Genomic DNA, 72,089 nt, shown 5'->3' with positions numbered 1-72,089 from the left:
CTCGAGTGTGACGCTCCGTTGCCTTATGCTGGTGTGCATTCAGTTGTAAGCAATTCAGCACAATTTCATTACGGTGTGAAGTGGTACTGCTTCCCATACTTTCGGTGCCATGCAACCTTCAGTTATTAAGAAAACGCTAAAGTTACACGATTTTTTTAAGATGAGGACTGATGTTGACTTCACATTAATTACATGTTTATAGACACTTCCTGTAGAACAAGACATGTCGTTTGGAACAGAAGACGGAAGGCATACGTATTATATAAGTAATGTGGTCATTGAGTCTGTTGCCCATTGTTTCCAAGTTTTATGGCCCAAGAGTGAATCATGATGGAAAGGGGGGGGGGGGATTCGATGAGGATTTGGGCAGCAATATCATGTATCATGGTGTTCCATGGGCCCTATGGCTACCCTACTCTGCAAGTGGAATTACTGCCAAGGATTATGCTAGGCTTTTTGGCTGATCAGGTCTGTACCACGGTACAGTCTTTGTTCCTCAATGGTTATCTTAAGTTCCAAGATGACACTGTCGTGTTCACACAGCTCGCATCGTCCAGGACGGATTTCGTGAGCAACTGTGGTCTACTTCGGACAGAAGAGTGATCATCATTGGTACTTGATCTGGCCAATATTTTGCAGGAAGTATGGTATAAGACTCCCCTGAAAAACATACAGGATCAGTATTTAATCATTCCAAGATGACTGGAACGACAACTGATTTCCGATACCAAATTAGGCATGGTAATGTGTTGTTTTTGGTGTATCCATATTTGTGTGCATGACCTGTGTGTAACTTATAGGTTAATATAGCTTCTCACTGAACCATGTTGCTTATGGGATACTATTTATAACACAAAAGAGATGTGAAGGTTGTTTCAGTAATTCTCATAATATGATCCTCTGAACTTGCTAAATCTAAACTGTGGTTTCACCATGAGAGAGGCTGTTGAGATATCTGCTAGAAGTTATGGAGTCAACTGTGAGTGTATACTATTTTATTTCAGTGAGTAACGCAATCTATTAACACATGTTCAATGGAGAATGAGGTATCGCACCATGAAGAGTCATTTAGCTTCCTATACTCAGTGATGGGATGAAAATGGGTGCAACAGTAAATTTCAAGATGATTTTTCCTTATCTCAAATAAAGCTAGAGCATAATTAGTCAGTTAGAAGTATTTATAATGTTTGGTAGTTGACAGCTACTCATTCGGAAGTAGAATCACGAAAGGTTTGAAAAACTATCTAAATCATGGGCTTTCATCCACCAAGTATCGAGCAAGAGCACACCATGGGCAGATGGAGATTCCAGTATCAGACATTGTAATGTAAGTCGAACCCAGTAGCAGATATAAACTCAAATCAGTGTTTAGTAAGGAGAAAGATCAGATTAAAGTTTAAGAGAAATATCGGTGAAAGTCAACAGGGAATTAAATGTTACATTGAAGTACTGAGGAACAATGAGACGCATTTCAAGTTCTCGGTAGGGAGTTCAGGTGAAGAGGAACGGACAATTCTGAAAAGAGCAATAACAGAAGTATCACAAACATAAAATAACTGCAGATTGGTAGCCTCCGACTCGCAGCATATGGTGGCTTCCGGAGTATGTATCTAGATTCAGATGAAACTTTGGGTAGCAGGAGAAATACTACGATCGATCGGTGAAAGAAAGGCGTACAAATTTTTTATCATAGCTATACATATCGAAATGTAGGTCATTTAAGAATTCAATAATCAGCAAGTGCTGCAACACCAAACCAAAATGAATGCTGGAAAAATGTAAGGAAATCGACAAAAGGTCAGTATAATGTCTTTTCCACCATACAAATTACTGAAAACCACCTGCAATGAAATTAAAAGCAAAGGAATTAGCAATAAATACAAAGTGGGAAAGCCATGGGTAAACACAGAGGATGGGGCAGATAGGTGGAATAATTACGTTGAAGGCATGTACTTGGGCGAGTAAATGTCTGTTGACGTGAAACAAAAAGAAATGGGAGTTCATGAGGATGACACAGTCAGCGTTTGACAGAGATTTGTAAGATTGGCAGTCAAATAAGATAGAAATACCTTCTCAATTTCTAAAATCATTGGCAAGGTGGCAAAATATTTACTAATAGAGCTGATGTCTAAAATCTTTAATGTCTGTAGAAATAACATAAGACTTTCGGAAAAAATTATAATCCTCAAAACCCCGAAGATACAGTCGTCAGATGAACTTCAGTACTATCATACGTCATAATGACAGCTTATGCATCTAAATATTAACGATTGGGAAAGAAAATTGTGGATCTGTTAGATGACAATCAGTTAGGCATTTGAAAGGGAAACAGCACTGAAGAGGTACCTCTGACGTCGCCTTACATAATGAAAGCTGTACGTCAGAAGAAAAGAGGACAAGTTATAGGCTTTTAAGATACTCTCATCAGTGTAAAACAGTGCAAAATGTGCAAAATTCTGGAAAAAATGGGGAAGATGGCTAATTGATACGTGACTTTTCAACAAAAATGTCATGTTTCATTATCTAACACCATGAAATTGATAAACTCATCTAATCTAAATCAATTTATATCGAGAATTAAAAGTACGACTACAGATAAATTTCAGTGATTGACTTATCCATTTACTAAACTCCATGTTGAGATCTTCTGGAAATGATTAGCTGGAAGCCTTATCGAATGCATACTGAGCGAATCTTGTCAAATAAAAAAAAGGCTATTAGTCAGGGTAACAGTTCAGAGATGAGATCCACACGGGGAATAATGAAAGACCATCCTGCAAAAGTATGCTTGGAATTGTGATACCAACAGCCGCGAGACTAACGTGAAGCTAGCTGAAGTTGTTGACTTTCATTAACAAACAGTAAGAGCAGCTACCATTGGCTAGTATAAGTAAATTCTGGAGTGAGGGGCTAGAGCTCCCCAGTGTATGTGGAGGAGACCTGATTGGCTGGAAATCGAAGTGGAGCAGATAGATGGTGTCAGATTGTGACCCTTTCAGAGCTCCATCACTGAATATCCTCAATATCGGTTAACAATATTGAAATTGAGAATGGAGCGGAAATTATTTAATACCTTATTATAACATATCCCATGGGATGGCCCTTGGAAGATTCAGGCAGAGTCCATAGCACAAAGAATGAGTAAAAATTCAGTTCTTTCTGTGAGTGCTCAGCAGAGAACATCTTGATCCCCAGATGTCAGAGATGGACTTCGATTCCAGGCTCTGATGCAGAGCAGCCATCAATGAAAGACCAATATCTTCGAGTTTTGGAGCCATCACACAAGACAGTAGGAGTAACTGGTAAGTCTAATTATGGTGAACAACAGCAGCTTCGGTTCCCTGCGTTCTCAATTACTAATCGGCAAACATGGTGCAGTTTCAGTGAATGTATTTGCTTTCCCAAATGTGGAGCTGATTCTAACTTTTCATTCCAGGTCCACTGACTAACGCTCAGCAGCGTGTTGATTCTTTGATTCAGTTGTAACCTGTATTGATATTTCATGAATATGATACATATATCACCTTCGTGAGTTACAGCATCCGTGTTTCGTGTGTGGTGGGGTGACCCTTGCTTAATTCATCAATTCACTAAGACATACATTGTGTGATGCCTGTAAGTAAATAATTAAATTCATGTGATCACACGGGGAGTGATCTGATTATTTTTAACGTCTCCCAGTACAGGTAATTATGACTTCCATTGGGATATGTAGATGGCGCAGCTATACTTCACACGGAGAATTTGCGATGCCTGCCAGGATTATGTTAACCTGTGGTCTTCTGATTTAGCACCCTGTTCTTCGTGAGTTTTAGGTTAAAATATTTATAATCACCATTGCCACCTTAAGAGTCATTGAATTAATGACCGTAAAATAAGTTACTGGTGCATAACTAAACGCTGGTTTATCATTCAGCAAGAAGAGTTAGCTTGAGTTAGACAGTAATTGTCCAGTATACAAAACCTTCATTACACATAAAAATGGATTTTTGTGTGCGTGTGTTTTGCACATTTTAGGATTTTATTGTGTCTTTCATGTAAGTGGAGGCAGAGAATTTCACATCATTGTGATTTTGTGGCTTAACGTGCAAGTGTAAGGGATACACAACAATTGATTTTATCAGTTTCCGCCGAAGTCAAAACGTGCATGAGCGATAATTCTGGTTGGTTCAAATGGCTCTGAGCACTATGGGACTCAACTGCTGTGGTCATCAGTCCCCTAGAACTTAGAACTACTTAAACCTAACTAACCTAAGGACATCACACACAGCCATGCCCGAGGCAGGATTCGAACCTGCGACCGTAGCAGTCGCACGGTTCCGGACTGCGCGCCTAGAGATAATTCTGGTAAAAATGAGCGAGAGCAAGAGAGGGTTTTCCAGTAATTTGGAAACAGTAAACAGTTTGTTGAACATGGAGATCTGAAGGGAAAGGACTCACCAGGTTGATTTGCGCAAAAGTTGGAGTGAAACGTCTCAGGGTGGAGTGAACATAGAAGATCATGTTAACATACTAAATAGGGTGGATACTTTAGAAACACATTCCATGGACGAGGATAATGTGATAATTTGAAAGGTGACAAAAGCATTTGAAGCTGCCAGCCATGAAGCAGCAGCAGAGGGTTGCAAATCTTGAGCTGACTCATAAGGCTCCAGCAGGTTTTTTTTATTATAGCAGTTCCAGAATAGTGAAGAGCATTTGAAGAACAACGTTCAAAAATTCTAGAAACAGCGCAAACAGAAGATAAAGCAATTTCAACAAAGAGGCAGGAATATCAAAGGAAAATCAAAGAACCACGATGAACAATTTGTAAAATTAGATAAGATCAAAAATAAGTTAAATATTGCTGGTACAGTTAACACTGAAAGTAGATAACCAAGAGCATGGTTTTAACTATAATTAGAGATGCTCAAACGGAGCAGTAAGGGATACCAATACATTAAGGAATGGTGTTGATGATAACATGAAGCATACTGCATATGAGAAGGAGAAAACACAGTGGAAGTGAAGGTTGTTAAAGAAGTGCCATGTTACAAGAATATATGAGCGAAGTAAAGGAGTGAATCGGAGTTGGGACAATAGCCATAGAACAGTAGTCTATGTGTGGTGACTACTTCGAATAAAAGCATTCTGACCAGACTGAGCGATGATGACACAATCAAACAAGTATTGCAGTTTAAACAAACAGAGGCCTACAACAGTCGGTAGAACAGGGAAGTGTTGGTTCCATTACAGACGGAAATGGAATGAAGCAAGATTTCAGGCAATAATGAAAAACGACTGATGAGGATATGAGCAAAGAAGAGGAGAGGCGAGAAGACAGAGACTGACGATACATAACAGAGAGGCTTTTGTCAATTCAGAACAAAGTCTGGGCAATCATCTTCAACTATAAGTTCGGTTGGAAGAGTAGGAATAGTATATCCATATGTTGATGAAGATGAAATCCAAAGACACTTCTTTTAAGTACAGAAGTACTCGTTATTCCAGGATTCTTCGTACAGATTACATCCAAGATTTTAGAGAGAGCAGTTTCAGGGAGCACTTCTTATGTACTAGTCACACACACTAAAGATAAATTTCTTTGTTCGCATTTTCGTGAAGAAGCCGCTGCATGAATGATATCGTAGGAGAATTTAAAACAGATGAAGATTTTAAGTACGCAACCTTGAATGATCATCGACCAAATACTAAACAAAATAAAGTGCAGTTAGGAATTCTTGTGATGCAGACCAATATAAATTCGAGATGGAATGATCTGGCCAAATATTTTAAGTAAATCATTGTCCACAACCAATTCCTATACATTGTACAAGAGAGTTGATTAGGATCTGTCTGACAAAGTTGTTTCATCTCCTACAAAGAGAGATTAAGATAGGAAGCAGATATATGTAATTATTTCGGGAGTTTAGATAAGATAAAGGTGCAGGAGCAAAGGAACCAGTGCACTTTTTACAGACAAATTTCCAAACAGGAAGATATGAACAAGAAACTGAAATTGGAGAGACGCGCATTCACCTCGAAGAAACGGAAATTGTTGGAACCATCAAAAGTAACGTGGACACTAGGTGCCATAATATAGGCCAAATGAATGGAGAAATAATGAGAGGAGAGACGATCAGTATAGAGAGAGAGCCGAAATATGTGTTTCCGTTTCTCACAGAGGTGTGAGAGATACGATATCCACCAGAACATTATATGTAGGCTCCCAGGCGCTTCAGCAGGCACTACTAGGGGTAGAAAGTAGGTAGTTCAGGATATTCCGTCTTTAATGTAAAGAAAAGTGATTCATTAGTTCATTGCGTGTTGACACTGAAAACCAGGTGTCAGTTTTAGATAAATGTGTGTATGAAGTTTGTGATAGGCAACAGCGATGGCTGATGACTAAGATGAATAACGTAAGAATATGGGGTGCTGTAAGCGGAAAAACGGTAGACTTCAATGAACTACTTCGAATTGATTTTACAATCAGATACAAGGATTTAATACGAATTTCATGACTGTGCAAGGTTTCACAGTTGATACAATGCTAGGACTTGGTTGCCTAAATTAATTCCATATGGTTGTACATTTGGATAAATTATTTGTTGTGGAACAGCTGGCAAATAATGAGGTGAGACTTCGCTTTGATGAATATTTAGAAAGAGACACTGGACAAAATTTGACTGCTGTAAGACTTTTGCAGAAGAACAGAAGTGATGCTCAAGTAACTGGCAGCGAAATAGAGATGAAAGTAGGACAAAATGAGCCAGCTGACGTGATAATAGGATTAAAGGAAGTATTACACCCATGTGTAAGCTTGTTTTCAGATACACCAAGGATGATTTACATGTTTTATGTCAGTTCAATGTGAAAGCATGCAGAGATTTTAGTTAAACATTACCAAATGACGTTAGTCTTTAACAGAAAGTGTATAGTGAGATTTAATCAATACTAAAAGAAACTGTAATAGAGGAAGTGGTCAGATCGTATATCAAATCATTGTGGTGCATCAGGATAGAGGTTGGTCCAATCCAGTTTGTGATTGGTTTATGCTTCGTTAACGCTTGGTTTATAGGCAGCAGATAAACCCTATAATTCAGAGACCCGAGTACTAGAAGTGCTTGAGGAACTATGGCAATGATTCCATGGTGTGCATCATCTTCGATGTACTGGGAGATTGAACTGGATTCTACATTTTGACAAGACACAGTAGTCTATGCTACAGTCAGTGATATCAGTTATGAATTTACTACTTATGTTGCGTGTATTGTTGGCTGCCTTCATTAGAGGCACTGCATTGTGGTCCTGGTAGGATTGGGGAAAAAGTGAAATGGTATGTAAATAATGGAATACTTGCAGAATACGTGATGAAGACAACAACAGAATTTTAAATCAATTACTTAATACTTTCAAAGAATGGAGAGTGACAGTCAACTTCATAAAGTTGCACTTCGGATGCTAGGAGGAAGTATTGCTGGGCTATGTAATGTCTGATGATGTATACTGCCAGATCCAGAAAAGCTCAAAGCTGATGAGAACTATTTTGTGACCAGGAGTGAAATGGCATCTACATGTTTAGTTAGGACTCAAATAAATTGTAAAAAAAGTCGAACAATGCAAGTCTGAAGATCTGAAGGGGGTATTGTTCAGAGCACCGCTTCTGATTATCCCGCCTTAAGCAGAGGGCTCTACATGTTCATTTATGAGTCATGAACTGGTCTTGAGGTCAATCTGTTCCAGGATGGAGAATTTGGGAGAGGACGAGTCACTTTCTTACTAATTTTCTTGTTCAAGACTACTCTTTAATGTTTTACACCCAAGACATCATTTTTGTGAGACAAGAGGAAGTTATTAACATGAACAGGCACTCATGGCAGCATGTACGTTGTTAATGCGTGCAGGATCTTTTCGGTGGCTCTCCTTCAAAAAGTATTTTCTGGGGTTGAGAGCAAGTAGACAGTCCAGTCAGTAATAGTAAATCCTGGAGTGGTTGTTTAGTGCGTGGAAGACATCTGCAGCTACTAGGGAAGGTAACATCCCGAATCTCTTACCAGGTACAGAATTCGGGGTCGAAGAATTTCTCACTCTGGTGTGGAGATAATGCTTTTGGCCGAATAGGCGGAAAAACAGCCTACTTGGATCTACCTGTTAGTCATCTCCAGCAACAGCAAGGAAAGGGACGCAAGAAATTATGTCGCCCTGCCAAGGTGTGTCGACAGCGTCGAAAAAGCCCTTAGTGAAGTGGGATGGCGGTCTTAAAATTTCGCGACTTTCCATGTACACCAAGGACCATACACTATCGGAGAAGCCGCAGGTGGTGTTACCCCTCTGCCTGCCGAGATTTTGGAAAGTCTCACGCATTTAAAATAGTTTTACAATGGAATACAACATTCAAGGTGTCCTTGAAACGGTCTCTATTGGGACACAGAAGTACTTATCTTAGTTTAGCCAAGGCCCCTGGTCGGACATTCTGTAACATTTGGACAATCCAAATAATTATCTGTGTGATAAATGTGTTGTTCACTGTACAGCTAAAAGGAAACCTGAAATACACTGCCTAAAGTGGCTGTGGGATAAAACAGGTCAGGATCACAATGCCATCTCCTCTCTGTGTGGGAAGTTGTGAGTCAGGGCTTGGCTGCTTCTCCAGAAAAGAGAAGAATATTTATAACTTTGACTAGGACTGGCCGATGGGTGGAGGAAACGAGTTATATGGGAGACATGGAGTAGGGGAAGACTTGTGACTTGCACGAAACCCTTGTGGGGGGCAGTTTTGAGAGTGCTTTTTTTTGTAGATCACTAAGGTTTGATGGAATGTGAAGAGAAACTAGGTCTTCCGATTAAGACTCCAGATCCTGGTCTGGACCTTTGTAATGAGTGGGTAGCGCTTAGGACACTTGTCCTGAGCATGCCTTCACACTAGCATTGGTCCGGACTGGGGAGCCGGTGGTGAGGTCTTAGCTGTACTTACAGGTTAGACCTGTCTTCTCAGACAACTCATTGTGCAGAGAGCCAGTTTATTCATGTCACGTCTGCTCCCTGGACGTTTGATCTCCTTGTGTGCACTGCAACACAAATGAATCAAATTGGTCCACAGTAAGAACTGGGGTTAATTACACTCCTGGAAATGGAAAAAAGAACACATTGACACCGGTGTGTCAGACCCACCATACTTGCTCCGGACACTGCGAGAGGGCTGTACAAGCAATGATCACACGCACGGCACAGCGGACACACCAGGAACCGCGGTGTTGGCCGTCGAATGGCGCTAGCTGCGCAGCATTTGTGCACCGCCGCCGTCAGTGTCAGCCAGTTTGCCGTGGCATACGGAGCTCCATCGCAGTCTTTAACACTGGTAGCATGCCGCGACAGCGTGGACGTGAACCGTATGTGCAGTTGACGGACTTTGAGCGAGGGCGTATAGTGGGCATGCGGGAGGCCGGGTGGACGTACCGCCGAATTGATCAACACGTGGGGCGTGAGGTCTCCACAGTACATCGATGTTGTCGCCAGTGGTCGGCGGAAGGTGCACGTGCCCGTCGACCTGGGACCGGACCGCAGCGACGCACGGATGCACGCCAAGACTGTAGGATCCTACGCAGTGCCGTAGGGAACCGCACCGCCACTTCCCAGCAAATTAGGGACACTGTTGCTCCTGGGGTATCGGCGAGGACCATTCGCAACCGTCTCCATGAAGCTGGGCTACGGTCCCGCACACCGTTGGGCCGTCTTCCGCTCACGCCCCAACATCGTGCAGCCCACCTCCAGTGGTGTCGCGACAGTCGTGAATGGAGGGACGAATGGAGACGTGTCGTCTTCAGCGATGAGAGTCGCTTCTGCCTTGGTGCCAATGATGGTCGTATGCGTGTTTGACGCCGTGCAGGTGAGCGCCACAATCAGGACTGCATACGACCGAGGCACACAGGGCCAACACTCGGCATCATGGTGTGGGGAGCGATCTCCTACAGTGGCCGTACACCACTGGTGATCGTCGAGGGGACACTGAATAGTGCACGGTACATCCAAACCGTCATCGAACCCATCGTTCTACCATTCCTAGACCGGCAAGGGAACTTGCTGTTCCAACAGGACAATGCACATCCGCATGTATCCCGTGCCACCCAACGTGCTCTAGAAGGTGTAAGTCAACTACCCTGGCCAGCAAGATCTCCGGATCTGTCCCCCATTGAGCATGTTTGGGACTGGATGAAGCGTCGTCTCACGCGGTCTGCACGTCCAGCACGAACGCTGGTCCAACTGAGGCGCCAGGTGGAAATGGCATGGCAAGCCGTTCCACAGGACTACATCCAGCATCTCTATGATCGTCTCCATGGGAGAATAGCAGCCTGCATTGCTGCGAAAGGTGGATATACACTGTACTAGTGCCGACATTGTGCATGCTCTGTTGCCTGTGTCTATGTGTCTGTGGTTCTGTCAGTGTGATCATGTGATGTATCTGACCCCAGGAATGTGTCAATAAAGTTTCCCCTTCCTGGGACAATGAATTCACGGTGTTCTTATTTCAATTTCCTGGAGTGTATTTTCTCAAGAATGGGAGCGTCACACACTAGAATCTGGCAATATGTTAGGGTTCCATTAAAGAGTAATTGCGAGGCTCCTGACAGATCGCCAGCCCTGACATTGCATATTTCGTGCCCGCGATAGAAAATGCGGGCGCTGAACATCACTGCTCTGCTGACACTTCAACCACCACCATCATTTGAAAAAGAGATATAGTATTACTGTTTCGGCTTGAGCGGGCAAACGGAATCACAGTCCTGCCACTTATTTGCAGCTGCACCTACGTAGTATAACTTCTTTGTAGTATAAGTCCATCAGAGACTGTTTAGCGTTAGATACCATGTGTCGATGCAGAGTAAATAGTTCAATCAGACGAACCTTGGTCTTTTCCAAACAATCTGCACACTGTAGAGTGTTAACTGTTTGTTGTGTCTATATGTTTTCCCACCGATCATGATTTATTTGTCATCACCATTAAACTGTTTGTCCTATTTTATGATCAATAAACCTGCGCATAACTTCTGTAAAAGATCAATTCTGTGTTGGTGTATTAATCACCAATCAATTGAAAACAATAAAACTGGGCCATCATTTCATTAAAATATTTCTGCTTTAAACTTCCTCTTCATTCTGATCAATGTGATAATCTCAAATGCAGGGTAACAACAATAACCACTGTTAAAGGGCAAAATCAGTTTAGCAGATGCATGGGGAAAGTAGTGAAGTGGAAGGTTTACGACTTCGAAAGTAATGCGTGGACGCCTTGCCACTAGGGTTATTTATCGACAAGAAATCTGGTTTCATGTTGTGCATGTCCCAGGTAAAGCAGACATGCTGTCATGAGCACTAAATGAGTTGAGATGTGACAACAATGAAGAATTAAAGAGGACCAATTTTGATGTGTTGAAGATTAGGAGTAAAAAGAGACCAATTCTGATGTGTTGTAGATGAAGAGAATAATAATCACGAATTTTGTGGGGACTATATTTGCTGGTACCGGCAAAGAGCAGGACAGAGATCCAATCTTGGAGGAAAGTAAGCTCAAATGGCAAGACGGTGCTGCAGCCAATATCAGAAAATTCCACCTGTTTATAAATAACATATAGTTCATGCAAACCAATCCTAATTAGATGAATAAATAGGATTCTGTCCATCCCTGATGTGATCAACGATAAATTCATTTAGTACAAACAACAGAGTTCATGAGAATGTCGTGTCATGGATGCACTGTAAAAAAAAAAAAAAAAGACATAGTTAGTCGGTTCATTTCAGTACTATGGATAAACATGTGAGAATGGTATTTATTAGTTGTGCACCATGCGAAAAAGCCAAGCCTGTGACAGTTTCCCACATTGCGCCCAAGATTCCGTATTTAGCAAGAGGATTACGAGACATCCATGCCACAGATATTTTTCACCCCGTTCTGATATCACGCAGAGGCTTCTTGTAACCATCAGGTACACTTCTAACTTCAGAAACTTCATATCACTGAGAAGAAGAATCGGCAGATCAGAAAGAAGGTGTTTGATAACTATTTCCTCCACGTGCTCGGTAGAGCAAAACGAGTACTATCGTAGAACAGTGTACAGTTTTATTTTAGGAGGTGGAAGAATTTCATGTATCAGAAGAGGACAAAGGCAATAAAGACAATATACATATCATGTTGCCACCTGGCTTCTAATCCTGCAAAAGGGTTATTACAAGAATAGTGAAGGTTTTCCAATTGTACTGTCACCAACAATAAAGATTATAGCACGTATTTTTTATTGCACAGCTACCTTGTTCCCAGGTGCACTTAAAAAAATTTCGAGGCTATTCCTCAACACATATGGTAAAACCAAGTCCGACTGAGACAATGCGTCACAGTCATAATCTAGAGCACACGAAGATTGGCACTATTGCCAAAGTCGGGTGCGGCTCTGAAATCATTACCACACAGTGAGAAGAGCAACGGTAAGGATCGTAAATAATTCAGTATGCCAGCTCACATAACACTGTTATGCAAGCTGTACACTATAGATTAATAAGACGCATCATCTGAGCTGTGCTACTTCAAGGCGTTCTAGTACTGATGAGAAATGATGAGGTAGGGGAAAAACTTCCGTAATTTAGACACCACAGTGGGGACTGCATCACTGACGTCAAAGATGAGTGTGATGTAGTAAAGTTTACTGAAAAAAGATTGTATCATAATTAACCCATAACCCCTCCACGACAGAGTTCTAAAATTGTGCAATGCCATTTTTTATAAAATAAACGACTGTGAATAAAGAATTTACGTCAAGGATAAGAATTTCAAAGTAAATTTAAAAGGATGAACGAGTTTTGTGAGATGGAGCTCCCCAGTAAACCCAACCTTCATCCCAGCAGTTAGCGTGAATATATGGTGGCTTACAATACGTGTGATTAATTTATAGTAGGATGAATACTTGTCAGTAATTTCTCAAAAATTTCTCACCGTAGCTAACAAACCGTGCACTTAGGTGCACGAAAAATCTGTGCTAGATCAATGGAACTACCCTTGGTGTAATTCTGCAATGATAAGTCTAAACATAACTACATCTGCACATATTTTGAAATCAATGAATATTTGATGAAAAGTGAGTACTGTATCAGAAGTGCCACATATCACAATCTAACTCCATTAAATTAATAAACGTATGAAATCTGAATAAATTTCCATTGAGGGATTAAAGTACGAGTATTGATAAAGTAAATTTTAGTCATTGTCAAATCTAAGTACTAAAATTCCACATTAATTTCTACTTCTGGAGGGTTAGTGAAATGAGTCGTTTAGAGTCTTCGTGAATGCTTGTTGAACAAAGTCCATCAGAATAAAAATGTGAAGGTCAATAGACGCGTGCCACTGCAACCTGTGGAGTGAGGGCCATTTAGGATATCGCGAAGTCCATTGTACTGTGTGTGAGCAAGGACCAACAGATAGGCACTCTCTACGCTATCACGGATGGCAGGCTTGTTCGTGTCCTAAATGTTTGGAGGCCATTGAGGAATACAAGACTGCTTCAACAAAAGATTGGTTCTAGTGCGGTGTGGCCACTGGCGCCAGCCTCGGATGGCCCCTTTCTCCCATAAACAAAGAATAACAAGGCAGGCAAAACCATGAGGAACTGAGCCTGCAGAAATCCTGTGCTGTGGGTGACATACGTTCAATGTATGCATATTGGAAAGACATAGATCCCTAATTACTTTACAGCTGCTCTTAGAGACAGATAATCTGTTGCTACACGAGAATATTATTTTCATGAAATCATCACCTTTGTCACTAAATATAGGGATACATAGTTTATAAGGGGCTGAGGAAGATGACACGGCGGCCGTTCAGTACAACTGGACCTTCCAGATGCTTTCGCACGGTATTTGTTCGTTTGTTTGTTTGAGAGTGAAGTGCTTAACATTTCTTCTCCTGGCTAAACTAGTCCGTTAGCTAGTGCTGTAATGATGAAGTGCTCTTGCGATATATTACGTGTTATTGGCCAGTGAGCGAGTGAGCCGTCACGTGTCAGTGGCACACACGCCATTCATCACTCACGCAGTCTGGCCTGCAGGGGCAGCTTTCGCCAATTCTGGCGGACACGTCTGCCGGCAAGGCACAATGCATATCTGATTCATGGCAGCTCACCTAAATGTGTTTGTTTATTTTTCGACACAAAGTAGTCCATCAGTAGTCCAGTAGTCAAATAATGACGAAATATTGCTAGTTTCAGTAAATTCTATCTGTAGAAGAGGCTACATTTCGGATTGAAAGTATTCAAGAATCGATTTTTCAGAAGGAGACGGAAATTGCCGATTATATGTAGACTGGTTAAAATTGTGCTACCCATGAAGTCAGTTGATTGCTTCATTTTCTTTCCTCCTACTTCTTCATTCTGATGCAAACGCATACTGCTCCTCACAACCTTAAATATGTTTCTAATGATATACATTGTCAAGACCTATTAATGCGACCACTTGTCAAGAGCCTAAGTAACCACCATTCGCGGCACTGACCGCTGCAAGACGTGCAAGAAGAGATCAGTGAGGTTGTGGAAGCTAAGAACGGGGATGTGGAGCCGTGACGACTACAGTCATGTGGCCAGCTGTGCTAGCTTTCTCAGTTGAGGACCCGTGGCGCTAACAGCAGGTTCGAGGTGGTCCTACAGATTCTCCATTTAGTTTAATCCGAGCAGTTAGGTGGTCAGGGGAGACCGGCAAGTTCATCCTGGTGCTCTTCGAGCAACGGGTGAGCACTGCGAGCTGCATGGCGTACTGAACTGTCCTGCTGGTAGATGCCACCGTGTCCAGAAAAGTGAAACAATGTATCTACATCTACATCTACATTTATACTCCGCAAGCCACCCAACGGTGTGTGGCGGAGGGCACTTTACGTGCCACTGTCATTACCTCCCTTTCCTGTTCCAGTCGCGTATGGTTCGCGGGAAGAACGACTGTCTGAAAGCCTCCGTGCGCGCTCTAATCTCTCTAATTTTACATTCGTGATCTCCTCGGGAGGTATAAGTAGGGGGAAGCAATATATTCGATACCTCATCCAGAAACGCACCCTCTCGATACCTGGCGAGCAAGCTGTGACGAAACGCGCCGCTCTTATTTGGATCTTCTCTATCTCCTCCGTCAACCCGATCTGGTTCGGATCCCACACTGATGAGCTCTTATTTGGATCTTCTCTATCTCCTCCGTTAACCCGATCTGGTACGGATCCCACACTGATGAGCATTACTCAAGTATAGGTCGAACGAGTGTTTTGTAAGCCACCTCCTTTGTTGATGGACTACATTTTCTAAGCACTCTCCCAATGAATCTCAACCTGGTACCCACCTTACCAACAATTAATTTTATATGATCATTCCTCTTCAAATCGTTCCGCACGCATACTCCCAGATATTTTACAGAAGTAACTGCTACCAGTGTTTGTTCCGCTATCATATAATCATACAATAAAAGATCCTTCTTTCTATGTATTCGCAATACATTACATTTGTCTATGTTAAGGGACAGTTGCCACTCCCTGCACCAAGCGCATATCCGCTGCAGATCTTCCTGCATTTCGCTACAATTTTCTAATGCTGCAACTTCTCTGTATACTACAGCATCATCCGCGAAAAGCCACATGGAACTTCCGAAAATATCTAGTAGGTCATTTATATATATTGTGAAGAGCAATGGTCCCATAACACTCCCCTGTGGCACGCCAGAGGTTACTTTAACGTCTGTAGACGTCTCTCCATTGATAACAACATGCTGTGTTCTGTTTGATAAAAACTCTTCAATCCAGCCACACAGCTGGTCTGATATTCCGTAGGCTCTTACTTTGTTTATCAGGCGACAGTGCGGTACTGTATCGAACGACTTCCGGAAGTCAAGAAAAATAGCATCTACCTGGGAGCCTGTATCTAATATTTTCTGGGCCTCATGAACAAATAAAGCGAGTTGGGTCTCACACGATCGCTGTTTCCGGAATCCATGTTGATTCCTACATAGTAGATTCTGGGTTTCCAAAAACGACATGATACTCGAGCAAAAAACATGTTATAAAATTCTACAACAGATCGACGTCACAGATATAGGTCTATAGTTTTGCGCATCTGCTCGATTTCCCTTCTTGAAGACTGGGACTACCTGTGATCTTTTCCAATCATTTGGAACCCTCCGTTCCTCTAGAGACTTGCGGTACACGGCTGTTAGAAGGGGGGCAAGTTCTTTCGCGTACTCTGTGTAGAATCGAATTGGTATCCCGTCAGGTCCAGTGGACTTTCCTCTGTTGAGTGATTCCAGTTGCTTTTCTATTCATTGGACACTTATTTCGATGTCAGCCATTTTTCCGTTTGTGCGAGGATTTAGAGAAGGAACTGCAGTGCGGTATTCCTCTGTGAAACAGCTTTGGAAAAAGGTGTTTAGTATTTCAGCTTTACGCGTGTCATCCTCTGTTTCAATGCCATCATCATCCCGGAGTGTCTGGATATGCTGTTTCGAGCCACTTACTGATTTAACGTAAGACCAGAACATCCTAGGATTTTCTGTCAAGTCGGTACATAGAATTTTACTTTCGAATTCGCTGAACGCTTCACGCATAGCCCTCCTTACGCTAACTTTGACATTTAGGTGTGGACATGATCCCCAACGGTAGATGCATCCTTTGGTTGATCCACTCTGCCTTCCAGAATGATGAGATTATCCAGCGAATGGCACGAAAATATTTCCGAGACCATAGCTCTCGCTCTTCCGGTCTGGGCACTTCCAACGATACGGCTGTCGTCAAACTGACAGAGCATAAAACGCGATTCATCTGAAAAGACCACCTGTCGTCACTGAGTAGACATCCAGTCTCGGTATTGGGGTGTAAATGCCAGCCTCCGTCGCCGATGAACAGCAGTCAGTTGGGGTACATGAACCAGGCGCCTAATGTGGTGGTCATTCAGCAGGAACATACATTCAACGGTCGTGGAGGAGGCACATCTTTTAGCTTCTTCGTTCATCTGGGTGGTCAGTTCCTCGATGGCTCCACGTCTATTGGCCCTCACACATCTCCGCAGCCGCCGTTCACCACTGTCGTCTATGGCGCTTGGTACACCACAGTTGCCTCGGAGCAGGATTTGGATAGCGCAGATTTACCACGAAGGGTATACTTTAACATCTACATCTACACCTACACCTATACTCCGCAAGCCACCTGATGGTGTGTGGTGGAGGGTACTTTGAGTACGTCTATCGGTTCTCCCTTCTATTCCAGTCTCGTATTCTTCGTGGAAAGAAAACTTGTCGGTATGCCTCTGTTTGGGCTCTAATCTCTCTGATTTTACTCTCATGGTCTCTTCGCGAGATATACGAAAGAGGGAACAATACTGCTTGACTCCTCGGTGAAATTATTATCCTCGAAACTTCAGCAAAAGCCCGTACCGAGCTACTGAGCGTCTCTACTGCAGAGTCTTCCACTGGAGTTTACCTATCATCTCCGTAACGCTTTCGCGATTACTCCTGTAAGGAAGCGCGCTGCTCTCCGTTGGATCTTCTCTATCTCCTCTATCAACCCTACCTCGTACGGATCCCACATTAGTGAGCAATATTCTAGGCGTGGGCGAACAAGTTCACTGTAACCTAATTCCTTTGTTTGCGGATTGCGTTTCCTTAGGATTCCTCCAATGAATCTCAGTCTGGTATCTACTTTACCGACGATCAACGTTATATTACCATTCCATTTTAAATCACTCCTAATGATTACTCCCATATAATTTATGGAAGTAACTGCTTCCAGTTGCTGACCTGCTATATTGTAGCTAAATGATAACGGATCTTTCTTTCTATGTATTCGCAGTATATTACACTTGTCTACGTTGAGATTCAATTGCCATTCCCTGCACCATGCGCCAATTCGCAGCAGATCCTCCTGCATTTCAGTACAATTTTCCATAGTTACAATCTCTCGATATACCACAGCATCATCTGCAAAAAGCCTCAGTGAACTTTCGATGTCATCTACAAGGTCATTTATGTATATTGCGAATATTAACCGTTCTACGACACTCCCCTGCGGCACACCTGGAATCACTCTTACTTCGGAAGACTTCTCTCCATTGAGAATGACATGCTGCGTTCTGTTATCTAGGAACTCTTCAATCCAATCACACAATTGGTCTGATAGTCCACATGCTCTTACTTTGTTCATGAAACGACTGTGGGGAACTGTATCGAACGCCTTGCGGAAGTCAAGAAACACAGCATCTACCTGGGAACCCTTGTCAACCAGGGCGGTGTGCGAACAGTTTATAAACTTAGTCGTTTCGGAGGTGCTTCCACGCTTGGTCCAAAAGACAAAGATCATGTGCTCTTTCGGACGTCAGATTGATAATGGTTCCGTTTCGGCATGATGACAACGACATGACAATGACTGTACTGTTGTCTGCGTCCCACCCCTCTCCCGGGATTTATACACTTTTCGCTGCTACTTCTGCCACCAGCCGTCTGTGAATGGTTATCACACGCTGGCGTTGATGGTCACATTAATGTGGCTGGTCCATGTGTGTTATAAATGTTCCTTCTTTACATACATAGAGTGTAAACGACCACCGCTTACAACGAACCACAGTGGTGTAGGAGAAGCCGAGAAGAAATGTTAAATGTAGGACACTTGCGCTCTTCCTATCCGAGAAACAGCGTCAAATATTCCTAAAAAAACCACATGAATTGCAGCGCATATGTGCGAGATTTTCAGTATACTCTCGGTTCTTTTCTTTTCTTTTTTTTACGCCACCGGCTTATATACCTCTTTCGTTAACATTATTAATTTCGACTTCCTCCTGAGGGAAACGAAGGGAAAACATAATTACGTTTACTATTCGAGCTACGTCATTACAAGCGAAGCAGTTTCATCGTAAGAAATCGGTACAAAAATGCTTTCTTTGTTATTTTCATGCTGTCAAAATTTACAACATTTAGAAGTTAAATTTACACAGACGTCAGTTTCATATTTTGTAAATAGGCTACAAGAAATAGGTGCTTTAATATTCAAGGACGATTCTAGTCAATATTTCGTACGGCTAACATGTCCTGTAGTTAACACAGATTTTGTAGGCAAGAGTGGTATTATTTAATTCCTTTAGACAACAGTACACCATTGAGGCTCGTTGTAAACAGCTATCGATTACGCTCTGTAGATACGGTTTCATACTGTATGTTCCTTCAGGTGTTGTACGTCAAAACCCTATCAACTTTCATGCGTTTAAAGTTCTGGCGAGTTTAATTGGAAATAGGAGAATGGGAAACTGAATAGTCTCTCGATTCCACTGTGGAGCGATAGCAATAGCGGACTGCAGCAACAGACAACAGCTAACTGCGTTCGAGTTTTCATGCTATGTGACGCCATGCCTCTGAGTGGCGGCAGGGGAAGGCTACTATTACAGCAGTCAGTAGCGGACTAGGCAGTCAATTGAACATTCATAGAATCTACAACCCCTGTGAAGACGTCCTCCGCAAATGGGGACGAAACCACCTGACAATGTCTAGCAATATTTTAATATTTGTGACAATACACAGCCGAGGCTGCAGCACAGAAACATTCGTTAAGAGTATACTTTCGGGTACAACAATCGATTGGCAATGAAAATGATCCCGTGCAGTGAGGTTGGAAGAATACCAGTTCTACAGCCACCAGCTTCGGAAGCAGTTGTAAAACTTATTTCGTGAAAAGACCTGTCAGACCAACTATGAATGCAAGAAAGCAGGCGTCAATTGTTCCAATATGTGTCTCAACTGCGAGAACATTTACATTAACATGCCCATTGCAGAAACTGCACAAGAAGTAGAGGATGACTGGGGGTTCCCCGGAATACGTGAAGGTGATTATGCATAAATAATTAAACCTCATATTTATGTCTTCACTCACTATGTATTTGTGCGTTCAATATATGTTTTTTAATAGGCACTGCTGTCACATCTATTCAGTAAATTGTCAAGTATTTGGAATTAAGTCACTGATTACTTGTTCTCTGCGTAGAAGACTTTGAAGGCTGTCCTGAAGAAATTACCGAACTCCTCACGATGAGAGCTCATATTAATACTTAAATACATACAATTTGTACATAAATTGTCTTCTTGGATTGTCATTTAGAGTAATGTTTACCTAAATGAAATAAAATATGTAGTAATGGCATTTTTCAAATTCCAAAAAATAATTATTTTCACGATATTTCAATTCTGTTTTGCCTTGAAACCATACGACTTACAAAAATATGTTACAGACATAAACTGTAGGAAATATCCTTCTCTTTATTTTACTACTTAACCACGTTTTGCGTAAACAGATTTATTTGCAAGTTATGAGATGAAAACCACTTAGTGGTTTTCTGCTGATGCTTCGTATTTTTCGGAATAAGTTTTGTTGAACAACACCAGATTCGTGTTCCGTAGAACAGAAAACATAAAATAAACCACTACATGAATTACACCACAACTTTCCACTTCAAACTATCATTTGACTGAGCTGTGGTTGACAGCCGAAACTGAGGTCTAACGGGACCGTAAACTACCATTTGCCTGGACTATATACATGTGGTTGACAGCCGAAGCTGAGGTCTATCGGGACCGTTTCTCGTAGATCTGCTACCTCGAACTTGTGTCCCCCCCCCTCCCATCCCTTACCGTGTATGGGCATCAGCAAAACGTGGCCCGAATTTATTAAAGGCTTCAAAAATTTTCGCGTGTCTATCAACCAGTCTGGCATTTCATTCTAGAAGTTCTTTATTACCTTCCTCTTGTCTCCTGTTGCGCTCTGACAGCTCTTTAGAAAAAGCATCGCCGCTTTCGACTTGTATTTTATACAAATCAGCATCGCCTTCGGCTTGTTTCGTAGCCAAATCATCGTCGCGTTCAGCTTTTTTTTCCGAAGCTTTTAATACGTACGAGCAAACCCTGAAAGTAGTCAGTTTCCGGGAGTACTATTGGTGCATTTTCCACCGTTCCAGGTGTCTCGTCGACTTTTTCGGTCCCTTTTACCACTTTGGAATTCATCTCTACCACACTAGAGGCCATCTGAACACTACTTTTAGAAGGTTGATAAATTCAGAATTTGGAATACTGCGAGAAATCATTTCCTGATCATTTTCTAATTCGACGTCTTCTTCATCGTGCGAACTCTCCCTCGATCCTAACTCTATCAGCTGTGGCGTTTCTAACATTCCGCGCCAAGTGCGTTTAACTATTTTAAATTTAATAAAGTGTTAAAAGTCCTGTTTCAAATTTACAAAGAAAAAATCTGATTTTAAGCATCTCATGCTTCGTTCGTATCCCTTCCACAGTACTCTGTCAAAAGCAATGCAATGTAACGTCCAAAAGATGAAAAAAAAATCTGAAATTATTGAGATCTTGCCCGAGTAAGCACAAGGTGCTAAAGATCTACTACAGCGCAGTGTAAATATCCAGATAGAGAAATAAAATGTATGAAACAAGGCATGATCTCGCAATTTCCATTGTCTTATCTTTACGTTGATATTGACGAATCCACGTTGTCCAGATATCTTTAGATTTCACGAGAGTAATAAATTCGCACTAATTACCTATTTAGTTTTCTTCTTGGGCCCCACGTTGCGTCTGCATCAATGAAATCGTCCCTGCCTGGCTGGATGAACATAATGTCTGCTTCTTCCACCCGACTTCACTGGGATCTCAGGGACGCAATTTAGATCAATTATTATGGCAGGAAGTGGCACAGTTTCTTAGCGTGTTAATGTATTCTTTTGTATGGGGTACTAATTTATAATGTGAGTGAGACAACTATGTGGTTTGCCTTCTTGTTCACTGCACGCATTTAGGTGTCTTAAGATAGTTGGCATTGGTACAGCATGCGTTATTTCGCTAACTAGTCAGTTACAATCACTTTTCTGGAATAGGTCACTTCCTATTTAAAGTCTAGTCTGGAAAAGTGGCTGCATTTCTCACAAAATAACTTGGATGGGCTTGTTTAGTAATTATTTAGAAATGTTTATGGCAGCAGCCAGAGATATTAGCTTCTTGCAGTCGTGGAGAGTCAACTCTCAAAAATGTCTGGTGTGTCTCTGACTTTTCGTTGCGAATTATTATTCAGATAAAAAGCTTCCTGATTTTAAACTGTCTTACCGTTCACTTTAATCCTTTAGATTCGGATTTTATTCAGTTAATTACTTTTTGTAATTAAGCGCTTGTTTGGACAGAGACGTTGTTTTCAAAGATTAAGTTTTTCAATCTAATCAGAACACGAATACAGCATGAAATACTTTCCTCCAATACATTTTCACAAACTTCACTTCACAAGACATAAATGGCTCACATTAACACGTACATTGAACAAGGAGCGGTACTAGCAATCGTAGCAGTAACCGTAATAGAACAGTAGTTGAAGTAACAACGGTGATAATAGTAGTAACGCAATACTACGCTAACGTTGGCCTATATACTCTTTCAACGAGTTTTATATTCCGCATTCGGTTGCTATGAACTTGGTCATTTTTGGTTATTACTCTATTCTTATTAATAAGATATTATTAGTCTTCAAAAATAAAATATTTAAAGGAAATGTTCATAAAAACTACACAGTACTCCACAATCGCATAAAGTGTGGTTGCAGACCTTATTCCGTTTTTGCAAATCATTTGTTCGTTGATTTTTGTTATCAACGTCTAAAAATAAAATTTGCATTTGTTACTCATGGATCAATAAATTTATGTTATTAGTCAATCAAATTCTATGACTCAAGTATTTACCCCACTACGATAATTTAATTCCCAAAGTCCTCCAAACATATGTTCTTGAGTAGGGCCCCTGATAAAATCGTGATCTAAATTAACGTTTCCTGCAAACTTCACAGTTACAGTCATAACCGTTCTTAGCGTTTCATGAGGATATGCAACCGCTTTGTGAGCTGTGGCGATAGTACTGGAAACTGAATTTATTTCCGTATCCACAGAACAATGGACCTTGCCATTGGTGGGGAGGCTTGCGTGCCTCAGCGATACAGATGGCCGTACCATAGGTGCAACCACAACGGAGGGGTATCTGTTGAGAGGCCAGACAAACATGTGGTTCCTGAAGAGGGTCAGCAGCCTTTTCAGTAGTTGCAGGGGCAACAGTCTGGATGATTGACTGATCTGGCCTTGTAACAATAACCAAAACGGCCTTGCTGTGCTGGTACTGCAAACGGCTGAAAGCAATGGGAAACTACAGCCGTAATTTTTCCCGAGGAAATGCAGCTTTACTGTATGATTAAATGATGATGGCGTCCTCTTGGGTAAAATATTCCGGAGGTAAAATAGTCCCCCATTCGGATCTCCGGGCGGGGACTACTCAAGAGGACGTCGTTATCAGGAGAACGAAAACTGGCGTTCTACAGATCGGAGCGTGGAATGTCAGATCCCTTAATCGGGCAGGTAGGTTAGAAAATTTAAAAAGGGGAATGGATAGGTTAAAGCTAGATATAGTGGGAATTAGTGAAGTTCGGTGACAGGAGGAACAAGACTTTTGGTCAGGTGAATACAGGGTTATAAATACAAAATCAAATAGGGGTAATGCAGGACTAGGTTTAATGGGTGACTGGAATTCGTCAGTAGGAAAAGGGAGAGAAGGAAACATAGTAGGAGAATATGGATTGGGGGGAAGAAATTAAAGAGGAAGCCGCCTTGTAGAATTTTTCACAGAGCATGACTTAATCATAGCTAACACTTGATTCAAGAATCATAAAAGAAGGTTGTACACCTGGAAGAATCCTGGAGATACTAAAAGGTATCAGATAGATTACATAATGGTAAGACAGATATTTAGGAACCAGGTTTTAAATTGTAAGACATTTCCAAGGGCAGATGTGGATTCTGACCACAATCTATTGGTTATGAACTGCAGATTGAAACTGAAAAAACTGCAAAAAGGTGGGAATTTAAGGAGTTGGGACCTGGCTAAACTGAAAGAACCAGAGGTTGTAGAGAGTTTCAGGGAGAGCATAAGGGAACAATTGACAGGAATAGGGGAAAGAAATACAGTAGAAGAAGAATGGGTAGCTTTGAGGGATGAAGTAGTGAAGGCAACAGACGATGAAGTAGGTAAAAGGAAGAGGGCTAATAGAAATCCTTGGGTAACAGAAGAAATATTGAATTTAATTGATGAAAGGAGAAAATATAAAAATGCAGTAAATGAAGCAGGCAAAAAGGAATACAAACTTCTCAAAAATGAGATCGACAGGAAGTGCAAAATGGCTAAGCAGGGATGGCTAGAGGACAAATGTAAGGATGTAGAGGCTTGTCTCACTAGGGGTAAGATAGATACTGCCTGCAGGAAAATTAAAGAGACCTTTGGAGAGAAGAGAACCACTTGTATGAATATCAAGAACTCAGATGGAAACCCAGTTCTAAGCACAGAAGGGAAGTCAGGAAGGTGGAAGGAGTATATAGAGGGTTTATACAAGGGCGATGTGCTTGAGGACAATATTATGGAAATGGAAGAGGATGTAGATGAAGACGAAATGGGAGATAAGATACTGCGTGAAGAGTTTGACAGAGCACTGAAAGACATGAGTCGAAACAAGACCGCGGGAGTAGACAACATTCCATTAGAACTACTGACGGCTTTGGGAGTGCCAGTCATGACAAAACTCTACCATCTGGTGAGCAAGATGTATGAGACAGGCGAAATACCCTCAGACTTCAAGAAGAATATAATAATTCCAATCCCAAAGAAAGCAGGTGTTGACAGACGTGAAAATTACCGAACTATCAGTTTAATAAGTCACAGCTGCAAAATACTAACGCGAATTCTTTACAGACGAATGGAAAAACTGGTAGAAGCGGACCTCGGGGAAGATCAGTTTGGATTCCGTAGAAATGTTGGAACACGTGAGGCAATACTTACCTTACGACCTATCTTAGAAGAAAGATTAAGAAAAGGCAAACCTACATTTCTAGCATTTGTAGACTTAGAGAAAGCTTTTGACAATGTTAACTGGAATACTCTCTTTCTAATTCTGAAGGTGGTAGGGGTAAAATACAGGAAGCGAAAGGCTATTTACAATTTGTACAGAAACCAGATGGCAGTTATAAGAGTCGAGGGGCATGAAAGGGAAGCAGTGGTTGGGAAAGGAGTGAGACAGGGTTGTAGCCTCTCCCCAATGTTATTCAATCTGTATATTGAGCAAGCAGTAAGGGAAACAAAAGAAAAATTCGGAGTAGGTATTAGAATTCATGGAGAAGAAGTAAAAACTTTGAGGTTCGCCGATGACATTGTAATTCTGTCAGAGACAGCAAAGGACTTGGAAGAGCAGTTGAAAGAATGGACAGTGTCTTGAAAGGAGGATATAAGATGAACATCAACAAAAGTTAAATGAGGATAATGGAATGTAGCCAAATTAAATCGGGTGATGCTGAGGGAATTAGATTAGGAAATGAGACACTTAAAGTAGTAAAGGAGTTTTGCTATTTATGGAGTAAAATAACTGATGATGGTCGAAGTAGAGAGGATATAAAATACAGACTGGCAATGGCAAGGAAATCGTTTCTGAAGAAGAGAAATTTGTTAACGTCGAGTATAGATTTAAGCGTCAGGAAGTCGTTTCTGAAAGTATGTGTATGGAGTGTAGTCATGTATGGAAGTGAAACATGGACGATAACTAGTTTGGACAAGAAGAGAATAGAAGCTTTCGAAATGTGGTGCTACAGAAGAATGCTGAAGATTAGATGGGTAGATCACATAACTAATGAGGAGGTGTTGAATAGGATTGGGGAGAAGAGAAGTTTGTGGCACAACTTGACTAGAAGAAGGGATGGGTTGGTAAGACATGCTTTGAGGCATCAAGGGATCACAAATTCAGTATTGGAGGGCAGCGTGGAGGGTAAAAATCGTAGAGGGAGACCAAGAGATGAATACACTAAGCAGATTCAGAAGGATGTAGGTTGCAGTAGGTACTGGGAGATGAAGAAGCTTGCACAGGATAGAGTAGCATGGAGAGCTGCATCAAACCAGTCTCAGAACTGAAGACCACAACAACAACAACATCCACAGAGGTTTGTAGCAAGCTGCTGGCTGTATTTTTGTATAAGCCCAACCTACGGCAATTGAATATTCTATTTCTTTCTCCATAAACGAATTTCAGAAATGCTAAAAGGTATGTTCTCGAATGCTAATACATATTTAATTTTTTCTTATTACCTATATGTTTTTGAATCAAACATTAGCTCTGTTCCTACCCTGCAATTGTTCTAGGCGAGAGCATAAGGAAATTTCAATTTTACCTCTTACTCCCTGAGAAAAACTATGATTACAACGCACCACATATGCCTGGGTATAAAACTACAATTATTCAGTCACAAATTCTTGCGGAATTTCCATATACAACATTAAATTTAAGACTTTTTCAAATGAATATAGTTATATCGTCGGTTATAAACTCAGCAAACGGCCCTTGTGTTGCTACGAGCACAACATACAGCTCTGCGCATTTATATAGAATATAAACATCCGATTTAAGACGATCCAAATTGGACTGGAGCTTCATAAAGCGATTATTCGTGTGTCCACTAATACAATAAATGTTCTAGAGTCCGACATTTTCAGCTAGAACTGCAATGCATAACCACTTACCCTTCCTCTTTTACTGTAAATGCAAATACGTTATATTCCAAAGTTGTAACCAGATTTTATCATATGTTGTGTTTAAAATACTATTAAAAATTAGCTTCGACGTCATCAATGGCTTGTTCGTTTTTCAATTCCAGTTTATATTCCTTCTTAATGGCAGCTGTTTTTGTCGTGCACTCCAATTTTCGTTCTTTGGCTTCGACCTCATCCAGTTCCAGATGTCTTTTCCGCACAAACAACACATTAACTGAATTTAAGGGAATAATTTCTTAATGGGGAATGGTTTTAGGTTGAGCAATAACTTTACTTGATTTCTTAAGACTTGTGGTATAACATTGTCGGTAGCAACCAACCCTAATCTACCAATATTTTTATTTGATATTGTTGTGGACAACAGCGTCCTAGAATGAGAAACGTATGTTTCTTCTGCTTTAATATAAAACATATACATCGTATTGGTTGGAGTCTGTGTTAAGAATATCCTGTACTTTACAGACAGATAATTAAAGCTGTGTGGACAGAACATACCTTATAACCTTTTCTCGGTCTTGATTGACTGAAAGACTTACTTGTACGACAGTCCATTTACAGTTATTCTTATCGCCCCAGTAAACAAACTACAGAGCATTGTTAAACACCAAATACCAGTTGTTTTGTGAGTTACTCATTACTTGACGTAATACATAATTCATTGGCGTGGAGTACAGTGGAGAGTATGGTAAATACAGACTGTTAGTGAGTAATATACTTACACAGTTTTGCACTGAGTTAAATCCAAGACCCATACTGCAATTGAACGTAGTAGCCTCCAGCGTGCTAATACTGTGTTCTTCACCCAATGAACATGTAAGAGATTCCCATAGTCGCATGTCTGCACACTTCATAAAATCCATAAAGTGGTTACCAAAAAAGTTTGTTCAGCCTGGGTTTGTGATTTGATAAATATATTACAGCTTATCCATGTTTAATAGTCAATCTCACCTGTCTTACTGTTGTTTACAATCCCAGTCAGACTCCTGCCTTGCAGAATTCATGGTTAGATATTAGGTAGATGCATATCTCCATTTTGTTAAAAATCCCAGCACAATCTTGCGTTATGACCAAATCCAGAAGGTAATAATCGTCATCATGAAACTGCTGCAGTATTCCAGCCAGCTCATCAATAAGCAGATACATTTAAGCGTCCAACAGTCCCACTTTGTACGGGATAGCCACAGGATTTATGTATTTCCTAGAAATGATTTCCAGTGCGTCCTTAACGATTTTTCTCAATATTCTTCTTACTGTCACATTGTCGAGGCCATGTAGTAGAAAGGATAGCTTCGCCTTCACGCCATGTGAGTTGAATTTCGCAGGGTTTCTCTGGCAAACAGTTGTTAAATGCACCACACATTTCTTCCTTTAACATTACAGACCGTCCCTTGTCTAATTGCTCTTGACAGTCCATTTGACTGCAGATTTTAATCACCATTATGTTATCACAAAGTGATTCTGTAATAGTGTAAGCAGATTAAATTTCTTCTTGCTAAACAGAGTACCAGGTACGGTGTAATTTTGCCAGCGTCTGTAGCAGGACTGTCCAGATTCTCCAATAATATTCCCAAACCAAAGCATTCGTCAGTTTGCATCCTCTTCTTTCCTAGTAGCTGGGGATGATTAGCACTTTGGAGCAATGCACGATGACACTTTCCTCTACCACAGAAGACTGATCAGTTATTGTCACCAAACATCCTTTTACACTGAAGATCAAGGATGGCACCACTTATGATCGCCTACACACGTATTCAAAAATGAAGACTGATCAGTTATTGTCACCAAACATCCTTTTACACTGAAGATCAAGGATGGCACCACTTATGATCGCCTACACACGTATTCAAAAATGAAGACTGATCAGTTATTGTCACCAAACATCCTTTTACACTGAAGATCAAGGATGGCACCACTTATGATCGCCTACACACGTATTCAAAAATGAAGACTGATCAGTTATTGTCACCAAACATCCTTTTACACTGAAGATCAAGGATGGCACCACTTATGATCGCCTACACACGTATTCAAAAATGAAGACTGATCAGTTATTGTCACCAAACATCCTTTTACACTGAAGATCAAGGATGGCACCACTTATGATCGCCTACACACGTATTCAAAAATGAAGCATCTGGGCTAGGTGACATATTGATTTCAGCATCACAGTTCCTTGTTGATTTTGTTATTTTTCATTACTTTTAGCTGTAGAGAAACCACTTGAACGCGTGGATTAAAATACCGAAACAAAATGTGATGTTGTAACCACAAACATTATGGTCCACTTCGACCTACTTGTCATAGACTCGCTATATTTGGCAGTCGGTTCAGAAGTGAATACTGCAGACTCCTTTAAACAGAATTTTAAAATAACCTTGTAAAGGATCCATGACTGTGAGATCGGAGTTCATGGCAGCTACAATTCATCTTCAATAGACCGGGAAATGTTTTGCTTGTAGAAGAACAGCGCAAAGGTCTTCGCTGCCAGTTTCAAGAAAGTTCTTTGAAAAACTACGTGCAACGTACCTTTGGATTACGGACGATTACAACTTTCTGATTAAAAAAAAAACCATGAAGAGAAATTAATAGTGGTCTTAAAACCAGGAGGTACGAATATACAGTATTATGTTACCAGCCATCAATTTTTCGGCACACTATATGAAACTTTCAACAGAACAGGCCAAAATATTACACATGACGTTGTAGTGTTGTACTTAAATTAATTAATTAATTTATTTTTTTACATGTCAAGTTCCGTAGGACCAAACTGAGGAGCCAATCTCCAAGGTCATGGAACGTGTCAGTACATGAAATTACAACATAAAACTAATAATCGATAAAAATAAAATGTTTACGAACCCAAAAAAAGTTAAGCCATAAGTTTCAGTACACGAATGTCAAACGAAAATAGTGCACCAGGAAACGGCATTCTTGTGAAACCAATAGTCAGTTCTAAGTTATATTCAAGATTTAAATCGATCTGATAGTGGCGAAAGTAAATTCATAATGTCGTACCAAGATCCAGTAAAGACCTTTTAAAAGTAAGGTAGCTGAAGAAGCAGCATATCACCTTCTTCAAATGTTTTTGACGCTGGCTAAAATCAGATAATTGTATCGATGTCTGTAATGAAATCATATCCGAACTTTGCGCTATTTGGAAAGATATTGAGATAGTACATGTAAAGCCTGGTCATAGTCAAACACATGGCTCAGTTGAAAGGGCCAATCAGGATATAAATGATACGTTAACTGCATGAATGAACGATAACGATACAAATATGTGGAAGTGTGGTTGGCCCTTTCTTCAGTTTGGCAGAATCACTACATACCGTGCGGAAAATTCCAGTCCTGATGAAGCCATGTTTGGCGTTAAGCCAAAAGAGACATAATATCGTCCTCGTTGCCTGGCGAACAAATTGCAAATATCTAAACCGAAGAACTGCTCGAAGAAATAATTAATTCTTTTGAAGAAATTTTCAGCAGTGGCCATGTCGAAAACCATATTCCAAATAGCAAAGAGGATCTGCAATCCATCATATCTACATTTCATTACTGTAAAAACAGCTGCCACGAAGGAAATCTACTGCAAGCAACGAAAATTTTACAAACCTCAAAATGAAAATTTCCTTTTACTCAAATTGGTGACATCGTACGAATACAACTCTCTGAAGTTGACCGTGCTGATACAGATGTTCAACATACGAGTATGCTGGCGGTCGTTGTTGGAATAGAAGACTACGATATTTGTAAATTAGAGGAAAAAAACGGTAAGCTGAATCAGCGTTACATCCGCATCTAGTTCGTTATTTGTAAAGAAAGGTTTCTTTTCTCCAAAGATGAGGTTTCTTCTCAAGAAACATAGCTGAGAGAAGGAGCTGCCGCTAATTCGGTAAGTGGAGAACGGGGCTATATACGTAATCCAAGCCCACCTTCGGTGCTGTAGCGGTTCTAGCGTGCCTAGCGCTCCGGCCATGCTCCGTTAGCGCGAGCTTTGTTTCATTCCATGAGGCTTCGCGTAGCCAGCCATACATTGGTTACTGCAGCATAGGGGTGGTCAGGAATTCGGTCAGTGGGCCGTGCCTCGCACAAATGCCATAGCTCTCACTCAACCTGGGTAGCACGTTTCCCCCACCGCCACGCCACACTGTCTGAGCGAGGAGATGGGGAAACTGCTAACGCGCTACATTTAAATGACAATACAGTCGCACTACGTAAGACTTGGTTTTATATTTTACATTTCTCAACAACATAGATGAGAAAGAAAAATTTTAACTTTTATTTCATATATTTTTGGCACGCTCAAGGCACATAATTTTATCAGCTAGGACAGACGCAGACAATTTGAAAGATTTTCGCTCTCATTTTGCCACGTAATCGTGACGTATTTTGTGTAAAAATATAAAAAACGTCTTTAGCACACGTATGTTGATTGAGATATTGTAGCATTTTTCCAACCTCATTACGGATGCATGGAAATTCTACCAGCGGAGACAATGTAATGTCCTGGGCAGTGTTAACATTAAAGAAATCTGTTTTCAATCGGAAATTACCTTGAGGAACAGTCAGTTACATCTCTACGTGCACAGGATCGCTTTCAACTAAAACAGCGAACGGTCTCGAGAATACTCACACCTCGAAAACAGATGTAAGACTGGCAGTCTCCCCAAAACTTTAAGCAAACTAATCTCGTAATTGTTTCAAGGCCGTTTGGAGGTAGTACCTGGCTGACACTGGCAGTTGTGTGGGGCAATCATGCAGATTATGGTTGCCTTGAAGCATTTCCCGATGCTAACATTTTGTCTTGGAAGACATGGAGTATAGCTGAGACTACAGGACTCTTGGCTAAACAGCCTTATGGTACTCTTGTTCCAAGTATGCCATTTTGTTTTGACTACGAGAAAGAAGAAGAAGTTAAATGCTGATGAGTACCTCATTATATGGGCGAAAGTCGGCAATGGAAATTGTAAAATAAAGATCAACGGTGATTGTATGCTTTATTATAGACAAACACAGCGTTATCTTTACCGTCAGTGAGCTTGGGTAACTGCACTGTGTTTGCCAGAACACTGCAACGCGACTTCCTCTTAAAATGCACCCCCATCAAACCATGAATACGTTTTCCTCTTCTTGAAATGTCCTACTGTGGGCAGTGGGCAGTCAGTTGCACTTACAATGCCAGGTCTGCAATTCATTTTTGATATTCTAATTTTCATTACTGAACTCTTTTTTTCCTTCACAAATTCGACAATAGCGAGTTTGAAATCGAAAAATCATTCCAGGCATGGTCCTCGACTTTACGAACGTACTTTGCAGTAATAAGTCTAACTACTCCTCGTTCAGTTCCATAGCAAATCGAAAGCTTTGGACACTGATTGCGGAATTATGCGTGCGACTTCAGAAATTTAACTATAGTGCCGCCTGTTTCTTCTCGTGGTCAATGCCTGCAAATCTAGCACAGAGTGCTTCTTGGTGTATAGATCAGTGAATCATATCTGTTGATTTCTGTAATCTTTGGCTCTTTCATAGCAGACTAATTCTTTGAATTCTTTCTGCTTGATATTTTAACATCATTTCTTAGCGAATTTGCAGTATCCGTGGCTTAAGCGACTGCTTTATACTGAGAATTCTCATTCCTCTCTCCTATCACTCTCAGTAATTTTTAAAAGCTTGTGCCGATAAATAGATAGACTGCCTTGTCTGTGCAAACAGCCACTGTACATGTTAACGTCCTCCATACCACGAAGAAATAGCGGAGGCAAAACAGCACTGATACCAGGTTTCTGTCGAACTGAAGAGACTTGTGCCGACCGGAAAATGCCGCGCTGCGGTGCTCAATGGAACGTCGTGCTGTTTCGGCTACTTCAGAGAATAACGAAGGGAAGGCGAGGCCGGCTGGGCCTGGGATCCCACGCCGCCCGCACACTCTGCACACGTGAAGTTTGGCACACCGTAGCCAACCCTGCTGTAGAACATGCTGTCTCTTTCCCACCGAAGGGTGGCAATCAAGCTCCCCTTCGACACACAGTATACAAGACCAAAAGTACACGAATTCGAACATTTAATGCGCGATGTGGCGCTAGACCCCCTGATGCTGACCAGCTGCCCGTGGTGTCCAGCATAGTATACGTCAAACGTATAGACAAGGCAGCGTGCGGAAGACTGTTTGGTTGATCCTAAGACGGTTACTGTTTTTGGCACGCCGGCAGGAACATCAGTGTGGTTTGTGTTGATCACGCCGGCCTCGCAGTTAGAATAGTACGTGTTTTGGAGCTTCGGTTCGAAGTACCTGTTGACATAGTTATCACAGAATTGCGCCCATTTGGCGCGATCCCTACTCGTGCTGCATAGAAACGGACCAACTTCGAGATGTATCCCGCGCTCAGCGTGGTGTGTCAAATAAGGATTAAACTCCGGAAGAACATACCATCTTACGTGTTAATCTGTGGACCTCGAGCTATCGTCATAGACGATGGTCAACTTAGGACCTGCGCTGGTTGCTGGCAGGAAGTTCATGTCCGAATTGACTGTCTTCAGTCCGTATAGGACAGCTACTTCGGATGATTTATTTATTTATTTGTTTCTCCAGTAAACACCTGGCAGCAGGTCGTATACTTGGGGTTTTATACAGTTCCAGCCATCTTGTCTGTGTATTAACTGTCTTATTTCTTGGTTCCCTAACCTCGGTCTTATATATCCTAAGACGTCGCAGATGAGCACTGTGTGTTCAGGTGTGTCATTTTCACCACAGGCACAAGTGGGATTCTGTTTTAGGCCAAACGTGTGGAGATGCGCTGGCGGAGAAAGTGTAGACGCATCTTCCCGTATTACTTGCGTTCCAATCTGTCTTCCACGTATCAGTTCATGTTTAATGTCCGTTTGCCGTTTATTTCTTGTCCATTTATTTCTCTTACCTTGTCGTGGCTCCTCATCTTCAGCCAGTACGTCGTTCCTCCATGGAGGAATTGTAATATCTATGGGCAAAACTCATAGTATCAAACCCAGTGTCTCAATCGAGGTCGTGCCGAAAGCCCTCGATGTTCTGAGTTGAATACTCCTCCGTCCGCACCTCTTAAGTTAAGAACAACACAGATACCCATGCCCGAAGGGAGACTCGAACCTGCGGCGGGAGGGGCCGCGCAATCCGTGACATGGTTCATCTAACCTCGCGGCCACTTCATACCGTCGTACCTAAGTATAATCGATGTGCTATGCAGTAACCGCAAAACACGTTATTAACCGAAAGAGTGCTGTGTAGTATGCCCTCATATTCTGTATGAATAGTCTGTATCGTATAGTGTTCAGTCTTGCAAATTTATGCTTGAGTTTCGCCTCTTTGTTCTCAAATGGTTCAAATGGCTCTAAGCACTATGTGACTTAACATCTGAGGTGATCAGTCCCCTAGAAATTAGAACTACTTAAACCTAACTAACCTAAGGACATCACACACATCCATGCCCGAGACAGGATTCGAACCTGCGACCGTAGCGGTTGGGTGGTTCCAGACTGAAGCGCCTAGAACTGCTCGGCCACATCGGCCGGCGCCTCGTTGCTAATTGTTAGTTTGGCGTGTTTGTTAAATTGTAAAATTTGTCAATATAAATGCCGACGTATCATTTCATAACTTTCCTTTTTCTAGGTATGTTGTTTAACTCTGTAATTGTATATCTTTTCGGTAAACAGTTTTGTTAGTTGCTATTGTGAGTTTGTTGTTCGTGCACTGATGAACGCGAGGAGCCGTGTTGCTTTATACTCTAATTGGCACCTGTAGTTTGCAGATACCATTACGATAAGGTTACCAGCGTACGCATCCTTCCCCTTTGCCCTGTGGTTGGCTCCTAGTGCATTCGGTACTGACTCTATGGCTACGGCTCGGAAAATCGGTCGGCGTCTGGATCCTTGTGGACAACTCCATGTTACCCTCTTTATAGGTTTTTGGTGACCAGTCTTCCATTGCATTATCCGGTTTTTAATTGTCTTTTCTGTCTTGTCGGTAGTGTTGACTATTGGTGCCCTTTATTTGGGTGCGTCGCGTGCTGCAGATATTTCTGTAGCTTGTGCTCTCTGTAAGACGTCTCCAAAAAGGTCAGGTCTGTAATCTATGCTCCCTTGAGTGCCACATAGAGGAAACTCTTCAGTTACGTGCCTTATTTTTTGCCAGTTTGTTGTGCGTATCAGCAGCCTTGGGTATTGTGATGTGTCTGTGTTTGTTTTAGTGTATATAATTATTGCTTTATGATCAATGAGTATGCTCTTATCGAGCACTTGCCAGTTCGCTAACTGTATTAATGATGCGCCGTTTGCCTGAGAAATGTCTGCCTCCTTCACTATATCCGTGGTAAGTTGACCGCTGGCATAGTGTTCTTAAAAGGAAGAAATTACATTCCTTTACACCGCCGACTATTATTTGTCCTCTGGCGTCTGTTCTGTCACTCTGCCGGAGGGTTGACCTGAAATTTATATCTGTTAAGATAAATAATCAGCTGCTACTCGCAAATTGCACGATTTCTTTTATTACTTCTGCAAAAGGCTCTGAAAACAAATGTTTGCTGGACTTAGATCGACTAGATGATCCATGTTTCCCTGCCTGAAATTATATCGGCTGTAACAGAAGGTTGTCCCGCAGTTGCGTTATTTGTGTTATTACTCGTATAATGTTAGGGTTTACTACAACGATCGTAGTGCCTTTATTTGCACGTACTGCCTCGGAAAGCCTGGAACTCTTACACCTCGTGTGTAGGGTTTTTGTCGGCTCAATATGTCCGCCCATACCTCGTTCACCAGCCTACCAAATGGTTCAAAACGCTCTGAGCACTCTGGGACTTAACATCTGAGGTGATCAGTCCCCTAGAACTTAGAACTACTTAAACCTAACTAACATAAGTAAATCACACACATCCATGCCCGAGGCGGGATTCGAACCTGCGACTGCAGCAGTCGCGCGGTACGGGACTGAAGCGCCTAGAACCGCTCAACCACCGCGGCCGGCCCAGCGTAACAAGCTCAACGTCCAACGTCGTGGCTCCGATACTGTTTTCACTACGGTAATTTAGAAAAAAAACAAAGCACTTTGGCCCGGTATGGGTGTAATCGGGGTACACTCGTCCATGTGCCCTTATCAATTCTTTTTAGACATTGTCGAGAGTAAGGTCTTAATTTCTTCATCTACATTATTTGTGTAAAAGACTACAGAGTTCGAGTTTGACTGTTGGTAGGTTTCTGGGCGTAGAATCATTCTGTCTTCGTGCATTTTTAAAACCTCTTTGCTTTTCCAGACGATTTGGGCGCAATGTCACTTCGATGTCTTAGCAGTCTACTTTGTTTCTGACTTCATGGCCTTGTCACTTTGTCTGATGTATAGGATCATAGTATCTATCCCTTGTTGTAGTTTCCGGCTTCGTGCAATTTAGTGTCTCGCCAGTTGAACATTGTTGAAATTTATGGGTGTGACTGTTTGGGTATTCACGCTGTTTCTAGTACACATATGGTGTGTGGTCACTTTTTGCCATCTAAGGTTGCCTGTTTGTGTTACTTTCAGACTGATAATTCTTTCTTGTACTTGAATTACCTTCTCATGTTTATTTCCACCGTAGACGAAACATGTTGCATCTATGTTTCACATTTTGACATGTCATATTCATATTGTTCTGCACTTGTTATTTCAATATACGGCTACCCCTCCTCTGGTGAGGGAAGAATTATTCTATGTTGATGCTGTTGTCTGAGTCCAGATGTAATGGTGCTTCGTCTGTCTCATCATCCTGTTCTGGATGGGTTTCACCGTGTCTCGGATGTCTGTCGTCATCCGTATGTACTTCCGTAATGTAGGGACTGCTGCGTTTAATGACTATGTCATGATCCTGTGCTTGATGGGTATGACCATGTCTTGGATGTCCATTGTTATTTTTATGTTCTTCTGTTGAGTGTAATGTGTTGTTTCCAATATCTTCTTTACTGAGGGCTTCGTCTTCCAGCTCCTCTACTCTAGGAGTGTTCCCAATGGAGAAATTCGTCTATGATACGCCACCCCAAATTATAGTTTGTGGCCGGGCACTCGACTGTTGGCTTCTCACAAAGAAAATTTTGACTCTTTTAGTGTGTACGAGGCACACTGCGATCAAGTTATCTGTATCGCGCCAGTGATAAGGACGTGCTAGACTTCTGGTATATACAGCAATAGCATCATATGATATTGCGGCGACACGTGATATATAGAACATGTTTTGCCACTTACTTGGGTTCGTTATTCACGGACTCGCCGACAAGCCGGCATGTTCAGGGTACGAGAAGTGAAATGAGAAGAACTTATGTGCTCAGGGAATTATATATCATTCTTATGTTAGCGAGAAGCCGATCTAGACACACGCTGACTGGGCCGTAGCAGGGTCGCGTTTCCTTGTTAGTGAATCTAGACGGTGTTGGGAGCCGTTTAACGTATGTATTTGTTGAATGGCACTTTTAGTTTCTCTATGTTGTGTTCTGCACCTATCAATCGCAAAAAAAATAACAATTGAAATGGGTTGTACCGTTGATCAGAAATCAAAACATCATTCCAGGACTCAACCGCGCCACCGTTTAAGTTTTGATTAAAAATCTCAAGCAATGGCGGCTGCAGACTTCCGGCGTAAGAAGCCACCCTCATTCTGCCAAAGAGGGTTGAGGAGCTGACATAGGATCAGAGCGCTCTCTTGTCCTTGGAGTGGGAAACTGTCACTAAAGGCGAAAATCAGCAGTGATCAACGGCATAAGGGAGAGGAATGCAATTGAAAAAACTATTAAATACACGTATTGTGTACCCACAGATCATGTGGCCTGTAACTGGCAAAGAGTGACGATGATCTCTCGAGTGGGAAAAGATTCCAGACCAGTCCCTCTTTCGGATATCATGGAGGGGAATGCTAAGGGCGAGGTGAACATGAGAAAAAGTTTGAATAATTAACGGAAGGATAACATTGTAAAGGAGGAGGCGTGGAATGCCAGAAGTTTGAAAGTGGTAGGGAAACTAGAAAATCTGAAAAGGGAAATGGTAAGGTTCCATCTACACACATTAAAAAAAGTTTTGCATCACCCCAGTTCCCAGAACCCCTGAAGACAGACGTTGACTGTGGATATTGTATCACAGACACAGTTCAGATATGTCACCAACCTCGCTCAAAGATGTAAACAACCTTGCATGAGCAGCACCTATTAGACAGAGCGGCCCGACAGCCGACCACTTCCAGTCATTCCACCAGGAACGAGGTAGAAGGCTCGTTTTGTCTCTGGTTTAATCATGCCTTGACGGTCAATACAGAGGTTCCATCGAGTCCGCATTGTTACACTGTGCTAGGAGGGGCTCTCAATAAGGGAATTTTCCAGGCGTCTCGGTGTCAACCAACGGCAACGGCCTTGCCACAGTGGATACACCGGTTCCCGTGAGATCACCGAAGTTAAGCGCTGTCGGGCGTGGCCGGCGCTTGGATGGGTCACCATCCCGCCGCCACGTGCTGTTGCCATTTTTCGGGGTGCACTCAGCCTCGTGATGCCAATTGAGGAGCTACTCGACCGACTAGTAGCGGCTCCGGTCAAAGAAAACCGTCATAACGACCGGGAGAGCGGTGTGCTGACCCCATGCCCCTCCTATCCGCATCCTCACCTGAGGATGATACGGCGGTCGGATGGTCCCGATGGGTCGCTTGCGGCCTGTAGACGGAGTTAGTTTTTTTAGTCTCGGTGTCAACCAAACCGAAGTTGTTCGGACATGAAGGAGATACAGAGAGACAGCAACCGTCGATGGCCGCCGCCAAGGGCTCCTACTGCTGAGGATGACCGCTACCTACGGATTATGCCTCAGAGGAACTCTGACACCTTTGCCACCATGTTGAGTAATGCTTTTCGTGCAGCCACGGGACGTCGTGTTACGACTCAAATTGTGCGCAGTAGGCTGCATGATGCGCAACCTCACTCCCGACGACCATGGCGAGGTCCATCTTTCTAAACCACGAAACTACGCCTCGCGGTACAGATGGATCCAACAACTTGGCGAATGGACCGTTCAGGATTAGCGCCACATTCTCTTCATCGACGAAGTGTCGAATGTGCTTTCTACCAGACAATCGTTGGAGACGTGTTTGGAGTCAACCCGGTCGGGCTGAACACCTTAGACACACTGTCTAGCGAGTGCAGCTAGGTGGATGTTCCCTGATGTTTGAGGGTGGTATTATGTGGGGCCCACGTAAGCCGCAGGTCTTCATGGACGGCAATTCCCGCTCCATCGCGCACATCTTGTGGATGACCTCGTTCAGGATAACGACATCGCTCGACTAGAGTGGCCAGCCTGTTCTCCAGACATGGACCCTATCAAACATGCCTGGGATAGATTGAAAATGGCTGTTTATGGACGACGTGACCCACCATTTGGGACAATCTGGACCAACAATCCCTTGATGAACTTTTAGATAGTATGCCACAACGAGTACTGGCATGCATAAATTCAAGAGGACGTGCTACTGGGTATTAGAGGTACTGGTGTGTACAGCAGTCTGGACCACCACCTCTGAAGGCCTCACTGTATGGTGGTAAAACATACAATGTGTGGTCTTCATGAGCAATAAAAAGGGTGGAATCGATGTTTATGTTGATCTCTATTCCAATTTTATGTAGAGGTTCCCGAACTCTCAGAACCGATGTGATGCAAAACTTTTTTTGAGGTGTGTAGATATAGTGGGGGTAGGTGAAGTGAAATGGAAAGAAGACATGGATTTCTGGTCAGATGGCTATAGGGTAATATCAAGAGAAACAGAATATGCTATAATGGAAGTATGATTCGTTATGAGTAGGAAGGTAGAACAGAGAGAAAGTTACTGTGAACTGTTCAGTGACAGGTTTTTTCTCATCAGAATCGGCAGCAAACCAACATTTCATGTGTACCTGCTGACATCAGAAGCTGAAGATGGTAGATAAAGTATATGAGCATATTGACCGGGTAATTCAGTATATGAAGTAAGATGAAAATCTGATAACGATGAGGGGTTAAAATGCGGTTGTAGGGGAAAGAGTAGAACAAAGCGTTACTGGAGAATATAGCTCGGCACTGGAAATGAGAGAGGAGGAACACTAACGTAGTTCTCCATTACATGTCATCTAGTTATACCGAATATTCTGCTCCGATTCAAAAAAATGAAGGAGGTCTATTTGGAAAAGGCTGGGAGATACGAGAAGATTTCAGACGGATTACATCGTGATCAGCAGAGATTCCGATCTCACATAGTGGTTTGTACGTCCTAACAGGAGCAGATGTAGATTCAGATCACAATTTAGTAATGATGAAGAGTAGGCTGAAGTTTAAGAGAGTAATAAGGAAGAAGCAATGCACAAAGAAGTAGGAACGAAAGTTACTACGGAACGAAACCAACCGCCTGGAGCTATCGAAGGCTATAGATACTGCGATAAGGAATAGCTTAGTAGGTAGTTCAGTTGAAAAGTAATGGACATCTCAGAGAAGAAAGAAAATCGCAGGTACAAGGAACATAACTGAGAAGAAACCGTGGATAACAGAGGAAATGCTTCAGTTGGTCGATGAAAGAAAAAAGCACAAAAATGTTAAGGGAAATTAGGGAATACCGAAATACCAGTCACTAAGGAATAAGTAAATAGAAGTTGCAGGGAAACTGAGGCGGAATCTCTGCTTGAAAAATGTGAAGAAATCGAAGGAAATGAGTGTCGGAAGGACTGGCTCACCATACAGAGAAGTCAAAAGTGTTTAGTGAAATCGAAAGCTGGGGTGGTAACATGAAGAGGGCAGTGGGAATTCCACTGTTGAACGCAGAGAGCGGATACGTAGAAGGCTTCTATCTGGAGGAAGATTTGCCTGTTACGCGATATAAGGAGAAACAGGAGTTGGAAACAGAAGTTGATCCGGAAGAAATAGCGATCCAGTATTAGACTCAGAATTTATAAGAACTTTGGAAGACTTGAGATAAGATAAGGCAGAGGGGACAGACAACATCCATCATAATTTCTGAAATCATTGGGGAAAGTGGTATGTAGAATGTAGGAATCTGGTGACATACATTTGACTTTCCGAAAAACATCATCCACACAACTCCGAAGACTGTAAGAGCTAAAAAGCGCGAGAATTATCACACAATCAGCTTAAGTGTTCATGAATCCAAGTTGCTGATAAGAATAATATACAGGCGACTGGAAAGGAAAACTGATGATCAATTAGGGAAGGTAAAGGCACAAGACAGCAAGTTCTGACGTTGCGGTTGATAACTGAAGCACGCTTAAAGAAAAATCGAGACATGTTCGTAGGATTTGTCGACCTGGAAAAAGCGTTCCACGGTTTCAAGTGGTGCAAGATATTCTAAATTCTAAGAAAACGAGTAAGTCGTTAGGAAAGACAAGTAATAGACAGGATGTACAAGAGTGGAAGGCCAACAACGAATGCACGGATTAAAGAATATGTCGGACAGAGATGCATCCACTCGTCACTACTATTCACTCTATGTTTCGTAGCAGCAATGACTGAAATCAAAGAAAAGTTCAAGCGTGGAATTAAAATTCAAGGTGAAAGGATTATAATGACAAGACTCGCTGATGGGGCCGCTATCCCAGTGTAGTGAAAAAAAAAAAATACAGAATCTACTGAACGATGTGAACAGTCTAATGAGTACGTAACATCGAATTGAGAGTAAATCGAAGCAGAAATAAGAACAGCGAGAAACGTAACGTCAGGATTGATGATCACGAGTTAGATAAAGTTACGGAATTCTGCAAACTGGGCAGCAAAATAACGCATGAACAACAGTACAAAGAGGACATCAAAAGCGGACAAGCACTGGCAAAAAGGACATTCCTGGTCAAGGGAAGTCTCTTGGTATCAAACATAACGATAAATTTGAGGAAGAAAATTCTGAGAAGGTAAGTTTGGAACACAGCATTGTTTAGTTGTGAAACATGGGCTGCGGGAAAACCAGAGATGTGGTGCTGTAGAGGAACGTTGAAAATTATGTCTGCCGAGAAGGTAAGCAATGAGGAGCTTCTCCGCAGAGTTGGCGAGCAAATTAATATATGGAAACACTAAGAAGAAGAGGGGCACAGGATAGCAGGGCATCCATTAAGAGATCACGGAATAACTTTCGTGGGACTAGAGGGAGTCGCAGAAGGTAAAACCTGTAGAGGAGGACAGACTCTGGAATATTTCCAGCGTATAACTGAGGACGCACGTTGATAGTGCTACCCTGAGGTGAAGAGGCTGGCACTGGAAATGAATTCGTGAAGACCGCATCAAACAAGTCAGAAGACTGATGACTAAAGAAAAAAGAAAAGAAAAGAAGAAATTAACGATATTTCGGGATGAGAGACAGTATCTTGAATACTGAGAGAAATTGACTGAAAACCTGACCACTTTGCAACTAGAACAAGGTACCTTGAAATCCATCCTTCAACATTTAACATTACAAGTAGAAGATCTTTACATGGACCACGAAAAGGAAACAGAAGAATTTTTAAAGAAAAAGTACAATCAAACCACAGAAAGATTAGGAACAGAATTTAAGGAGGGAATACAGCAAACTATTGCTGCAGTATATTCCGAAAATAGCACCTGTAATGGCTGTTAAAAATGAATTGGGCGTCATGCAATGGCCCTTCACATAGGATTTGCCTAGATGGCAAGAGGATGTTCAAACTCACGTTTACGGTCAGATAGGTAACAAAAAGAACAGGTTAGGGTTGACACATTCATGGCAACTTAGAAAGCTGGGGCTTGTGAAGTTTATTATATCCCAGTGCCCAATGATTATACTTATGTACTTATGCACTGTAGTAGTCAGCTGCCACACAACCACACAGGTAGAGGTATGGGAGAAGATCCCTCTCCATCTTCCGCTTTATCAGAAGAAAGTCTATGAAGACACACATAGCTTAAAACATTCAGCTTTATGACAGGTAGTAATGATTACAATCACAAAAACTATAACAACAGCTGTGATGCGAGTTATTCATAGCGGCTGCATATGAAGTTCTGTTGGCGCGCTATGTCAAAAGGCGGAAACGTCAATATGTGACGCAGCCAATGACACGGCTGCTGCGTTACGCCCAGTTCGCAGAGCGCTGCCAGCCTTACGTCAATAAGCCGAGACTGACAGAAACGCAAACTGTTATTGTCCTCCCGATTATAACACGTTTGCGATACATGACGTAATGTACATGCTATGACACGTTACGCATCATCAGAATGGATGGGGGCAATTTCATTCCAAATAAGTTACTTTCTAGCATATCCAGTTACCAAATAAGAATAAAGGATTTTATTCGCACCTAGACCTTACGAAATATTTTCCACTAGTACATGTAAGCGGCTAACAAGTGGAAAGCAAAAGACAGGCTCAGTGAGGCATCACGGAATATATTCAAAATATTAATCAACTAGGGTAAAATAAAAGCAAACGTTCATCGTCTAACAGCTATGGAATGAGTAAAAGGCCATTTCATCTCTTACATACTCCAGTTATGGTTAATTATGCTAGTATTAATGCGATTTTATAAGTCACTGGGTACACTTCTTGCTAGTCGATGTTATTCAGTAGTTATGCACTTCTTATAGCAAAACAACTCAGGTATTACAACGACATAGTCAACTGAAACGGCCCAAATAAATAATTGGACATAGTTTGATCGAGAATATGGAATTTTTTGAGAAGACAAGAGAAGTGACCGTACATAAGGAATGGAACCCAATTGATGGGCGAGTACAAAGTTGTATAACGATTATGTGAAATGTACACGTGATGAAGCAAATTCTGTCTCATCTACAACAAAAGTAAAAAAGATTAATATCATCTGTATTAGATAAAGAATAAATAGCAGTGTGTCAGAGATCTGGATGATTAGGTAATGTAGTGGCAAACGCCTGGAAGAAACACAAATTTAACTTTGCTGATTAATAGAATAAGTATGTATACCATAGCCTGAAGCATTGATTATAAACTTACAAGCACTGTTCATTCACAATCTTCGTGTGAAAATATTCGATTGGTATTCTATAGACTAAAGTGAGATTTTCACCTCATGGAGAACAGAGTAAAGAATTGAATACAATGAAAGTAATTTGACTGATGAAATGCAGTCTAGTAATCTAACTGGGGATTTTTTTCCTTACTATATAAATAAATACCCATGTTTATAGATGAATGCTGTAAAATAGTTATAAAAAGCTTTCACCATTAACTATTTGCGTAAGTAAAGTAATGTCCTCATACTATTAATAATGGCACTGCCAAAGAAAGCGTTTCAGAAGAAGAGAAATTTGTTAACATCGAGTATTTATTTAAGTGTCAGGAAGTCGTTTCTGAAAGTATTTACAAGGAGTGTAGCCATGTATGGAAGTGAAACATGGACGATAAATAGTTTAGACAAGAAGAGAATAGAAGCTTTCGAAATGTGGTGCTACAGAGGAATGCTGAAGATTAGATGGGTAGATCACATAACTAATGAGGAGGTATTGAATAGAATTGGGGAGAAGAGTAGTTTGTGGCACAACTTGACAAGAAGAATGGATCTGTTGTTAGGACATGTTCTGTGGCGTCAAGGGATCACCAATTTAGTACTGGAGGGCAGCGTGGAGGGTAAAAATCGTAGACGGAGACCAAGAGATGAATACACTAAGCAGATTCAGAAGGATGTAGGCTGCAGTAGGTACTGGGAGATGAAGAAACTTGCACAGGATAGAGTAGCATGGAGAGCTGCATCAAACCAGTCTCAGGACTGAAGACCACAACAACAACTACAACTACTAGTAAAATCTACCCAGATGAAGGTCTGATGAAGTGAAAGAGATACATGGACCAATTAGTTTCGCTCTCAGTCCTGTATAAAGTAGGTGATAAGAGACTTATCAATTAGTGTAAATTAGCACACAATAATATGATGTCTGATACGTTACACGCTTATTTCTCACAAAAATTTTGAAAAAAAAGGCAGAACTTCAAATAGCACATGTTAACTGAAATATCATTTGTTTCCATTAATTTCCTGTAAATTACTCCCACACCAGAATAGTTATAGAGATGTTATTTGATATGTTAGCAAATGAAGGAACACAGTTATGGCTCTAAAAAGCCCACTGGAAATAACCAGGTAAACAAAAATTTAGACTTTTATACCAATATGTCAGATTTATTTTAATCGAGAAACAAGTGTACGAGAGGTATTACAGGATTCTCTGTACAAGTCTCAGACCAATATAAGTTCATTTTATTTCTATGTTATCTTTCCGTAAGCTCCACAGCTAGAATTTCCATTTCTTGTCTCCTATGGTGGGACTGATTTCTGCAGACACTGGTTCAAGTCACGAGTTATTTCGTGTGTCTGCCGTCTGTTGCATTTACTTTTCAATGATGAATGAGTGGATAACGAGAAAAAGCACACGTATTAAATTGCGTTCCTGTCCCAACGGAAAACTGGAAGTAAATAAAAAAATTTGCAACCCAATGTAAAAGCATCATATGACTTCTAAGTAGCGTGACGTCACATGTTTTGAACACACGAGCGAAATTGGCCGTTGACCACTGCTGTCGTCCGCTGTTGCTATCACCCCTTGGTGGAAGCCTGGTAAACATCTTCTTCAGCACCGGACTCCAGATGTCATTCAGTTACACGCCCTCCTCCTTCCTCTGAAATTCAAATCAGTACCGTCGCGAGTGCGGATGGCGATCGGCACCAAAGGTATTTATCCTAACATGAGCAACAGATACATCAAGCTATCCTGTAACATACGAACCACTAATTAACAGTTCGCATTTGTGAAACGAAGATTGACTCTGTAAACACACTTGAAAAAGGCGAATGTTGCGCTTGAAGCACCTGATTCCGGAATAAAGAACAAGTTTTAATTATTGGGGTGGCCAAACTTAGTCAAACAGCTAGAGCATCACTAGTGTAATCAGACATATACGCAAAAATGCTATCTGAGTGACATCATTTCAAGTATTCCTGAATGAAGATGTTTACGTTTCACGATGGCTAACCAGGATGGCAAGTTAGAGTAGCCACTGCGCGGCGTAACATCATCATGCACACGGCAGTCGGACGATCACCATAATTTCTTGCAGATCAAATGAAAGATTGGCTGATCCCACTTGGTCTCTGACTGAGTGAAAGATGGTAAGTACCGACTTCAAATTACGGTTCACTCAGTCAATAAAAAATGGCTGGTGTGATAGGTGATGGCGGTTACATGAGATATCCCACTACAAAAACAGAACCTCTTTAAATGTTTAGACAAAAATACCAGAGCATTATCACTCGCCATTATCACTTTGGGAGGGCCAAATATAGCAAATACCCAAGTCGACAGGTCAATCGTAGTTCCCGAGATCGCTGACGTGTTCGGCATTAGCCCCACAAATCTAGAAAAGACATGAACGATCACTATTTCCATGCCTGGTGCGTGGCAAAGGGCCAAGATAATCGACAAAAATTGTGTTCACAGGGTTTTCCTTCCAGGTTGAATCTAGTTCCCCTTTACCCGTGTTGAAAATGATTAGTCTTACAACATTCTTGGAACTGGCCTACTAACTTCCGGATATCTCCATTTAAGCTACACCGGGTTAGATGTTGCTTTATCTTCATTGTACATCCATATGACCTCCCACACAAGGTCACTTGAAAGTTCTGGAATATGGCAGGAACCAACTCCTTGGTCAGAATCAACTTGCCTTTGCCATGGTGGCGACTACGAAAACAAAGAATCCCCTTCTTAATGCAATTACCCGGAACCTCTCCACATTCACACAACTGCTGCTCTCCCGAGCTAACTGAGGATCTTCATAAGATCACCCAGGTTTCAAAAAAACCTGGGACTCTCCTCAAACACTGCTCTCACACAAACATTCTCCTCGTTACATTTGCTATATTCGCCCGATTCGTCTTCAGAAAACATCCTACTTAAGGCATCGGCCACTTGATTATCGGTTCCCTTCATATGACGCACTTGAAAATGGAACTCCGAAATTCTTACTGCCCGCCTACCTACACATCCCCTCTTGGAATGCCAGGCCAGAACCAGCGACAACACTTGGCTGTCAATTTCCAAACAGAACAAATTATGTTCAAGGTAAAACTTGAAACGCTGCAACACGAATAGCGCCATCAACGCCTCTGTATCATAAAGAGAATACAAATTTGCAGAAAAAGTTGGTCATTCCGAGGAATCTAGCAATACCCTTCTCAATCTTTGGCTTTGAAAACTTCTTGCAAATTGAAATGCCGGGAACAAGTCGGGTTCCATGCAGCAAGCATTCCCCACAGTCGCAGCCGACAGTCTTAACGAAACCGCAGCCACTAGAATCGCAACTTTCAGCACCGAACTAAGGATAATGCGTCACAGCGTTTACTCCACTCGAGAGCGCTTAAACTCTGAACCACAGACTGCCCTCTGCAGGCGACAAACCGCTCGAGAAGCTATTGCGGCCAGAGAAATTAAAAACGAGCGGGGACTATCGATATCAAAACGTGCCTGCTTGGCTCAGAGAACCATCAATAAGGCGCAAACGTTTGGGGAACTGGCTAATGGTCTAATACGGCGCTATCGAAAGCAGAACAGCACTAGGCTTTTTTTTAAGTAGAAAAACTCAAAGGGCTATTGTAGAAGTGCGGCGAATCAGTGGACCCCGAGAGAATTAGGAAACTGAACTTCCAAACTTATGAAATACTGCAGCATGCGGAGGCCGATAGAGTGATATATTATTATATATCATATTTCACATATATTGTTATATATATTATATATTATACTAGAACTGACACGTGATTACAATTTCACGTAATTTGGGTGCATAGATTCTAAGATATCAGTGCCCAGAACAACCACCTCTGGCCGTAATAACGGCCTTGTACGCCTGGGCATTCAGTCAAACAGAGCTTAGATGGCGTGTACAGGTACAGCTGCCCATGCAGCTTCAACACGATACCACAGTTCATCAACAGTAGTGACTGGCGTATTGTGACGAGCCAGTTGCTCGGCCAACATTGACCAGACGTTTTCAATTGCTGAGAGATCTGGAGAATTTGCTGGCCAGGGCAGCAGTCGAACCTTTTCTGTATCCAGAAAGGCCCGTGCAGTACCTGGAACATGCGGTCGTGCATTACCCTGATGAAATGTAGGGTTTCGCAGGGATGGAATGAAGGGTAGAGCCACAGGTCGTAACACATCTGAAATGTAACTTCCACCGTTCAAAGTGCCGTCAATGCGAACAAGAGGTGACCGAGACGGGTAACCATACCATCACGCCGGGTGATACGCCAGTATGGCGATGACGAATACACGCTTCCAATGTGCGTTCACCGCGATGTCGCCAAAAACGGATGCGACCATCATGATGCTGTAAACAGAACCTGGTTTCATCCGAAAAAATTACGTTTTGCCATTCGTACACCCAGGTTCGTCGTTGAGTACACCATCGCAGGCCCTCCTGTCTGTGGTGCAGCGTCAAGAGTAACCGCAGCCATGGTCTCCGAGTTGATAGTCGATGCTGCTGCGAACATCGTCGACCTATTCGTGCAGATCGTTGTTGTCTTGTAAACGTCCCCATCTGTTGACTCAGGGATCGAGACGTGGCTGCACGATCCGTTACAGCCACGTGGATGGGATGCCTGTCATCTCGACTGCTAGTGATACGAGGCCGTTGGGATCCAGCAAGGCATTCCGTATTACCCTCCTGAACCCACCAATTCCATATTCTGCTGACAGTCATTGGATCTCGACCAATGCGAGCAGCAGTGTCGCGATACGATAAACCGCAATCACGATAGGCTACAATCCGACCTTTATCAAAGTCGGAAACGTGATTGTACGCATTTCTCCTCATTACACGAGGCATCACAGCAACGTTTCATCAGGCAACGCCGGTCAACTGCTGTTTGGGTATGAGAAATTGGTTGTAAACTCCCTCATGTCAGCACTTGTAGGTGTCGCCACCGGCGCCAATCATGTGTGAATGCTCTGAAAAGCTAATCATTTGCATATCACAGCATCTTCTCCCTGTCGGTTAAATTTCACGTCTGTAGCACGTCATCTTCGTGGTGTAACAATTTTAATGGCCAGTAGTGTAATTCGTCGGTCAATATACTCAGTAGAACACGAGACTGCAGATAGGTATGTAGGGACGGATGTGGAGTGTTGTTTGCTAGGCAATGTAAATGGCACGGAATACAAATTTCTGGTGGACACAGTATCTCACGAGTGAGTTGCCAGTCCGGATCTCTTGGGCCGAAGGAGGCTGCTATCTCCGCAGTATAGGTTACAAGGAGTAGGGGATATTGCTGTGAAGCCTGTGGGGATAACGCTGTTCAGTTTTAACGTGGCGAAAGAAGTATTTTAGAGAGATTTTAGAAGAATCGCCGCGTTTTGGTGAGAAGTATTGTGAGTTTGTGAAACTCGACTTTCTTACTAAACATCACGCAAAAATTGATCTCTACAGCGTACAGTCGAACTTGAGAGACATTTTTTCTGCTAGGGGCAATACCTACAAATGTTCCATTGTTACAAGACTCGACTATCATGAAGGTGGTACACCATAAACTGTGTACACAGGCACTAATGACCAGTTCGCGTGATACGATACCGCGAGGTATAGGGAAGTTGATCTGGGTGGCCACGGATACGGACCTACCTAACGATCTATTATATGCTATAGAACAATTGGAAACTAACGAAGAATTGGAGAAGACAGACTGTTTTGTACGCAGAAATATGTTACTCGTCAGTGACGTGGACACCGATTATATGGATCGGGTCAGTTTGATAATTTTGGTATGGACGAAGTAATTCTGCCAAAGGATTTAGTAATAGTTATACTGGCTGTATTGGCGGAAGATGATAAGGATAGGCCAAGTGAGGACCTTTGTCGCAAGCAAACTGTCAATCCATCTGCATTACGTGTGGACCGTTAAGTATTTACAGCGAAATGATAGAGAAGTAATGGATGCTTTGTTCTTGCAGGTCATGGACCTGCTTCATGCGAGTGGTCCGTTACCAGCAACGCCACTCATCCAACATAGGAATACCAACAACGAATAATGCTCCAGAGTACAAGAACCCATAGCGAATTCTGAAGTGTATGCAAATAATAATGGAAGAATTTATCGACCAGCAGCTAGCTGACGGTGTGATTGAGCATAGTGATAGTCCGTGGGTGTCACCGTTATTTTTGTCCAGATAAAGTCACCAGATGGCACCCTTAAAATACAGATTTTAATGTGACTACCGATACCTCAATGCAAGAACAACAACCGACGCATATCCGATATAAAACATAAGAAGGACTCTTGACTACGTGGGTCGATGCAATTATTTATGTACGGTGGATCTAGAGGGTGGATATCACCAAATAGAAGTAGCGCCAGGGGATCGATCAAAGACGAATATCTTAGTCCCTGGATGTCATTTCCAACACCAATAAGTTCATTCGGACTCAAGAATGCACCCGCCACCCTTTACAAATTACTGTGTGGTATATACATGAGATTGAAGGCAGGAAATTTTTGATCTATGTGGATGACGTAACAGTTACTTCAGAGGTATGGCGATGGACGTATGATGCTTGGAGGAAGTACTGCAGGGACTGAAAACAGCACGAGTAACGCTAAGCATCCATAAATGTTATTTTGCAGCCATGCAAGTAAATTATCTTGGGCATACAATTAGCAAGGAAGGTGTGAGAATACTTTCACGTTTGGACACAGCATTCCGAACTTTTCACCACCGCAATTAGGTAAATAGTCGCAGATTTCCTCGTCTCTCTTCGTGAGACACGACGCCTGGCTGTGCAGTGCTTTCTACCAGTGATAGTACCTTAAGTTGTCCGGAACTAAGTCTGGACACAAGCACATGACCTTATGTTGTCAGGTCACTGTGGGCGAATAGCAACTAAGAAATAAATTGCCGAAAAATTATGGTTGAATACTAGTAAAGGAGATGTCGAGCAATATTTTAGAAACTGCGTACCTTGTGGACAACGAGCTGATCATAGCCACTGACCGATTCCATAGAGACGTCCATCAGAAGCATCTAAATCATCTGAAATCCTAGGAAACGACATTTTAAGAAAATATTCGAATGTGTGTGAAATCATATGGGACCTAACTGCTAAGGTCATGAGTCCGCAAGCTTACACACTACTTACCCTAAATTATCCTAAGGACAAACACACACACCCACGCCCGAGGGAGGACGCGAACCTCCGCCGGGATGATCCGCTCAGTCCATGACTGCAGCGCCTTAGACCGCTCGGCTAGTCGCGCGCTGCGACATTTTAAGATAATTTAATAATTCACCAGCAGCATATAATACACATCGACTATAATTGACCATTTCTCACTTTATGTAGTAATGTCTGCAATTCTTGACCAAAGAGCGAGTACAGTTGCTCAAGAGTTAGTAAATAACTAGTTGCTCACATTCTGCGTCCCGGACACACTAAACACAGAGCACGTTACCAATCTCGTGTTCAATCTTATGAAGCAACTGTGTCGAATACTCTGAATTCGCCAGTTGCGATCAAGCCTCTTGCGCCCCCAAGCCAATTGGAGAACAGAGAACGTTCATCGCATGATTTCAAATACGTGGAGCTGACTTTTTAATAATGATCATGAAAATCGGGACGTATCTTTCAATCTTGGAACCGGTGCGTACAATTCTTAACTATAAAAGACTATCGGTCTTTTGCCATACGAGGTAATACATATGAGAAAAACGCCTTCACCTTTCCAAGTGATTAAACCGGAGCTAGTAACCGATGTCAAATCAGTAATAGTTTTTGCAAAGAAATTGTGAGACTTTTGGCAACAACTTAAACGCACAAATACGAAAGACTTAGGACGATAAGGGCAGATAGGACAATGTGCAGGGAATTTACTGCAATACAGGGTTCGCCCATGGTTATTATTAACGAACCCATATACACATAGCGGTAAAACAAAGAAAACCCGATACCATGGACCATACCACGTAGCGGAAAACACGTCACCAGTCAGTGGTCAGTTCAGAGGCCAACGAAGAAAATGGCTCTGAGCATTATGGGACTTAACATCTGTGGTCATCAGTCCCCTAGAACTTAGAACTACATAAACCTAACTAACCTAAGGACATCACACACATCCATGTCCGAGGCAGGATTCGAACCTGCGACCGTAGCAGTCGCGCGGTTCCGGACTGAGCGCCTAGAACCGCGAGACCACCGCGGCCGGCGCCAACGAAGATTTCGATTTTTCACAACGGACATATTTAGCCTTTTAAGGCATCTGTCAATGCACTGCTACTAAAACGTCCCCTTACAAAAATTATGAATGACTGTGGTGGTAAACTTCTATGTTATTTGATTTTCAAACAGCTGAGCAAAACTCAACGTACTCAAACAGTTTTCTCTTTACTTATTCTGATCATCACTAAACTGACACACAATATTTTTAGCGCAACGCAATCTGACTTTCAATAATCGCTACAAAAGAATGGCCCTGACTAAAAATAACCTACACTTCTCATGAATCACTTACCTTACAAAAATATTCGTTACTCTAACTACTGCCATACAGCGAGCACCAATACTGCCAGCTAAATTCCAACTACTGGGGGTACTAACGACTGATAGGAATAATTAGCAAATTAGCAAACGAAAGATTTTGATAGAGAACAAACAATGTATTTATCTTAATAATGTTCAAAAGTCATCATATATGTATATCTATCAATTCATGATATCCATCATTACATATTTCCTTTTTTTGGCGTACACACGTCCAGATCGTCCGGTTATAGCAACCTCTAAAAACTCTAGCATCTCTCTCCCCACATCCACCACTTCTGGCGGCTCATCTCCAACTGCACAACGCTACGCGCTGTTCACCTCCAACTGCCCAACACTACACTAGCGAATATTCCAACAATGAGTCCAACCAGCCACAGACCGCACACAGCGCAGTCTGTGGTTTTCATACAGAGCGCTACGTGGCGTTACCAATATACAAACCTAAACAGCCTACTTACACTACATATACCAGCAGCATCTGCCGTAGATACTGCGAATCCTCATTAAACAAAAAGAAATAGACGACTTGTGACCAGAGTGCGTCTAAAACACGTTCATAGATAACATTTGAGATTGTTGTTTCCCATACTGCGCTTCGTTTGTTCTTATGTAGACTATTAGGAATTTATCTAGATTTATTTTGTTCTGTTTATATTACGTATTAAGTGTTTTTCTTTAATTTTTGATTATCGAAGAATCGATAAAATGGTGGTTATGTAAATGAGAGTGGTATAATTTTTTCCGGGTAATCTCACCTTCGGATGGGAGGGGAGAGAGTGACTAAGGTACCTTTCTCTCAGGTCGCATACCAAAATGGGTGCCTGTCTGTGGTCATAGATGCATTAATAATTTCAGAGCAAAGAGATGGCTTCACTCTAATGCCATCGGAAGACTTACAGAGATGCCTGAGGTGGCACGATCTGCCCAAGTACGATGATGCAGACTGGTGTACAGGCATATGAAGTCCACTTATTCCTGGAAAAACCGAAGCAAGTGAATGTGAAAGGTATGTGTAACGCGATATCCATATTTCCAGATATCAGGCACCCTCTGGCTATACTCAGTTCGTTCACCTTTAATTACGTAAAACAATAACTATTCAGGGGCTGAGCCAGAAGGAAAGACCTTCTGAAGGGTGTGGTCACTAGGAGAGCCGAAAGCGAAGAAGAAGCAGGACACATGATGTCATTGCCACCAACACCGCCGCAGAGTGCACGGGAAGCACCAACATAAATGCCCCACACTTCTTAACATTTGCCTAATTGCTGAGTTCTGACTGACGACTGCCTACTTAACAAATGCCTAATTGCTGAGTTCTGACTGACGACTGCCTAGTGTGTAGCCTTAGACCATGTGTCAGCTGCGGGTATACACTGTGAGAGAATGCGAAGGTTGTCGACTGTCGGCACACCTGGCGGGTCTTAGATCATCTATGGAACCACGGGTCAAACTGGAAGGATACTCCTGGAGCCAGTTGCACTCCAACTACTGAGGCAACACTGATGTGGCGCTGAGGCTGCCATCACACATTAGCTAAGGTTGTCGACTGTCGGCACACCTGGCGGGTCTTAGATCATCTATGGAACCACGGGTCAAACTGGAAGGATACTCCTGGTGCCAGTTGCACTCCAACTACTGAGGCAACACTGATGTGGCGCTGAGGCTGCCATCACACATTAGCTAAGGTTGTCGACTGTCGGCACACCTGGCGGGTCTTAGATCATCTATGGAACCACGGGTCAAACTGGAAGGATACTCCTGGTGCCAGTTGCACTCCAACTACTGAGGCAACACTGATGCGCTGAGGCTGCCATCACACATTAGCTAAGGTTGTCGACTGTCGGCACACCTGGCGGGTCTTAGATCATCTATGGAACCACGGGTCAAACTGGAAGGATACTCCTGGTGCCAGTTGCACTCCAACTACTGAGGCAACACTGATGTGGCGCTGAGGCTGCCATCACACATTAGCTAAGGTTGTCGACTGTCGGCACACCTGGCGGGTCTTAGATCATCTATGGAACCACGGGTCAAACTGGAAGGATACTCCTGGTGCCAGTTGCACTCCAACTACTGAGGCAACACTGATGCGCTGAGGCTGCCATCACACATTAGCTAAGGTTGTCGACTGTCGGCACACCTGGCGGGTCTTAGATCATCTATGGAACCACGGGTCAAACTGGAAGGATACTCCTAGTGCCAGTTGCACTCCAACTACTGAGGCAACACTGGCGGGTCTTAGATCATCTATGGAACCACGGGTCAAACTGGAAGGATACTCCTGGTGCCAGTTGCACTCCAACTACTGAAGCAACACTGATGTGGCGCTGAGGCTGCCATCACACTTCAGCTATGCTGGAAGCCTGACCTGTAATAAATGGTCACTGTCCATTATCCGCCTTCGAGAGAGAAGGCCACTGCAGCTGTTCGTCAGTTTATGTGGCAAACACCAATGCTCTTGGACACTGTCCTCTAAACGAGGCTGAGAGTCAACCCTTGTCTGCCAATGAGTACTTCAGGTGGACCTGGAGCGAGACTACTAACTGCAAAATTTTCAACAATGAGAGCAGTTTTGGAGATCGATATATAGAGAAGGAGATCTTGAGTCGACGACTGCCCTGTGAGGCAGCAGCCGTCACGACGATTTGCTGTGCTGCAGTACAACGAGTTGAGCGCACGCTGGACTCCCGCTGCTGACGAGGAGCTACTCTGCCAACCAGGCTGTGTCATGGCGCTCTGGAAGACAATCCTGTATTACTGCCTAGTAAATTTCTTATTTCCAACTATGTTTTCTGGGAACTCTCAACAGTAGTTACGTCCTTACCACCTCATCCCACCAAGCTGTCTCCAACGATAGTAGGAGTCTGTGACCAGACTACTATATATTTCTAATGAATAAAAGATGAAACAGTAATAAGTGGTGGTACAAAATAGCTCTGCTGCCCACTGAATAAACTATGAGAAAATGAGAGTAATTTTCTTATACAACAGCTGCGATATTATCGGGGTGGATGGCAATACAGTGGATTCTGCCATTTTCTGTGAAATCGATGGTCATATGCGTAACCAGACCAGACATTAAATCAACGTTGCATTTGTAAGCACCTGCTAGTGCTGCAGCACTGCGCGATTCATCCTGTGGGTTGCCCGGTGTTGTGGCATTAAACCCAATTGTTGTGAGTTTACTACTTCAAATACCTGCATTCTTAACATTTCACGGGCAAATAAGACGTGATTTAAAATCGACAAAACGATGCACGGAGTCACTATATACGGTGCCTGTGTTTATTTGTTTCTAGACAGGTCGGTGACTACTAAAGACGATTTAGTGATTGACTGTGGTATTCCGTCAATAAATTGTGCTAAAGCAAAGACTTTCAAGATCATACCACAATTTTTCCTCTTCAAATTACACTCAAGAGAATTTCTTGTAAATAAACCCTGCTGCAAGTATTAACGATTATTATGGTTCAATTGCCTCTGAGCATTATGGGACTTAATTTCTGAGGTCATCAGTACCCTAAAACGTAGAACTACTTAAACCTAACTAACCTATGGGCATCACACACACCCATGCCCGAGGCAGGATTCGAACCTGCGACCGTAGCGGTCGCGCGGTTCCAGATCTTTGAAGCATATCATAATCAATGGTGTATCGTCCCAGATGTAAGAACGGGTCCGAGATTTCCTCTCTGTGAAATCGAAGTTGGTTCCACAGGAAAACAAGCCTCTGCTGTTTTTAATCTATATAAATGATTGATGAGGCAATCTGATCAGCCTTCTTAGATTGCTTTTAGACGAAGCTTACGTTTACCATCTATTAGAGTTATCAGAAGTTCAGAAGCAACTACAAAATGATTTAGACAGCGTGTCTGCTTGGTTCGAAAAGAAGGATGACACGGAACCAAACTATGGAATAACCACGACATGAGAACTAATTAGTTCCGCTGAATTTCGGCAAAAGAGATATGTCATGCACTTTTAATTGTTGAGACATGAAAAAGTATACAGCGATTAAAACGGCCAACCAATTTTATTGGATGTATCACAAAGAAGATTTTCTGTGGATGTCGAACCGAAGACTGCGTATCATTCGCAGAAGACTTAGAATTACGTGTTACAATAATCTACTGAACTGACTGCGTACACTACGCTTGTCGACCCTTCTTCTGAAGTAGTTACGGCTGGGCGATATGGCATGCTTAATTGGTAGCACTGACGGAGTTCAAGGAAATACACGTCGTTTTCTTTATCAACAAATAGGGGAGTGAATGTGACGGATATGGAAAGCAGGTTTGTGTGGAAATCAATAAAACAATGTTTTTAGTTGCGGTTTAGACTCTTCCCGAAAATACAATTACCATCTTTCTGCTGCGAAATCTAAAATATTATATTGTGTCCCATGAACACTGTGATGGAAACGATTAAGACAAAGGAGTTTTTAGTTGGAGCGAGGCCAAGTGAAGAACGTATGGTCGTCTATTTTTCCTACGAATGTAAAAATAATTTCTTGTTTCGCAAGTATAAGGGGCGATCAAAATGTTTTATTTGAAGGGCGTTGCTGCAGCCCATACGAGTAGGCAACGTAGCGCGACTAGGACGTGTAGGCAAGGGGTTAGTAAGGCATTCGTGTCTTTCCGACAAGCGTGCAGTATATGCGGATAGGTGAACTATGGCCACGTTGTAAGAAAATGTGTCGAAAAAGGATCAACGGGCTGCTTTTATTTTCTGGGCTGCCTAAGGATAAATGCCGTTAGACGTCGAATGGAGACTGAACAACGCGTATAGGGTAGCTTATCTGTTGGAAACCACCTACGCGAAGAAAACTGCGTTGCTTCCTGATAACGCACGTCCCAAAATCGCAAATATCCTAAACACAGAAATTACACCAATGCATGTCGAAGACAGTCGAGCATCTTGCCTATAATCCTGATCCTTCCCGATGCGATTATCTCGCCGTGGCTCGCTTGAAAATGCCTTGAAGGGTCGACGATTCCTGTCGAACGAGAATGTGCAGCAGGAATTTACGGATATCTTCACGTAACGACGTGGTGTTGTACCAAACAGATATCTGCACCCTGGTGCGTCGGTGAGATGGTTGCCCCAATGCTCTGGACAGTACAGCCTTCGAACGGAATTGTTTTGATAGCCCATTACTCATAGATTAAATGACCGTGGTGATAAAGTAAGAGAAATCGGAGCTTTCACGGAGAGAGCTAGATGTTTATTTTCCACGCTTGCTATTCGAGAGTGGAACATCGGACTGAGTGTCTGAAAGCGATTCTGTGACACGCGTGCCAGACACTTGCATGTGAAACGCAGGATAATAACGTAGCTGTTGATTACCTACGTGGCTTTTGCCTTGAAACTGTTGAGTATTACTACGTTCTCACCTGAAGACCAGAAACTGAGCTTGAGAAGACCATCACAATCTCCATCATCACGAAGAAATTCGCGCAGGTGATTTAAATATTTTCGTAGTCATATACTGATGAAGAAATGTATCGTTGTTCACTAAAATGTAAGTGGTCTGTGGAACTAGTCCACGATTTTGACGTCGAAAGCTATGATTTAAATGGTTTAAGAAGTGTAGAAGCTAGGCGAATCGTCGATTGTACTTTATCAATAATTAAAGATCTGTGAGAGGTGTGATATCGTGTATGCTTGGATACTTTTGTCTTTTAACGATTGTGGTAGCTGGGCGAAACGTTCAGTGTAGTTTAATGAAATCACACAGTGTTCGAACGGTTCAAATGGCTCTCAGCACTATGGGACTTAATATCTGAGGCCATCAGTCCCCTAGTACTTAGAACTACTTAAACCTAACTAACCTAAGAACATCACACACATCCATGTCCCAGGCAGGATGCGAACCTGCGACCGTAGCAGTCGCGTGGTTCCGGACTGAAGCGTCCCAGGCAGGATGCGAACCTGCGACCGTAGCAGTCGCGTGGTTCCGGACTGAAGCGCCTAGAACCGTTCGGCCACCACGGCCGGCCAACGCAAGTGTGAGAAGCATGATATCATGTATGCTTGGATACTGTTGTCTTTTAACGCACGAAGGTTTGCTACAAATTCAGATTTGTATTCAAAACAAGAACATCACTGTGGTGACAAAAGTCATGAGATAGTTTAAATTACAGACGTTTACTTCAGAATAAGATTTCTATTAAGAACAGGACTATACATGGATGTAACAGAGAAATACGCACGTATACAGACATCGGTAGTATCGCGTACACAAGGTATAAAAGAGCAAAGCTTAAGCGGAACTGTCATTTGTATTGACGTGTTTTCACCATGATTATGGCCACACGACGAGAATTAACAGACCTTAACCACCAAATGATAGTTGCAGTTAAATGCATGGGACATTCTATTTCTGACAACGTAAAGGAATTCAGTCTTCCAGGATCCACATTGTCTGTGCCGCGAATACCATATTTCAGGCATTAACGCGGTGTTCGACGGCCTTCGTTTACCGACCGAGAGCCGCGGCGTTTGGATAGAGTTATCAGACAAGCAACTATGGGTGAAATGACCGCAGAAATCAATGTGGAAAGTACGATGAAAGTATTCGTTAGGGCAGTGCGGCAAAATGAGGCGTTAATGGGCTGTGTCACCAGACCACCGACTTGACTGCCTTTGATAACACCACGATATTCCTGCAGCGCCTCTCCTGAGCTCGTGACCATGTCGGTTGGAACCCAGACGGCTAGAAAACCATGGGCTACTCAGATGAGTCCCGATTTCAGTTGGTAAGAGCTAATGATAGGGTTCGTGTATGAGGCAGACCCCACGAAGCCAACGACTCAAGTTGTCAACAACCCACAGTGAAAGCTGGTGGTGGATCCATAATGGTGGGGACGCTGTTTGCATTGAATCGTCCTCTGGTTTTACTGAATGGATCACTCGGCTACTTTGAGACCGTTCATACCCATTCACGGACTTCATGTTTCGAAACAGCGGTAGAATTCTCACTGTGTCACAACTGTTGGAGGCTGGTTCGAAGCAGATTTTTGATAATTCGAGCGAATGATTTGGGCATCTAAATCGCCCGACATGAGTCCCGTCGAACGTTTATGGGACATAATCGTGAGGTCAGTTCGTGCACAAAATCCTCCATCGGCAACCCTTTCGCAATTATGGAAGGCTATAGAGGCAGAATGCCTCTATATAATGCGAGGGACTTCCAGAAACTTAGTGGGTCCATGCCACGTCGAGATGTTGCACTATGCCGGAAAAATAGTCGTCTGACTAGGGCCTCCCGTCAGGTAGACCGTTCGCCGGGTACAAGTCTTTCGATTTGACCCCACTTCGGCGATTTGCACGTCGCTGGGGATGAAATGATGATGAAGATTAAGACAACACAAGACCCAGTCCCTGAGCGGAGAAAATCTCAGACCCAGCCGAGAAACGAACCAAAGACCGCGATTCATTGGCAGAACACTTAGAAGGTGCAACAGATCTACCAAAGAGACTGCTTACACTACGCTCTATTCTGGAGTACTGCTGTGCGGTGTGGGATCCGCATCAGGTGGGACTGACGGTTGACATCGAAAAAGTACAAAGGAGGGCAGCTGGTTTTTTATGATCGCGAAATAGGGGAGATAGTGTCATAGACATGATACGTAAATTGGAGTGGTAATCATTAACACAAAGGCGTTTTTCGTTGCGACGGGATCTTCTCATGAAATTTCAATCACCAGTTTTCTCCTCCGATTGCGAAAACATTGTGTTGGCGCCCACCTACATAGGGAGAAATGATCGTCACGATAGCCCGCATCTCGTGGTCATGCGGTAGCGTTCTCGCTTCCCACGCCCTGGTTCCCGGGTTCGATTCCCGGCGGGGTCAGGTATTTTCTCTGCCTCGTGATGGCTGGGTGTTGTGTGCTGTCCTTAGGTTAGTTAGGTTTAAGTAGTTCTAAGTTCTAGGGGACTTATGACCACAGCAGTTGAGTTCCATAGTGCTCAGAGACATTTGAACCATTTGATCGTCACGATAAAATAGGAGAAATCAGGTCTCGTACGGAAAAATGTAAGTGCTCGTTTCTCCGGCGTGCCGTTCGAGAGTGGAACGGTAGAGAGACAACTTGAAGGTGGTTCATTGAACCCTCTGCCAGGCACTTTATTGTGAATAGCAGAGTAATCACGTAGATGTTGATGTAGAACCCGGGCCCTTAGCACTGACATTCTGTCGCGCTGACCACTCAGCTACCGGGGGCGGACACTACGCCGGTAAAAGGAGGTCCGACACAATATCAGGACGTATCCCATGACTCTTGTCAATCAGTGTATAACACATAACAGAAGACATAACCAAATACAGAACGTGAACAACTGCTACGACAATTTACAGTAAAGCGATGTTCTTAGAAGCACTTCCCTGAGGAGCGTGCTTCTTGGTGGCATACAGAGCCCAAAGGAGTCTTCCCGAAGGCCTTGGAAAGATTGATACGTACCCGCTCCAGCATTTAGACGGGCTGCAACATTAAATATCTACTTCCTTGCTTTGTGGCGCGGGATGTGTGTGCGGGAGGGGAAGGGGGGGGGGGGTAGAGTCGGATTCATCAGTCGTATGGCTGGTTAGATGCAGTTCGACGTGTCTTCCTATCCTATGCAACCTCTTCATCTCAGAGTAGCACTTGCATACAGCGGCATCAGTTATTCGTTGGTTGAAGACGTAACAACCGTACGAGATATTTTACCGAGATACCCACGTATGGATTACGTCGGCTACCTGCTGCAAGTTTTTTTTTTTTTTTTTTTTTTTTATTTTGACTCTGCTTCACTGAACTGCGCTTCAGGAATGATGCTGTGATTACTAGGACATCAGAGCTTCCAGTTCCGGAGTGGAAAGCAACTCTATTCCAGCTGCGAATAAAAGATATGACCCCAAACTTTAGAAGCAGCAGCGCAAACAGCTTTTAAAAAATCGTATTTTACACCATTAATTTAATTGTTCGTCTGAAAATTAACTTGAATATTGGTTTCCTTAATGAATCGATATCATGACTGTATTCTGTAATAAAGGGTATAATAACTTTAGCTGCGTCTTGTGCGAAATAGAAGGTTTAAGAAACACTTGTGAATAGAATCAAAGGTGTTCATCTGCCTGACAGACACCCATATCAGTTGCGGTCTCTCCTACCACTGAACTAAATCACAACTGGCGGCTGAAGTCTCCTTATAAACAAAACTAATACAGGCCACAAGAGTTTGTATTTCAGGAGAACAACAGCCCAGAAGTGCTAGAGATAATGATGTGGGGAGAGCTATTCAACATCATTCGCTACCAAGGAATTTATTGATCAACAATAATTAGTTTTTCTCAACGTCAACGAGGTACAAGACTCAACTGAAAGGAATATATTAAAGATTAAACTTGAGTTCCTACCGTTAAGAAAAGAGTGAAATACCAGAAGCGAAACAGTTTACACATACTTTAAAGATATTTTTAATTATATTTCATCACAACATTAAGTATTAATAATTTACCTTGAAAGCCATGCTGAGGCATACCGTAATCTGAAAATTACAATAGGTAATAGAGCGGCCCCACGTCATCTCAGGCCACAGGCCCGCAAACGACACGACAGACTCCAGACGTTGATTGCAGGACCCAGTCCCCCAGCGATAACAAGCCGATAGTGGATAAATGGTACACTACAACAAACCCAGCAAAATCCCTCTTACACAGCGAACAGATTAAATACAACCAATGCCTTTGCCCGTCTCTAAAAGAAATCCAGTAACTAGCATTAAATTGACATTAAGGCGCCACAGAATGTTAACTCGTCCCGTGACACTAATTAAAGTTAACAGGTTCGAACGATGCATCACGTAAAACTTTAATCGCTACCGCTCGGTGGTAAAAGAGACTATTACGTAAAGTGTAGAACAAATACCACCACAATGTTAATAAACGCATGAGCAGCCTTCAAACCATTACTCACAACCCAAGGTAAACAAATAGCTTTTTTACTAGCTTAATGATCAAATCAGAGGTTCTCAAGAACTCCAATTGTCCGTGTGATCAAACGTTCATTTCTGAGGAAGAGGATGTGGAACAGAAATGGAAAAAAATCAGAAACATCGTCCAGTACGCCTTAGATAAGTTCGTACCGACTAAGGTCCAAAGCGAGGGGAAAGATCCACCGTGGTATAACAATCATGTACGAAAGGTACTACGGAAACAAAGAAAGCTTCATCATAGGTTTAAGAGTAGTCGAATCATAGCTGATAAGGAAAAGCTGAACGAAGCGAAAAAGAGCGTAAAGAGAGCAATGAGAGAAGCATTCAACGAATTCGAACATAAAACATTGGCAAACAATCTAAACAAGAACCCTAAAAAGTTTTGGTCATATGTAAAATCGGTAAGCGGATCTAAATCCCCTATTCAGTCACTCGTTGACCACAATGGCACCGAAACAGAGGACGACCGAAGAAAGGCAGAAATACTGAATTCAGTGTTCCGAAACTGTTTCACTGCGGAAAATCGTAACACGGTCCCTGACTTCAGCCGTCGCGCGGACGCCAAAATGGAAAATATTGAAATAAACGATATCGGAATTGAAAAACAACTGCTATCACTTAGTAGCGGAAAAGCATCCGGACCAGACGAGATACCCGTAAGATTCTACAGTGATTATGCAAAAGAACTTGCCCCCTTTCTATCAGCAATTTATCGTAGATCTCTGGAAGAACGTAAAGTACCTAGCGACTGGAAGAAAGCGCAGGTCGTTCCCATTTTCAAGAAGGGTCATAAATCAGATGCGAATAATTATAGGCCTATTTCGCTTACGTCAAACTGTTGTAGAATAATGGAACATGTTTTATGTTCTCGTATTATGACGTTCTTAGATAATACAAATCTCCTTCATCATAACCAACATGGATTCCGCAAACAGAGATCATGTGAAACTCAGCTCGCCCTAATTGTCCAAGAAATTCACAGTGCCGTAGACACTGGCGAGCAGATTGATGCCGTATTCCTGGACTTCAGGAAGGCATTTGATACGGTTCCGCACTTACGTTTAGTGAAAAAAATACGAGCTTACGGAATATCGGACCAGGTTTGTGATTGGATTCAGGATTTCCTAGAAGAAAGAACACAACATGTCATTCTTAACGGTTCTAAATCTGCAGATGTAGAGGTAATTTCGGGAGTACCGCAAGGAAGCGTGATAGGACCTTTATTGTTTACAATATACATAAATGACTTAGTTGACAACATCGGTAGCTCCGTGAGGCTATTTGCAGATGACACGGTTGTCTACAAGAAAGTAGCAACATCAGAAGACTCGTACGTACTCCAGGAAGACCTGCAGAGGATTAATGAATGGTGCGACAGCTGGCAGCTTTCCCTAAACGTAGATAAATGTAATATAATGCGCATACATAGGGGCAGAAATCCATTCCAGTACGATTATGCCATAGGTGGTAAATCATTGGAAGCGGTAACGACCGTAAAATACTTAGGAGTTACTATCCGGAGCGATCTGAAGTGGAATGATCACATAAAACAAATAGTGGGAAAAGCAGGCGCCAGGTTGAGATTCATAGGAAGAATTCTAAGAAAATGTGACTCATCGACGAAAGAAGTAGCTTACAAAACGCTTGTTCGTCCGATTCTTGAGTATTGCTCATCAGTATGGGACCCTTACCAGGTTGGATTAATAGAAGAGATAGACATGATCCAGCGAAAAGCAGCGCGATTCGTCATGGGGACAATTAGTCAGCGCGAGAGCGTTACGGAGATGCTGAACAAGCTCCAGTGGCGGACACTTCAAGAAAGGCGTTACGCAATACGGAGAGGTTTATTATCGAAATTACGAGAGAGCACATTCCGGGAAGAGATGGGCAACATATTACTACCGCCCACATATATCTCGCGTAATGATCACAACGAAAAGATCGGAGAAATTAGAGCAAATACGGAGACTTACAAGCAGTCGTTCTTCCCACGCACAATTCGTGAATGGAACAGGGAAGGGGGGATCAGATAGTGGTACAATAAGTACCCTCCGCCACACACCGTAAGGTGGCTCGCGGAGTATAGATGTAGATGTAGATGTAGATTTTGTTTTTAGAGCAGTTTTACATACAGCTTAATAGAGGCAAGCATTAAGTAAGCATCGTGTAAAATATTCCACTTTCTTATTCTAAAGGTTGTTGTGGCACCTGAAAGCTTACTGGCGGCAAGAAGCAAGTCAATGCCACTAAATAAAGCAGATATCTTTTCTTTTGACAAACGTAGCGACAAAATGTGACTTAGAGTTGGGCACAGGCCTCTAGACTTAAAACAACGGTCTGCACTTTATTTAGAACTGAACACAATTTTTTTTTCTTTTTTTAACCTTCGTTAAAGACATAAAGTCAGATTACCCACGAGAGGGAATTGAGTACCTGCCAAGTCCCTTTCAGAAACACACACAAAAATACTGAAAAACGAAGAGTCAGGCCAGGGCCGAGCTGCTTCAAACACAACCAACAGCAGGAAATGGAGCCAAGTATCTGCAGAACACATACGTGACGCTCAACATAAACATAAGGAAGCGGAATCAGTCCCTTTCCTCGACCAAGGAACCCGAAGATGGCGTTCATTCAGTGCCCAGCAAAATCATGAAGTGGTGGCGTTCCGGTCGTCTAGCAGAAAAAGGGACACGACTGGTGGTTTTCGCCGAATCGCATCAAAGTCTCCGGAAGCAAACCGGGTACTGCGCGAACAACCACAGCCAGGGCAGGACTATGTCAGCCCAGCGCTGCATGTCAACTGCCGCAACGCCCCGCACGGAGAAGGCCCACCGTCACCGATCACACCAGAAAAACGGCGCGCCGGTAATGCTGACCAAGTGCTCTGCACGAATCCCCTACATTCCACCAAACACATCATTCACTATAACCGCCCATTTTCCACTCCCACCCTGCTTTTCCGCACAACCCACTTCCTTCTCTTCGATCATCTTCCATCATACGGAAAAGAAGATCATGTAACCGCCAAAGAACGTGCTCAGCTACCCAGGCGCTGGCTATCGAACTGTGAGCACGGCTCAATTGGTAAGGCTCGTTACATCTTCTTTATGCCGTCTTCGTTGACAGCAGAGGTGCAGTGACATGCATCAAATTAACTCGCCTCTTTGACAGAGGGAATTGTAAAATGGTTCAAATGGCTCTGAGCACTATGGGACTCAACTGCTGAGGTCATAAGTCCCCTAGAACTTAGAACTACTTAAACCTAAGGACAACACACACATCCATGCCCGAGGCAGGATTCGAACCTGCGACCGTAGCGGTCGCGCGGTTCCAGACTGTAGCGCCGGAACCGCTCGGCCACCAGCGGCCGGCGAGGGAATTGTAGTGTAAACAGAAGTTGTAATATTGTAATGTCAAAATGTAAAGTACTTATAACTGAAATTAATACTAGAACTTCTATTCTGTAACCTGTTCGGAGTTTCGTTATCTCCGTTATCTTCGTTATATTCCTGTCTAGGAACGAGAAAAGATTTCTTTATTTATACTTCTATTTAATTGGAGCAAACAAAGTTGTGCTGTTAAATATTGTAGGAAATTATGCTTACTTTTGTCCTCTTTTGTTGAAAGGCAGAACATTGCGTCCTTTTAACAAATTTCTCGTGATTCTTTTTGCCGGAGTACGTGGTCTGTCATGTAAGACTGCGTCGTGTATGCTGCCGTGGTCTCACTAAAAAGCGCAGCTTTCAGTTTCATTAAATTCCGTGTCCCAACCGAGTTTGTACCCGCTAACCTAGATTCTGTCTATTAGGCACATGCAGTGTACGTGGGTGAGGCCGCTAGATGAATTTTAGAATCTGTTGCAATTTTCCTGTTCACTGGGAAGTACCACTGCGCCTTCACATTAGGTGGACGTTGTGGACTCTGTACGTTTTCCCATATTGCTGACTATTTGTGTACACATATCCGTTCCAATACGTTCCCAGTCTTAAGGTCTAGAAGGTCGTTGTAAATTTCGTTGTCTTTCGTAACCGATGTTTCATGTATTCTGATACGAATGTAACTTTTCAACGCACACCGCATACCAGGCAGCTACAACAGCTCGGTGGATAACGTTGTCAACAGCGAAAATCAAAATATCATAGTAACGAAGATGTTAGTACGATGACGTTGTATATTATCTATTTCGCTTACCGCACTGTAAGAATAATTTTGTGGTCATTTGCCACTTTTTCAGAATATTTGTAATAAGTTTCCAGTTTTTAATATCTTCATTTTGAATAACTGCGACTTCCGACTTCCCCTCTTTATACCGAAACTGTGTTTGTTTTAGGCTATGCCTACAAGGGGAACGCTAACACGTCGCAGTGAAAGACGCAGAGCTAGAAAGACACAGTTTTTGCGTAGGGAAAGTAATAGGAATGTGGGCACTCATAATGTTATTGCAATTGTTTTGCTCAACGAACCATTTAAGTGTGAGTTGGAGATAATCCTACATAATTTTGACAGTTAAAATTGCGGTTTGATTAATTTACAGTGCAGATTTTGTAATGCAAAACACCTTACATCAGAGGTTACTATTCGTGATGCAAAGGCATTCACATTTTGTTGTCGTAGGGCAAAAGTTAATTTGACAGTGTTGAGACAAAATTTATTTTTCAACGCACGTTTACAAGAATGCTTTTCAACTGATCCAAGAATTCAAGATAAATCAAAGAATTATTTAAATAATATAAAAATATTTCAATAATATAGAAACGACACACGAAGATAGCAACACAGACTCTAGGTAACGGTGTTTATTGACGTCGTGTTTCGCTTAGTTTTGTCTAAGAGTAAACGAAACTAACTTCCTACTCACTTTTCGCTGTTACTACGAGGGCAGTTCAATAAGTAATGCAACACATTTTTTTTCTCGGCCAATTTTGGTTGAAAAAACCGGAAATTTCTTGTGGAATATTTTCAAACATTCCCGCTTCGTCTCGTATAGTTTCATTGACTTCCGACAGGTGGCAGCTCTGTACGGAGCTGTTAAAATGGCGTCTGTAACGGATGTGCGTTGCAAACAACGGGCAGTGATCGAGTTTCTTTTGGCGGAAAACCAGGGCATCTCAGATATTCATAGGCGCTTGCAGAATGTCTACGGTGATCTGGCAGTGGACAAAAGCACGGTGAGTCGTTGGGCAAAGCGTGTGTCATCATCGCCGCAAGGTCAAGCAAGACTGTCTGATCTCCCGCGTGCGGGCCGGCCGTGCACAGCTGTGACTCCTGCAATGGCGGAGCGTGCGAACACACTCGTTCGAGATGATCGAAAGATCACCATCAAACAACTCAGTGCTCAACTTGATATCTCCGTTGGTAGTGCTGTCACAATTGTTCACCAGATGGGATATTCAAAGGTTTGTTCCCGCTGGGTCCCTCGTTGTCTAACCGAACACCATAAAGAGCAAAGGAGAACCATCTGTGCGGAATTGCTTGCTCGTCATGTGGCTGAGGGTGACAATTTCTTGTCAAAGATTGTTACAGGCGATGAAACATGGGTTCATCACTTCGAACCTGAAACAAAACGGCAATCAATGGAGTGGCGCCACACCCACTCCCCTAACAAGAAAAAGTTTGAAGCCATACCCTCAGCCGGTAAAGTCATGGTTACAGTCTTCTGGGACGCTGAAGGGGTTATTCTGTTCGATGTCCTTCCCCATGGTCAAACGATCAACTCTGAAGTGTATTGTGCTACTCTTCAGAAATTGAAGAAACGACTTCAGCGTGTTCGTAGGCACAAAAATCAGAACGAACTTCTCCTTCTTCATGACAACGCAAGACCTCACACAAGTCTTCGCACCCGAGAGGAGCTCACAAAACTTCAATGGACTGTTCTTCCTCATGCACCCTACAGCCCCGGTCTCGCACCGTCGGATTTCCATATGTTTGGCCCAATGGAGGACGCAATCCGTGGGAGGCACTACGCGGATGATGAAGAAGTTATTGATGCAGTACGACGTTGGCTCCGACATCGACCAGTGGAATGGTACCGTGCAGGCATACAGGCCCTCATTTCAAGGTGGCGTAAGGCCGTAGCATTGAATGGAGATTACGTTGAAAAATAGTGTTGTGTAGCTAAAAGATTGGGGAATAACCTGGTGTATTTCAATGCTGAATTAAACAACCCCTGTTTCAGAAAAAAAATGTGTGGCATTACTTATTGAACTGCCCTCGTATAAAACGAGAAAAATTTGCAAATTTGTGGTAAGTTCTTAAGGGACCAAACTGCTGAGGTTATCCCCCCAAGCTTACACACTACTTAATCTAACGTAAACTAACTTACGCTAAGGACCACACACAGACACCCATGCCCGAGGGAGGACTCGAACCTCCGACGGGGGAAGCCGCGCGGTCCGTTACAAGACACCTGAGACAGTTGTTCTATACCGCGCTGCTTTTTTTTTTTTTTTTTTTTTTTTTTTAATGAAAGACCTGAAGTAAGCTCCGAACCGTCATTTTCTTCTTTTTGAATACCTACGACTTCCCTTTTTATACAGTTATGATGCCATAAATATGAACACAAACGGGTCGGGTCGGACCCAAGAACGAAGAGCTATAGAGACACAACTTTGGCGATGACAAAGTAATAGGAATAATGTGGACATTGATAATGATAACTCAGTTGTTTGGAAAGACAATGTTCAGATAAGAAATGAGAAACTTGATATGAACTAATTGCAATTCATTATATAAAACAGTGGACTTTAGTTACTTTATAAAAACAACCACACGAATATCGACATTAGTAGATGTAAAAATCATACGTTTATATAGCGCTATCTGACTTGTGATGATATTCTTTCAGCGGTCACGGTACGACTTTGTTGACATAAATGTTTTATACTGACAAGCATTTATTAGATTCAGACTCCTTCAACGAGACAGATAGTAATTAGGCATTATGAATGTTTGTCAGATAATTTATGATGCACTTTAATGTGATAAACTGAAACAATTTTGACTCTTATTTAAATTCGTATAAAATGATTCCATTGTTTAATATTTTGATGGGTAACGACATATTTATGTCAGTTCGATAGGGCCACATTTCATATCCCCAATTAACATCGTTGCAATTTCGTACAGTTTCTACTTTACTCTTTTTTACACCACATAATTCATGCGTATTTGATGTTGCAAAATATTTAAGCAGGCATGGTAGAAGGCCATTTTTTTCATGTGACACTGAACTTATACATAACTAACAAACACAACCTGACATCTGCATTACGGAACAGTAAACAAGTTGTATCCAACAACAGACAGTCTGTATTACGGAGCTGTCCCAAACCTTTTAAATAGATTAAGCACAGTGTTAGCAGGAGACTTCGGTAGTATGTTCCTGTGACGGGTTGCACCTTATGAGCGTGTTCTGATAGCACCAGTCAATGCCAATTCCAAAATAGAACACTCAGGAGACCCTCGCCCGATGACGTTTTGGCTCAGCGACCACGTATCCAGATATTTCCACTGCTTGCATTGGTCCATTTGTCTCGGTGTCATGGTGAAACACGCAGCACTCATCTACAGTGAAAAAGCGAGTAAAGATAACACCTGGATTGGCCCAACATAGCTGTAAAAAAATTGCTCCTGCCTTAGTTAGGTACGATTTTTTTGTTATGGCTATGAGAAATTTAATGTTCTGCAATTAATAGTCTTCTAATGTTGTATTTGATATCAAATAACATTTGTTAAATTGTAGCAGTAAGTTTCGATAGTTTTCTGATTGTTAGATTTACTGTACCAGCAGTCAATGACATGTCATTAATTGCTGAACAGGTATTATTGTTTCGAGTGTTTTCTGTGAGGAGGAGTGTAATTGTCATTCCATTAACCTGTTTAGCTTCAAGTTTGAACCATTTTGTGGCGACTACATTGTAGTCAAGTGTAGACAGTGTCTGTTACTTATAAAACACGCCCATCAAAAAAAGTTTTGCATCACCCGAATTCCCAGAACTTCTGAACATAGACTTTGACAGTGGATAATGTATCACAGACACAGTCCCTTTCATTGTTCAGAGATGTCACTAAACCCGTCCAAAAGATGTAACCAACTATGCATGAGCAGCGCCTATTAGACGGAGAGGGTCCGACAGCCGATCAGCTCCAGTGATTCCATCAGTAACGAGGAACACGGCTCGTGTTGACTGTAATTCAACCATGCCTAGACGGTCAATACCGCTCTTCGATCGCGTCCGCATTGTTCCTCTGTGCCAGGAAGGGCTCTCAACAAGGGAAATGTCCAGGCGTCTCGGAGTTAACTAAACCGATGTTGTTCGGACATGGAGGAGATACAGAGAGACAGGAACTGTCGATGACATGGCTTGCTCAGACCGCCCAAGGGCTACGACTGCAGTGGATGACCGCTACCTGTGGGTAATGGCTAGGAAGAGCCCTGACAGCAACGCCACCATATTGAATAATGTTTTTCGTGCAGCCACACGACGTCGTGTTTCAACTGAAACTGAGCACAGTAGACTGCATGATGCGCAACTTCACTCCCGACGCCCATGCGGAGGTCCACCTTTGCAACCACGACACCATGCAGCGCGGTAGAGATGGGCCCAACAACATGCCGCTCAGGATTGGCATCACGTTCTCTTCACCGAGGAATGTTGCATATGCTTTCAACCAGACAATCGTCGGGGACGTGTTTTGAGGCAAGCAGGTGAGAATGAACGACTTAGACACACTGTGCAGCGAGTGCAGCAACGTGGAGGTTCTCTGCTGTTGTCGGGTGACATTATGTGGTGCCGACGTACGCCGCTGGTGGTCGTTCAAGGCGCCTTAACGGCTGTACGATACGTGAAATTCATCCTCCAAACCGCTAGTGCAACCATACTGGCAGCATCATGGACGACTGTTCGCGCTCCCATCGTACACCATTTGTATGAATATCAAGAGCTCAGATGGCAACCCAGTTCTAAGCAAAGAAGGGAAGGCAGAAAGGTGGAAGGAGTATATAGAGGGTTTATACAAGGGCGATGTACTTGAGAACAGTATTATGGAAATGGAAGAGGATGTAGATGAAGATGAAATGGGAGATACGATACTGCGTGAAGAGTTTGACAGAGCACTGAAAGACGTGAGTCGAAACAAGGCCCCGGGAGTAGACAACATTCCATTAGAACTACTGATGGCCTTGGGAGAGCCAGTCATGACAAAACTCTACCATCTGGTGAGCAAGATGTATGAGACAGGCGATATACCCACAGACTTCAAGAAGAATATAATAATTCCAATACCAAAGAAAACAGGCGTTGACAGATGTGAAAATTACCGAACTATCAGTTTAATAAGTCACAGCTGCAAAATACTAACGCGAATTCTTTACAGACGAATGGAAAAACTGGTAGAAGCGGACCTCGCGGAAGATCAGTTTGGATTCCGTAGAAATGTTGGAACACGTGAGGCAATACTAACCTTACGACTTATCTTAGAAGAAAGATTAAGAAAAGGCAAACCTACGTTTCTAGCATTTGTAGACTTAGAGAAAGCTTTTGACAACGTTAACTGGAATACTCTCTTTCAAATTCTGAAGGTGGCAGGGGTAAAATACAGGGAGCGAAAGGCTATTTACAATTTGTACAGAAACCAGATGGCAGTTATAAGAGTCGAGGGGCATGACAGGGAAGCAGTGGCTGGGAAAGGAGTGAGACAGGGTTGTAGCCTCTCCCCGATGTTATTCAATCTGTATATTGAGCAAGCAGTAAAGGAAGCAAAAGAAAAATTCGGAGTAGGTATTAAAATTCATGGAGAAGAAGTAAAAACTTTGAGGTTCGCCGATGACATTGTAATTCTGTCAGAGACAGCAAAGGACTTGGAAGAGCAGTTGAACGGAATGGACAGTGTCTTGAAAGGAGGATATAA

The sequence above is a fragment of the Schistocerca nitens genome, chromosome 5 (assembly GCF_023898315.1).
Source record: "Schistocerca nitens isolate TAMUIC-IGC-003100 chromosome 5, iqSchNite1.1, whole genome shotgun sequence".
Classification (NCBI taxonomy): domain Eukaryota; kingdom Metazoa; phylum Arthropoda; class Insecta; order Orthoptera; family Acrididae; genus Schistocerca; species Schistocerca nitens.
This window is presented reverse-complemented; position numbering follows the sequence as displayed.